Consider the following 72,089-nt stretch of genomic DNA (forward strand, 5'->3'; position numbering starts at 1 on the left):
TGCGTTGGCATGGGAAAGGCCCAGAGCTGTGGCAGAAGCCCCAGCAGTGGTGGTCATGCCTCAAAGAACCAGCTCTACCTAAGTGTCCTACCTAGCTGGCTGATTGGTAATTCAGCGTCTGCTCTAAGTGGAGTTACAGAAAATAAAAGTATGTTTCTTGCACATGTGAGCCTGTGGACTGAGATTTCTATCAGTTATCATTGTGTAGAATGGCGTTATATGGACCCCAAAGCAGATAATGTCAGAATTTCCTGGCAAGAAAGCTGCCTGTTAATCTGGCTCACAGAATGACAGAATTTCATCAGAATGGTTATTATTCTTACATTGATATAAGCAGTAAGAAATCAAGATAGCCACCGTAATAATTAGTGTGGATGCTTATACGTTGACAATTTATTGAATGTCTCTCCTCTTCCCATAAATACAAATATATTCAAAAAAATTTTAATGGTGTTTGGAAAGAAGAATCATTAAGCATTTAAATTCTAGGTCTGGTCACTCGAAATGTGGTTCCTGGACCATCAGTCTCAGCATCCCCTGGGAGCTTGTTGGACATGCTGAGCTGTGGGCTCCACTCCAGACCTGCTGACAGAGAATCTGCACTTTAACAACATCCCTGTGTTTCAAGTACCTCCTAAATTCATTATCAGAGACTTTGTGTTTTTAAAATCCATGCAGCATATCTGGAAAATGAAAGGTATTTGAACGGAGATATTGCTAACTGTGCACTTGGCAATGGCCAAATCACTTTGCTAATAAGAACTGAGAGTAAATGAAGAAGATGAAGATACTGTATTGTAAATGGTATTGATTTGAGAAAAGACAGCAGGACTAACTTAATGGAGTTGCATTAACCAAATGAACAAACAGCAAAACCACATTTAACTATGAAGTTAGTTTAGTCTGGCTTCAGTGATGTTAATGTGTGATTCTGTTGACAAAATTCTATAGCCCCGATTCATGCCAAATTTTTTTTGTATTAGCAAAAAGCCATGAAAAACACAAATTATCTGAATTGCTTTCATAGCTGGAGTATATTATAACTGGGTTCAAAACATATCAAACTGGCCAAATAAATAACTAGAACAATCCAGACATGAAAGAGACAATGACAAAATAATTTGTACAAAAAGATTCATGCATATTATGTAATGGAAATTACATAGTGGACATCACATTATAATACAGAGAGCTTGAAAATAAATGACCTCAGGTTCATCTTGGCATTGGGATTTCAACGTGAAAATAGAACTATATGAAATATAACAACTTTCAGATATAACATGTTTATTTAATGCTCAGCGTGATTTCTAAATTTTCTAGCATTGGTCATGAATTTAAACAATGCGTACTTCCAAGTTACCAGAGGAAAACTATGAGAAAATGCTGCTTCTCCAACACAAAAGTCACTGACAGTCAAAGGATGTTAAAAGTTAGGACCTTCTGCCCAAACAAGTGGTACGACTTTCTATTCATTCAAGGAGAAAATGCTTTAATTCAGCATAATTTGCCTCTTAGAATAGAGGCAATAAGCTTTCTAGTTTGATACCATCTTTTTCTGAGGAGCACTAAGCTGGAGAACATTTTCTCATTAATCCTCACAATTTTCTGTGAGTGGCTTTCAAGCAAGTGTGGTTATCCTTTGTTTACAGAAGGGCAGGTGAGGACCAGAGGTCACATAACACGTTCTACAGCAAACACTGACACTGTGGAATAGCAGAGATCAAAAGAAACAAAACAAGCCCATTGCTTTGTCACGCACCACCCAGCAAATATCCACTCTCAACTTTTTATTATTTATAAGATTTCTCCTTATTTCTGAACATATTAGCATTTATCCTTGCCTAAACTTTGCTTTAATTTCTTCCTGCCTTATGTGCCATGTGTTTTTTTAATTGATAACTTTACATTAATTGCAAATGTTAGATATATAAATTCAATAAATATTGAATAAGTGAAAGACTTCCTATGGCTACAGCTCTTGACTGTGAATCAAATCTTCTTTTTACCTCCATTTCTTTACTCTAGAGAGTCTTCCTAATCCAATCCAGTAAAATTACAAGGTAACAATGTCGATAATCACCTGATGAGTTTAGATCCATTCTTTTATGAGTTTATTTAGTATGAAAATACAGTTACTAATATGAAAATGAAGGCATATGCATTATCCATACATTGTCTCTTACTCAGGATAAATTCCTTAGAGAATTTAGACAGTCTGAAAAAGTGTTATGGAGCAAGAATGGAAAACTAAATAGTAATGGGAAAGCAATAGAGAAGGAGAGACAAGAAATGATGAGCTAGAGATTGCACAGCCCTCTAATGTGGATGTTAAAAATGTATTTAAATGTGAAATATCTCAGACTGATTTTGAGCCTTGTAACATCCTCTGATTTGAGGTGTCAGCATCACTTGGCTTTTAAATATGTAGATAAGGGGGGTGGAGGGGACAGAGAGGCCTTAATACAGCTATGACATGGAGTGTGGGGGACCAAACACCTCTCTTACGAACTCAGGACTGTTTCCTCTGCCCTCTACCAAGGGCATAGGCTGGGGTTTGTATTCCTTGCTCAGCCCAGAAAAAATATGTTACATCACTCTTGAAATTTCCCAACTGCATCAGGCAAGTGCAGTGGGTAAGGTGCTGAGTCAAACCAACGGTTCCTTTGTGTCAGTTCTACACATTACTATTATCAGTAATATTTTTTCTGATTGGGCAGACTGCATTTTCCTGTTACAGTGATTCTGACAATATCACTGTATGTATTTGCTTTTCACCTCTGAATTTAAGCCAATACATTAACTGGTTTTTACATCTCTAAAATAAAGTCCTTTGGTTCCAGATGAAATTCTTCCTGAAATCAATTTTAGATTGATGAATCAGATATAATATAGGTTGAAGCTGTGGAGATCTAAGAAAATATGCCTAGTAGAATAAAACAAAACTGCAGAGTGGGGAAATGGCCTACTGATGTTGATGGAGATGCAAGGCTACTGTCCTTCCTAGCAATGTGCACATCAGCAGCCCACAGTGAACCTGATGGAAGTGGGAAACTGATTAATGGGACTTTAATGATTTTTTCTGGTTGAGGTAAATATTAAGATTACTCTAATGCAGTGCAAACTCTTTCAAGAAGTGAACATACGAGAGGCTGTTTGACACTAAAGGGCTTCAACTGCCCAGGTTTGTGTCATTTTCCTTACTCAGTGAGAATTTTTTCACCCCTCTTAGGTCATGAACATCCTTATAATTGCACTAATTTCCTTTCTACATTCACTCTCACTTAGAAAAAGTTCTGTAAGCTCATTCATACTAAAGTGTAATTGACTGATAAAGGGATCTTTGACCTGTCATACAAGAAGTATTTTCCAAGTAAGAGAAACCAAGAAACTTAGTATCAGATTTTATCAAAATTTTGTTTTAATAGATTTTATTTTGGTGGGCAGTTTTAGGTTCATAGCAAAATTCAGCAGAAGGCACAGGGATTTTTCACATACTCCCTATCCCCATACATTCGTAGCTTCCCCCTTTATCAAGATCCTCTATAGGGTGGTACTTTGTTACAATTGCTAAACCTACGTGTTAGCCCATTTCTGTTGCTTATAACAAAATACTCAGAACTGGGTTCTTCGTAAGAAAACAAAATGTATTGCTTACAGTTTTGGAGGTTGGGAAGTCCAAAGTCCAGGGAACACATCTGGTGAGGGTCATGGTGTTGGTGACAGTGACCTAGGGGTCGCACCTGGCAGAAAATGGCAGAACAGAGACAGACTAACCTCTCATGTGCTCTTCTTTTAAAGCCCTCAGAACCATGCCCCTAATCACCATTTTTTAATCCATTCACTACTGCATAGTCCTACAATCTAATCACCTCTTCAAGGCGCCACCTTTCAATCACCATAATAGGACTTTCCAGCCTCTTAACACTGTCACAGTTGGGGCCAAGTTTTGGGAGGACTCTCAACCCAAGGCACCTATAGTGACACAGCATTATCACTCAATTCCATAGTTTACATTAGGGTTCACTGCTGGTGTTGTATGTTCCATGGATTTGGATAAATTTATAATGACACGTATCCACCATTTATCATACAGAGTAGTTTCGCTGCCCTAAATGTCCTCTGTGCTCTGACTATTCATCCCTCCCTCCTCCCTAACCTCTGGCAACCACTGATTCTTTTTTACAGTCCCCACACTCTTGCCTTTTCCAGAGCGTCAAACAGGCTTCTTTCACTTAGTGAAATGTATTTAAGTTTCCTCCATGTATTTTCATGGCTTGATAGCTCATTTTTAGCTCTGAATAACATCCTGTTGTCTGGATGTAGCACAGTTTATTTGTCCATGTACCTGTGGAAGGACACAGGACATCTTGCTTGCTCCCAGGTTTTGGCAATTATAAATAAAACTGCTATGAACATTCAGGTGCAGGTTTTTGTATGAATCTAAGGTTTCAATTCCTTTGGATAAATAAAGGAGCATGATTGCTGAATCATATGCTAAGAATATGTTTAATGTTTGTAAGAAACCATCTTCCAAAGTGGTTGTAGTATTTTGCATTTTTACCAGCAATGAATAAGAGTTCCTATTGCTCCATATCCTCACCAGCTTTTTTGCTGTCAGTTTTCTTGATTTTGGTCATTCTAATTGGTGTGTAGTGGTATCTTCTCATTATTTCCATTTGCATTTCCCTGATGATATATCCCATAGAACATCTTTTCATATACTTATTTGCTATCCATATATCTTCTTTGATGGGATGTCTGTTAAGGTCTTTGACCCATTTTTTAATTGGGCTGTTTTCTTGTTGAATTTTAAGATTAAGATTATTTTGTTTATTTTGGAAAAACAGTCCTTTATCAGATATGTCTTTTTCAAATATTTTCTCCCAGTCTGTGGCTTTTCCTTTCATTCTCTTCACAGTATCTTTCTCAGAACAGAAACTTTAAATTTTAATAAAGTATGGCTTATCAATTATTACTTTAATGGATCATGCCTTTGTGTTGTATCTAAAAGTCATCATCAAATACCCCCAAACTTAGATTTTGTCCTCTGTTATCTCCTAGATATTTTATGGTTTTGTGTTTTACATTTAAGTCTGTGATCCATTTGGGTTAATTTTTGTGAAGGTCTAAGTGCTATTTCCAGATTCACTTTTTTTTTTTTTTTTTGCATGTAGACTTCCAGTTGTTCCAGCATCACTTGTTGAAAAGATTCTCTTTTCTTTATGGTATTACTTTTGCTCCTTTGTTAAAGATCAGTTGTCTGTATCCATGTGGGTGCATTTCTGGGCTCTCCATTTTTGTTGCATGGTTTCTGAAGAGCAGTCAGAGGCAATTTTTATCTTTGCTCCTCTATAGGTAAAGTGTTTCTTTCCTCTGGCTTTCAAGATTTTTTTCTTTATCCTTGACTTTTTGTAGTTTGAAAATTATATGCATAGGTTCAGTTTTTATGGCATTTACCCTGTTTAATGTTCTCTGAGCTTTCTGGATTTTGTTCTGGTGTTTAACAATAATTTGGGAAAAATATCAATCATTATTACTTCACACAAATCTTCTGTTTTTTTTCTCTCTTTCTTCTCTTTTTATTATTCCCATTATGCATGTGTTACTTTTTAGTTACCCTGATGATCTTGGAAATTCTGTTCATTCTGTTTTGCCTTTGCTTTTCAGCGGCAGAGATCTTTACTGAGACATCCTCAATCTCAGAGATTCCTTCCTTAGCCATGTCCAGGATACTAATAAGCCCATCAAATGATTCTTCATTTCTGTCACATTGTTTTTGATTTCTATCATTTCTTTTTGGTTGTTTCTTAGTATTTTTAACTCTCTACTTATATTGTCCTTCTGTCATTCATTCATTCGAGTCCTCAGTATATTAATCAAAGTTGTTTCAAATTCCTTGTCTGATAATTCTAACATTCCTGCCATATCTGAATATGGTTTTAATGTTTGCTCGGTCTTTTCAAACTGTGGGTTTTTTTTTTTTTTTTTTTTTTTTTGCCTTTTAGTATGTCTTGTAATTTTTTCTTGATAGCTGAATATGATGTACCGAGTAAAACTAACTGCTGTAAATAGGATTTTAGTAACATGGTGATAAAATGTGGGGGAAGGGAAGCATTCTACCGTCCTAAGCATTCAGCCCCCTCCCCTTAGGTGAGACAGGGTCTCTATGGGAAGGCTGAAGTTTGGTATTCCTCTTTCCTGAGGTTACTAAGGTTCTGAGAAGCCTTAGCAGGTTAAGCTCTGGTTATCCTGTTTCTCATGAGGGCAGGCCTGGTTAGGAAGAATGGGATACTCTGCCATGTTTCAAAATGGTTCCTTTCCCCTCCCCCTGTGGGTAGAATGAGGGAATTCTTCTCTGACCAGTATTTATTGTGAGAAACCAGTCAAGCGCCTGAATGTAAAACTCAAGAGAGTGTGGGGACTCTCTAATAGCACATTCCTAATTTTTAAGAAAGTGTGGGGACTCCCTAATGACACATCCCTAATTTTTAACAGGTAGACACACTTGTTAGAAAGGACACGAAGCCACAGGATAAAGAAGTTAAAATGTCCCCAATTTTTTTTTAGATTATGTGATGACAGTTTCTTTAGTTACTTATAAATGTTATTTTATAAACAATATTATGATACTTGGTAGCATAATAATCCACATGATATCTACGGGTGAAACATGAGTGTTCACACACGAATTTCACTTTTTTTGAAGCTATACTGTCACCCTTTATCTTGTGGGTTCCCTTTCTCTCTCCTCTGCCCTGAGTTCCAGGGGAAGATTTTGAGAAGCTTGGCTGTGAGACAGAGAAAATGCTGTGCTGAGACCGACTAGAAGTGGGGGAAGTTCTAATTTTTTCACAGGACAGATGCAGCTGAAGGTCTGGGTGATGCTGCAGGCTTTCCACGTCTTTGACAAGCAACTGTACACACAGACAGAAGATAGAAATATGCAGCGTCACCCCTGCCCTGCAGTGACTGTGCTGCAAAAGTGACAAGGAGGAGAGGTTTTGTTGCTTCCAAACCTTCAAAGACAAGCAGGGCTGCTCTCCCCAAGTACTATGTTTTGGAGTTCAAGAGGTTTTGTACGGCTGATAAACTGTAATGATAGTTTTGCTGCAGGGGATAGACAATTAAAGGAGAGTTTTTGATAAATGAAGATTTATCAAAATCTGTCTCTGTCCTTTTGTCCATAATAAAATATCTTAGGCTAGGTAACTTGTAAACAACAGGAATTTATTTGTCACAGATCTGGAGAGTGGGAAGTTTAAGATCAAGGTGTGATAGATTCTCTGTTTGGTGAGGACCTGCTTCCTGATTCATAGAGGGTGCCTTCTGGCTTTGTCCTCACATGGAGGGAGAGGCAAAGAGCTTCCTCGGGCCTCTTTTATAAGGGCACTAATTTTACTCATGAGGGTGCTTCCCGTATAACCTAACCACCTCCCTAAGGTCCTACCTTGATACCACCACCTAGAGGGTTAGGATTTTAACATATGAATGTGGGGAGGGCACAAGCATTTGGACCATAGTACATACTTTAGAGAGTTTGTAATCAATTTTCTCTTTGCCCAAATGGAGATGAAATATATTAAACAATATATAATGGCTAAAAATGAGATAAAACAGGAAAAAACAGTGGTTTAATGTTAGTAAGTGTCTGCAACAAACGCGCAGGCGAACAATAAATAGGGCATCAGCAAGCTTTGCTCTGTTCTCATGAGCTCCTCCTCTCTGCTGACTGGTGGACAGGACCAGCTTAATGGACATGTGAACTGTGCATTCAGAGGGGACCACACTTGTCTTCATGTTCTGTTGTTGCTATCTTGAAATTTTTAATAAGTTTTTAACAAGGGGACTCACATTCTCTTTTGCACTGGACCCTGCAAATTATGACGCTGATCATGCCGATGAGAGAGATGGTGGTAAAACAGAGGTCTGAACGATTGGGCAGCCCAAGCTTTCCACAGTTACTTTTTGCCATGTTGCAGCCAGGAGTACGTTGCTTTATCCCTCACTCCTCCTCCTTGGACTCTTAAACATCTGTGCAATCTCAGCTGGCAAAAGGGCATCATTCTCCTTTGAGAGGATTTGGGCAGTGGGTTCCTCAAAGGAGATGGTTCAGCACAGCAATCTCTAAATGCATTCAGCCTCTGAATGATTTTTACTTTTGACCTACTTAACATTATGCTGGATCCTCTTGTCTGGGGATCAGGGAGCTTGCTGTCAAGAGATAGTGGTTGCCTAAGAAGGAGAGAAAAGAAGGCCTATTAGTATGTTTTCTGTCACTGGAATACCTGAAACTGAGCAATTCGTAAAGAAAATGAAATTCATTTTTTACGGTTTTGGAGGCTGGGAAGCCCAAGGTCCAGGGGGTGCATCTGGTGAGGGCCTCCTTCATGGTGGGGATTCTCTAGAGGCCTGAGGCAGTGCAGGGAATCACATGGCGAGGGCTCAGCAAGAGCACGTGCATGTGCTCTCCTCATAAAGCCAGCATTCCACACTCATGATGACCCATTGATCCCTTAACCTCCTAAAAGCCCCACCTCCCAACATGGCCCGATGGGAGATCAACGTTCCACATATGCTTTGGAGGGACAAACATTAAACCCATGTCAGAAGGCATGGGTTTCTCTCTGCTCAGAAGCCTGTGGTGCACTGGCTGGCTTTTCAGCACCCTTGAAGAAGGTGGATACAGAGCCCGCATGAACACGGCAGTTTACTAAACAACAGTCTCATAGCCCACCAGAATAGCCCACCAGCCCGTGTGGCCATTTCCTGTTGCAGAAGCAGAGGCTCACAGAGACATTCAAGGGCCAACAATCCACAAGTGTCAGAGGGAACCAATGGAGGAGAAGTGAGGAGGAAAGGACATCAGGCAGTGATTGACTCCCCCTCTGGCCTCAGTGTTGGGACACATAGAAAACTATGGGAAGAACTGAACTGAAATAAAAAAAATTTTTTTTTACAATAATGGTGTTCTATTTCTTTATTTTTAAAAAATTTTAAATGAAATATAATTGGCTGTACATATCTGTGGGGTACAGATGAATATTGCAACCTGTGTGCAATATGTGATCTCAAATCAGGATAATTACTATAGTTGTCATTACACATGCAGTCATTTTTTGAGACCCTTTACCAATTTCTCCCTAACCCACCTCCCCCTCCCTCTTTCCTATCTCTGGTATCCTCAGTTGTGTTCTCTACTTTTGAAAGTTCAATGAATTATTGTGATTGTTGTATCTTTCTCTCTCTTTTAAAATTTGTTTATTTTCTTTTTAGCTCTCATTTATGAGTGAGGACATGTGGTATTTCTTTCTCTGCACCTGGATTGTTTCACTTAGCATAGTTTTCTTTGGATTCATCCATGCTGCTGTGAATGGAGAATTTATTTCTTTTTATGGCTGAGTAGTATTCCATTCTGTATAGATACCAAATTTTCCTTATCCATTTATCTACCGATGGAAATTTAGGTTGGCTCCATAGCCTGGCAATCATACATAGAGCAGCAATAAACATGGGAATACAGGTATCCCTTCAACGTGATGATTTTCATTCCTTTGGATATATGTTCAGTAGTGGGATTGTTGGATTGTATGGTAGTTCTATCTGTAGTTGTTTAAGGAACCTCCATAGTGTTCTCCATAATGGCTGTACTAATTTACAGTCCAACCAACAAGGTAGAAGGATTCTTCTTTCTCTGGATTCTCACCAGAATTTTTTATTCTCTGTATTTTTGGTAATATCTCGTTTAACTGGGATGAAATGATATCTCAAAGGATTTTGATTTGCATTTCCCTGATGATTAGTGATGTTGAGATTTTTTTCATATACCTGTTGCCCATTTGTATGTCTTCCTTTAAGACATGTCTATTCAGCTCCTTTGCCCATATTTTAGTTGGGTTATATGTTTTTTTAATGTAAAGTTGTTTGAGCTTCTTGTATATTCTAGATATTAATCCCTTGTCAGATCCATAGTTTGCAAATATTTTCTCACATTCTGTAGGTTGTCTTTTCACTCTGTTGATTGTTTCCTTTGCTGTGCAGAAGCTTTTTAGTTTGATATAATCCTATTTATTTTTTTCTTTTCTTGTCTATGCTTTTGGGGTTTTATTCATAAAGTCTTTGCCCAGTCCTACATCATGGAGTGTTTCCCCTATATTTTCCATTAGTAATTGTATAGTTTTGGGGCCTGTGGTTAAGTCTTTGATCCATTTTGGGTTGGTTTTGATATATGGTAAGAGGTACATATCTAGCTGCATTCTTCTACATATGGATGTCCAGTTTTACCAGAACCATTTATTGAAAAGGCTCTCTTTCCCCCATTTTATGGTCTTGGTGCCTTTGCTGAAGATTGGCTGGCTGTAAGCATGTGGGTTGATTTCTGGGTTTCCTATTCTGTTCCATTGTTCTGTATGTCTGTTTTTGTGCCAGTACCATGCTGTTTTGGTTACTACAGCTTTGCAGTATAGTTTGAAGTCAGGAAGTGTAATGCTTCCAGCTTTATTATTTTTTTGCTCAGGATTGCTTTGGCTATTCAGGGTCTTTTGTTATCCCATATGAATGTTAGGATTTTTTTTTCTATTTCTGTGAAGAATATTATTGGCATTTTGATGGGGATTGCATTAAATCTGTAGATGGCTTTGGATAATATGGACATTTTCACTATGTTGATTCTTTGAATAGGTAAACAAGGAATGCTTTTCCATCTTTTGGTGTCTTCTTTAATTTCTTTCAAGTGTGATTTGTAGTTATCATTGTAGAGATCTTTCACCTTGGCTAAATTGATTCCTAGATATTTTATTTTTGTGATGACTTGTAAATGGACTTGCTTTCTGATTTCTTTTTCTGCTAGTTTCTTGTTGGAGAATAAAAACACTACTTATTTTTGTATATTGATTTTGTATCCTGAAACCTTACTGAATTCATTTGTCAGTTCTAGGAGTATTTTGGTATAGTCTTGGGTTTTCTATATACAGAATCATGTCATCTTCAAACAGAGACAATTTGACTTTCTCTTTTCCTATTTAGCAGCCCTTTATTTCTTTCTCTTGTCTAATTGCTCTGGTGAGTAACTCCAATACTATGTTAAATATGAGCAGTGAGAGCAGGCATCCCTGTCTTGTTTCTGTTATTAAAGGGAAAGCTTTCAGCTCTTCCCCCATTAGGATGATGTTGGTGGTGGGTTTGTCATATATATGCTTTTATTGTGTTGAGATACCTTCCTTCAATGCCTAATTTGTTGAGAGTCTTTATCATGATAGGATGTTGTTTTTTGTCTAGTGCTTTTTCTGCATCTATTGAGATAATTATATGGTTTGTGTACTTGATTTTGTTGTGATGTATCACATGGTAAAACTGGACATCTACATGTAGAAGAATGTAACTAGATATGTACCTCTTGCCATATATCAAAACCAACCCAAAATGGATCAAAGATTTAACCACAGGCCCCAAAACTATACAATTACTAACGGAAAATATAGGGGAAACACTCCATGATGTAGGACTGGGCAAAGACTTTATGAATAAGACGCCAAAAGCACAGACAACAAAAGAAAAAAATAAACAAATAGGATATTGACTTACATATGTTGAAATATTTTTGGCTCCCTGGATGAATCCCTCTTGATCATAGTGTATAATGCTTTTTGATGTGTTGCTGTATTCTGATGCTGATATTTTCTTAAGGATTTTTGCATCTGTGTTCATCAGATATATTAGCCTATAGTTTTCTTTTTTTGTTGTATTTGTGTCTGGTTTTGGTATCAGGGTGATGCTGTCTTCATAGAATGAATTTGGGATAGTGGCCTCTGTTTCAATTTTTTGGGATAGTTTGAAGATAATTGGTATTAATTCCTCTTTAAAGGTTTGGTAGAATTCAGCAGTAAAGCCACCCAGCCCTGGGCTTTTCTTTGTTGGGAGACTGATGATTACTGCTCCAATCTCATTGCTTGCTACTTGTCTGTTCCAGTTTTTTATTTCTTTTTGGTTCAGTCTTGGTAGTGTGTGTGTGTCCAGAAATTTATCCATTTCCTCCAGCTTTTCAAATTTGTCAGCATAAAGTTGTTTATCAAAGTCTATAATGATTTTTTGTATTTCTGTGGTATAGGTTGTAATGTCTACTTTTTAATTCCTGATTTTTGTTATTTGAGGTCTCTCTTTTTCTTTTTAGTTAGCCTAGCTAATAGTTTGTTTATTTTGTTTACCTTCTCAAAAAAGAAAACTTTTTGTTTCATTGATCTTTTGTGTCATTTTTTAGGTCTCTCTTTCATTTTGCTCTGTTCTGATCTTAATTATTTCTTTCTGTGTACTAATTTGGGGATTTGATTGTTCTTGTTTTTCTAGTTCTTTGAAGTATAGTGTTAGGGTGTTTATTTGAAATTTTTCTCTTCTTTTGATGTAAGCATTTATTGCAATAAATCTCCCTCTTAGTACTGCTTTTGCTGTATCTCACAGGTTTTGGTGTGATGTGTCCTTATCTTCATTAGTTTCAATTTTTTTTTGATTCGCTGTTTAATTTCTTCTTTGACACATAGGTCATTCAGGAGTGTGTTGTTTCATTTCCATGTCTTTGTATAGTTTCCAGAGTTTTGCTGGTTATTGATATCTAGTTTTAACCCACTGGGAGAGGGAGAGAGGAGAGAGGAACCTGTAAAGGAACACAAAAATCAACAACATTGTACATTGATAAAATAAAATTTTGTAAAAAAGAAAAGATAATTGAAATGATTTAAATTTTTAAAAATTTGTTGAACTTCATTTGTGACCTAACATGTGGTCTATACTGGAGAACGTTCCATGTGTTTATGAGAAGAATGCATAATCTGTAGTTGTTGGATGAAATGTTCTGTAGACATCTGCAAGGTCCAATTGATCTAAAGTGTAGTTTAAATCCTATGTTTCTTTGTTGATTTGTTGTCTAGATGATTTGTCCAGTGCTGAGAGATGGGTGTTCATGTTTGCTACTATTACCATATTGGGGTCTATCTCTTTCTTTAGGCCTAACAGAGTTTGCTTTATATATCTGGGTGCTTCAGTGTTGGGTGCATTAATATTTGTGATTGTTATGTCTTCTTGCTGGATAGATCCCGTTAGCATTATATAGTGGCCTTCTTTGTCTCTTTTTATAGTTTATGGTTTAAAGTCTATTTTATCCAATATAGGAATAGCTACTCCTGCTCATTTTTGGTTTCCATTTGCATGGTATATATTTTTCCATCCCTTCATGATTAGTCTGCATGTCTTTAGAGGAGAGGTGAGTTTCCTGAGGACAGCATATAGTTGGGTCTAACTTTTTAATCCAGTCTATGTCTTTGGAATGAGGAGTTCTATACATTTACATTTAAGGTTGTTATTGAAACATACCATCTTACTCCTGGCATTTCACCAATTTTCATTTGGATATTTAAGTATCTTTTATTTCTTTCTTCCCTTTTGCACATTTCTCTTGGTTCTGGGGTCTCAGAAGGCAGGACTACTCGTAGCCTCTGCCAGGAGTCCCCCAGGGAGCAGGGCCACACATAGCCCTGCCGAGAGAGTGCAGTGAGGTATGTTGCTCAGGGCATGCCTCAAGCTAGGGGCTGCCGCCTAGAGATGTGGGCAACCACAAATGAGAAACAAAGTTCTGGGACTTAGCACACACACTAAGCAACTTTCTTGTCTACAGGCGTGTATTATATATGTTTTAGCCAGCTGTGAGCTGCTCCAATACCTCCCCTTCTCCTAGGCAACTCAATAGGAAGTATGTGGTTTGCGGTTAAGCCTTGCAAACTCTTGCTGACCCAGTCTATTTGCATTTCTGCTGACACAGTCTAAATCCTGGAGAGCAAAAGTGCCTCCATCTTTAACATGTGTTCTCCTTCATTTTCCTCCACCCCTTCTCTGATTTGTTTTTCCCATCCAAGTACTAACCAGGCCTGACCCTGCTTAGCTTAGGAGATCAGACGAGATCGGGCGCATTCAGGGTAGTATGGCCATAGACCTCTGATTTGTTTTTGATATTTGTTGTTTTTTTTCAGGTGTAAGGTTTAGTTTTTTCTCTTTCTCATTTTCATTTTTGTTCTACAAGTGGGTTTTGTTCTTTCTCTTGTATTTGTGGTAGTGATTATTGCTTTTTGGATTCCAGATGCAGGACTTCCTTGAGCATTTCTTGCAGGGCTGGTCATGTGGCAGTGAACTCCCACAGTTTTTGTTTTTCTGGGAAATACACTATTTCTCTTTCATTTCTGAAGGATAGCCTTGCTGAGTATAGTATTCTTGGCTGCCAGTTGTTTTTCTTTTAGTATTTTGAATACATCATCTCATTTTCTTCTGACTTATAGAGTTTCTGTTGAGAAGTCTGCTGTTAGTCTGATGCGGATTCCCTTATAGGTGACTTGATCCTTTTCTGATGCTTCTTTTAGGATTCTCTCTTTGTCTTTGAGCTTTTCCTTTTTGACAATAATGTGCCTTGGAGAGGATCTTTTTGGACTGAATGTGTTTGGGGACCTCTGAGCCTCCTGGATCTGAATGTCCCTGTATCTCCCTATACCTGGGAAGCTTTCTGTTATTATTTTGTTGAATAAGTTTTCAATGCCTTTTTTTAATGCCTTTTCCTTACTCCTCCCTTTCTGGAACCCCCATGATTCAGATATTTGTGTGCTGAAGGAGGTGGTCTCCTAGCACTCTTAGATTGTGTTCATTATTAAAAGGTTTTTTCCTTTTTTTTTTTTTGTTCACCCAAGTTATTTTGAAAAGACTATCTTTGATATCAGAAATTCTTTTTTCTGCTTTCTGTAACCTGCTTCTTAAGATTTTGGTTGTGCTTTTTATTTTGTTGTATAAATCCTTCAGTTCTAGGAGTTCTGCTTCATTCTTTATTAAGGTATAAATCGCTCTGAGAATTTCATCTTTTATATCCGGGATATTTTTTCTCATTTCGTTATGTTGCCTAACTGAGTCTTCTCATATGTCATTGAGTTTCCTTAAGATTGTTGTTCATATTTCCTTTTCAATCATTTCAAGGGTTTGGTACTTTAGAATTACTATATTCCTTTGGTGTGTCATATTTTCTTTCCTTTTTTTAGATTTTTAGTATCTCTATATTGATATATGGTCCTCTGGTATAGTAGTTGCTTGTTCTATTACTATGGAGGCGACTTTGAGGAGTGAGAATTCCTCTTCTTTCTTTCATCTCTGCTGGTGACCCTCCTTGTGTCAATGCAATTGAGTATGAGGTGGGCTGCCTGAACAGTGGCTGTGGCTGCTACTGTGGCAGTGAGCCATTGCTGAGGCAGCAGTTGCTGCAGTGGTGGCTGTGGTGGGCCATCCATGCAGAAGTGGTGTTTTTGGTGCTCCTGCCTTCTATTGGGTAGTGGGTGTAGCCTGTGGCTCCTGTTTAGGTCCCTGGGTATGCTCCTGCCTCCTCAAATAAAAAAATGTATTTAGACCATTTTCATCACTATTTATAGTTTTTTTTTTTTTTTTTTTTTTTTTTTTTTTTTACCCAACAGCAGCCCTTTTAGGTAGCTACAGTTGTCGGGGAAAGATGAGGACAACCAGACAAGTAGAGATTAAGTGTGGCTTAGGTCCTACCTGCAAGTAGATAAGCAGGAATCAGAGAACGCATGAGACTCCTCTGCCTACTATGATTTCTGCTTGTCAAGGACCATTGTACAAAGGAGTTGAGAACTCTTGGCAGGTAGGGGCTCTTCCAACTGCTGATATGTTGCATAACTAAGATACTGAATACCACAGGGTGAGAGAGCTTCATCCCACACCAGAAAAAGGAAGTGAAGGGGAAAGAAAGAAAACAGCACAAAACTCAGAATAAATTTAATAACTTGATAGCATGACTGTCCAGCTAAAAGCTTAAGTTAGAATCATACTGTCACAGAGACTTAGGGAATTTCATCTCCCTGAGAGAAGTGTCACAAAATGGGCTAATTCAGGGTTAAAGAAACTAGGAAGGATGTCATGTGCATTTTGAAGGTAGGTGGTTGCATAGAGGATGCAGAAATCCATTTTCTACAGCATAAAATGTAAAGGAAAATGGCCTATGAACATTTTCTTTTACAATAGAAAAACATACTACTTAAAATGTTTTAAAATAATTATTATTCAAATAGTGCTGCTTTCCTGTGACAAATAAAAATAGAAAACATATTCCCTTGTTTAAATAAAGAAGATTGAAGGCCACAGAGAAGAGCAAAAACATAAGCAGATAACCATCTGCAGAGCATCAAAAGGGCCCTTAAGGAGACATCCCAGGAATGTGGAGGGTTTAGGGACAGCATCTTCAGCTCACAAAAGATTGTAGAAAGGGAAAGCACTCAGCGATGCCCACAGTTAGGTTTGACAATAAGAACTTCCCTTTCAAAGGTCATTCCTGATTTCGAAATATTTTCTTCCTGTTAAAAAAGAATTTTGCAGAAAGTTGCCAGTTATGGCTTGAATTATAGTATCAGGCAAAGTAACAAATATCCAATATACACCCTTTTTAAAGTTTATTTTCATGAAATAATTACCACTATAAAATTGCAGTGGATTCTCAAAACATAAATCATTCCAGCCATATCCTCTGCCTACAGTTTTTACTATGAAATAACGTTAGGTCAATCAAAACAAAACAAAAAACACAAAAACAAAGCAGGTCAATCAAAACAAAGCAGCACAACACAAAACAAAACTTGTATATGGCATTTTGGATGAAAAGGAATTATGACATTGAAATACTGAAAAAAACGTGCCATCTAGTTCTCCATTTTTTATAGTACTTTGTCAATTTTAGGTCATTGAATTTTCATATAATTTTAAAACAACTATGATGGTGATGAGGGTGATGGGAGGAAGGGGGAAAGGAAGAATTGGCAAAGGGGCACAAAAATCAACTACATTGTATATTGATAAATAAAAAAAATTAAAAATATAAATAAAACCAACTTGTCAGGTTTTACAAAAAAACCTGTTCATATTTTGACAGAAAGTATATTGAGTTTATAGATAATTTGGAGAGAATTGATGTCATAACACTACTGATTCTTTTCACTCATGAACGTGATATATTTCTCAATTTACGTAGATTTTTAAACTTTCGTTGCAGCATTTTGTAGTTCTTAGCTTACAGCTTCTGCACATTAATTATGCGATTTATTCCTAAGTACTTCATGTTTTTTTGTTTCCATTTTAAATGTTTTTTTATTTCAATTTTTTGTTTGCTGGTATATAAAAATAGAATTGATATTGCTTCCTGTGACCTTGCATGTATTAGTTCTAGGATCTTTTTCATAGATTCATTAGTTTCTTTCAACAGAGATCCTATCTAATGCAAATAAAGACAATTTTATTCTTCCTCTGTGTTTGATTTATCTATTGCTGCATAACAATTTACTTCAAAACTCAGTGGCATAAAAGGGCAAATATTTATTGTCTCATAGCTTCTGTGGGTCAGGGACGTGGGTGTGGCTTAGCTGGGTCCCTCTGGCTTAGTCTTGTGTGAGGTTTCACTTAGGCTGCTGGCTGGGTCTGTAGTCGCATACGTAGGTTAAGCTGGGATGATGGTCTCTGCTTCCCAGCTTACTTACACGGCTGCTGGCAGGCTACAGTACATCTGCTTCAAAAGCCACTCACATGGTGGCTGGCAGGCCCTGGTTCCTTGCCATGTGGAGTTCTCCGCAGAGTTCCTGGGTGACCTCACGACATAGTAGCTGGTGACCTGATAGAGAGACAGCCAAAAACTGCCAGCAGACACCACGGCCTCTTTAGAACTTCATATTGGGAGCGACATCTTATCACTTCTGCCACATTGTACTTGTAAGAATCAGACCAGTAGGTGTAGCCTGCATTCAAGGATTAGATAATGGCATGAGTTCCAGGAGTCAGAGATCACTGGAAGGGGTCACTTTCTACCTCACCTTCTAGTTTGTATGGCATCTGTGTCATTTTCTTGATTTGTTGAATTGACTAGGACTTCTAATATGATATTTAATAAATGCAAGGAGAGCAAATATCCTTATGAGCATGCCCTTTAGGAGGACAGTGGTGTTTCACCATTAATCATAATGTTATCTGTAGGCTTGTTCCAGAGGCATTGCATCTGGTAGAGGAAGTTCACTAATATTCTTATTTTATTGAGGTTTTTTTTTTTTTTTAAGTTATGGAATAGGTGTTAAACCTTATCAAATGCCTGTTCTTAAACTATTGAGATGAAAATATTGTGTTTCTGTTCCTTTAGTCTATTACTGAATTATTTAGTCTATTTAGTAAGTTATACTGACTGGCATTTTAATGTTAAACCAACCTTGCATTTCTAGGGTGTCTATATATCAATACACATCTATTGATAGATAGATAAAAATAAGTGGTTAAAATAAGTTAATATGTGCACCAGATTTTTTCCCTAGAGATTGGACTTTTATACTTGTGTAAGAATAAGATTTTGTGAAAGGGTGTAAACTAAGTGGTGTGACATATAATGACCAACAAGGGCTGAATTCTTGTAACAGAGGAATGTGTTTGTGAAGGGTAGGGCTCACTCTGATTTAGGAGATGTGCTGAAAAGACAGAATATATTGTCTCATGTGACTGAGAAGTATAGGGGTGGATCAAGCTTTGGTGTGGCTGGATCCAGGTACTTAAACAAGATCAGCAAGATGCTGCCTCTTTCTTTCTTTCTTTCTTTCTTTCTTTCTTTCTTTCTTTCTTTCTTTCTTTCTTTCTTTCTTTCTTTCTTTCTTTCTTTCTTTCTTTCTTTCTTTCTTTCTTTCCTTCCTTCCTTCCTTCCTTCCTTCCTTCCTTCCTTCTTTCTTTCTTTCTTTCTTTTTTTATCATGGTTCTGGTTGTTTCTGCACAGCCTCTTTTTGCAGATGGACTTTCTCCATATGGAGGGCAAAAAGCAATTCATAGCTCAGATCACTTATCTTTTCAGAGATGAAACAACCTGTCTGCCCCCAAATTCCATATTGTAATCCCATGCATATTTTGGGGGGTTATTTCTCAACACAGAATCTACCATTGTGGCCATTTTCCACCTCTGGTTAGGACACAGTGAAGGACAGTCCCCACCTCAGGCTTTTGTGCAGTTGGGAAGGATTCTCTGATGGGATATGAAAAAGCAGATGTATGGGAGAGCATGCAGGAGATGTAGGCATAACTACCATTCTTTGATAATTCCAACCATTGGTTTTCTTGTGGCTATGTGCTGCTAGAGAGAAGCACACATGTATTGTGAGACAATTTAGCTCTTAAAATTTAGCTCTGAAAATTCTAAAAGCAGGGAGAGTTAGTTAGGGATGATGTCTGATCTGTTATTCTAATTTACTAATTCCTTCTCTTACTTGCACTTACCAACCCCAACCCCACCCATACAACCCAAACCCTCAATCTTATACTCATGGGGAAACAGGGATTGGTCACTGAGAAGCCTTGAATCCAGTTTATTTTCCAGTCTCAATAATGGAGGATCAGAGGTGACAGAATAAAACTCTAATGATGTGTGTATGTGTGCGTGTGTGTGTGTGTGTGTGTGTGTGTTTTAAGCAGTGATTTTCTATCTATTGACATATTCTACCTATTGTCATATTATTTCTATCTATTGACATATTATTTCCCAAACCAAATTATGAGCTCCTCAAGAAGAGAGTCATAATTGATGCTCCATGGTTGTTTTGCATTTTTAAAATGTACCTAGCATACAGGAGGCACTTGCACTCATGAATTCTATTTTGAATTAATAACATCTTAATGCCTGTATTAGTTTTCTAAGGCTGCTTTAACAAATTACCACAAACTGGGTAGGTGAAAACAAGAGAAATTCATTCCCTCACAGTTCTAGGTGCTTGAAGTCCAAAATCAAGGTGTTGGCAGAGCTGTGCTCTTCCTGAGGGCTCCAGGAGAGCATCCTTCCTCACATCTTCCCATCTTCCGGTGGTCACCAGAAGTCCTTGGCATTCCTTGCCTTGTGGCTGTGTCACTGTAATTGCTGCCTCCATCTTTACATGGCTGTTTCTCTCTATGTCTGTCTGTCTGTCTCTGTCTCTGTGTCTTCACATGGCATTGTCCTCTGCATTTCTGTGTCCAAATTTCCTGTCTTAGATGGACACCAGTCATTAGGTTTATGCCCACCTTAATTTAGCATGTCCTCATCTTAACCTGATTACATCTGCAGAGACCCTATTCCCAAGTAAGGTCGCATTCAGAGGTACTGAAGGCTAGGACTTTAACCTATCTTTTTTGAGGACACAATTTAACTCACAGTCATGTCTCATTCTCTAGCCTTAAGGATCAGAAAAGAAAATAAACTGGTGCAATTTTTAATATGCTTGCTTTTTCATTAAAACTCTTCGAAGAGCTAAGATTGCAGTGAAAACATGGTGTCACTGTCCTCATCAATATTCTAGAGGTATTATTTCTGTTTCAGTGTCTGGAGAAAGGAAGTACTAATGTAAAGAAGACTGTGTTTGATGAGTGGTAACAGGGCCAAAAACCAGAATTACACCCTCCTGCTTCCTGGGCGGTGAATGCAGGCCTGAGCTAGGGCTCCTCTGGCCATGAGCAATTTGTGTGGCTCTGTTCCTGCTCACTTTGACGTGGCTGAGCCAGAGGAACCATAATGATCACAGACAATTCCTAATGAGTCCGATTGCTTAAGGAGACCCATATTGATTCTCCGTTGTCCATTCTGTTCATGCCCAACTGCTGACTGCTGATGGGTGGCTGCTGTTCCTGTGGAGCTGGGAAGTATCGAGCTGTGTTATTACGGAGCTCTCAGTCCATGGTGCTGTGCAGATGGATTTTGGTTAGCACTTTATAGTGACTGAGAGCAGTCACCACATGCAATAGCAATGCACTGACTTTCAAGAGGCATATCAGCCCTAACTCTGTGACTGCAGTGCATTCAGAACACATGTCTTTCCCAGTGGCTCAAAGGCAGATGTGATTTAGCGAGGTCTTTTAAATCATCTGGAGATTTGCATGTTATTTTTCTGATGGGCAAATGCCAAGGGAACACATACAATGAGTAGTTTCTCCACCCCTTGTGAAGCACCTCTGCATTGTCTAGTCTATGTACATGCAGGGAGAGGGTGGGAACAAGGTGACCTAAGTAAAACTAAAGGACCTATTTTGCTGATAAAAATCCTAAGAGATGAATTAAACCTTCATGTTCTAGGGAAGGTGTTATGGGTTTAACCGTATCCCCATTAAAAAAGTGACTTAACCCCGAGCACCTCAGAGTTGATCTTATTTGGAGGATGGGTCTTCACAGAGAAAATCAAATTAAAATGAGGGAATTAGGGTGGGCCTGATCCAATATGACTGGTGTTCTTATAAAAAGGAGGAATTTGCACACAGAGATTAACATGCATACAGGGAAGGTGACGTGGGGAGACACAGGGAGAAGATTGTCACCTTTGAGCCAGGAAGAGAGGCTGGAGCAGACTGTTCCCTCACAGGCCTCAGAGGACACCGACACCGCTGATGTCTTGATCTTAGACTTCTGCTCTCCAGAACTGTGAGATAACACATTCTGCTGTTTAAGCCTCCAAGTCTGCGGCACTTTGTCACAGCAGCCCTAGAAGACTGAGAAGAAGATTGATACAGAAGGGGAACAACTTATCAAGAACTTGCAGCAGAAAGTCATAGAAGAAACCCAGCTTGTCTCCAACAGGTGGGAGTTTAGCATTGGTTTCCTCAAGAATAAGATATTATTTCTTTCTTTTCAGTACAAAAACTGTCCTTTCGGCAGCTCCTCAAGAATTCATATCACTACTTTGCCTGTGGCTTTAAGTTTTTAAAAAGTCAGCTAGACTCTAGGATTTATAGATATCCCGCAAACTGAAAGGTAGAGCTTCTATATTCAGAAATGACTTTTTATGACTCAGCTTTTGTGTATCAAGATGTCTCTGATGACAGATGTCTACTAACACTATAGTGCAGAGAATCAGCGATCATCTGAATTCTTCACATTTTCTGTCTTTGTTAGCTTTTTTTCTTTACCTTTCACGTTTTCCTGTAATGAGGCTTTGATAGTGATGGAAAAGTCATTGCTCAACTCTCTGTCCTGTGGAGGAGAATATGGCACTTTTAGTCTGGTGGAGCCTGCAGATGTCCTGCTTGGCTTTGTCGTCACCCTAGATAACGGGATCATGCTAATTATTCCTTATTAAAGAATACACCATTATATAAAGGCTTTTGGTTATGATGGTTCACTAAGTAGAGTGCTCCAAAGCTTAAATTCTCCGTCTTATTTAGAAAGGAAATCCCACATGACTAAATAGGCTGTCTTTATTTAAAAGTCTAGAGAAAAACATGAGCAGGAAAGAGCCCAGTTCAGAACTAGCCAGTTCCTCTGACTTATGAGGCTAAGTTGGTGTTTACTCCCAGCCTGAGTGAAAGGGAAACTCCCAACGGCAGGCAATTGCATTATTAGGCAGCTTTAATTTTTGTAAAGTTCTTCCCTTTATTGAGAAAAAAATTTGCCTTTCTGAAATTTCAAGTAACTATCCTGCATAAAATGAGACTCTCATGTCATGTGACAATTTGTCAGAAACTTGGATCCTGGCAAAAGTTCTCCTAGTTGCCTCTTCTGAGGCTAAGTGTGCTGACCTCCTCTGATCTTTCAGCTTTGTTCAAACTTTCCTCAGGTGGCAAAGCAGTCTTAGTCCTCTTGGCTGTCCTGGTGGGCCTTCTGGGAACATTCAACAGTGTGGCCTTGTCCCCTTGCAAGGAGAACCCAGGAATGGAAAAAGTGGTTCTGACCGTGGTTCTGCACAATGCTAAACAAAGGGACCCTGATCTTCCACTGAGACCACATCCATAAGGGAGATGGGTTAGAGTGTTCCCCCAAACAACTATAGGCTTTGGGCCCTGCTGATAGTAACATATAGTTCAGAATGTAGTTTTATATGAGAGAACAGTGTTGGCAAACTATATCCTGCAGGCCAAATCTGGTCCACCATCTGTTTTTGTAAATAAAGTTTTATTGAAACACAGCCACACCTGTTTCTTTATGTAGTATCAGTGGCTGTTTTCATACTGCAACATTAGGGTTGAGTAGTTGCAACAAGACCATATGACCTAAAAATGCTAAAATATTTATTATCTGGCCATTTACAAAAAAAGTTTGCCAGCCCCTTGTTATAGAATGTCAAGTCTATACTTTTTCTTCCTCTCCCTTCCCTCCCAAATATCTGGCTACTTTATTATCTCCTCCCCAAAATGTAATTGAATAGAATCATAAAATCTGAGAGACCTAGGGAACTTGAGAAATCGTCTAGCCAAGTGCCTATGCAAAAACATGACTTTGGAATATTTTTAAAATGTACATTTATTTAAATAAATTCTTACTCCATCAAAGTTAAGCTAAACCTATTTTGTAGTTTGGAGCATGCCAAAATAAATCAGCTTACCCTTCCATGGAGACCTCTAAATCTGTGGTACAGGCTATGAGGTTTTAATTTAGTCCCTTCTATGGGTGGCCCATCTCCTGCTGTAAAGTAATCCTCTAAAGGAACACTCTTGGACCCCTCCTGGAGTCTTGATTTCCCTCTTCTCATATTCATCACAGACTTGCATTTGTACATGGCAGAGTTCTTGTCTGGGCACATTCTAGTTTCAGCTCTTTAGCTTTTGTCACATTGGCACATACCTCAGGGTTCTCATTTGTACTTTGGGTTTATTAGAAACACCACGTTTAGTGTCAAGACAAGTTCTCTCAGAAGTGGCTTATTGAAGCTCTAATCATTAACCTGCTTTTATAAACCCGAGCACATCTTTCACCATAATATTTTCATTCCTATAATGAAGTTGTGGCCTATAAATGCTATATCTAACAGACTAACTGCATGTGAAAAGAGAAAGCAGAGAAATAAGCATTGATTTTTAAATGTTCTCTCTTTCTCTCTCTCACTCTCTCTCTCTCTCTTTTTAACTAATATTGATTTCTATGTTCAGAGCTGCAGATCATGGGGATTTGTCTGGCTGTCCACCATCCCCCAGATGCTGGAGTGATCCACACGACCTCACTCACAATCTGTGATTCTTTAAGGTTTGTTTTATGCCATAGCATTTTATAAAAGATGTGCATGACAGCTTAAATTGCAGTCAATTTTAAATTAAATGAAGTAGAATGTTTTGGTGGTGTACAGATAATTCTAAGAAATAATCCCATTTAAATTTATTTCTGCTCTGGGAAATATTCAGTGAATTGGAAAAATAAAACCCTGCTGCAATGAATTTTAAAATAGGTCTTGTTATAGGGATATTCTGATATTTTTGGCAGTGTACACAGCTCTCTCCTGTAGGATAATTGCAAATTAATACAAATGCATGGACTCAGTCCCTCAACAGCTGTGAGAACACAGGGCTTGAAGGATTGGATGCAGGAGCATTAAGCTGGTTTTGGAAAGCCAAGTAGAAGATGCATAAAAATAGATTATGGTCATAGTAAACATACAGAAGATAATAAATATTTTTCAAATCATGAAGCCTCAGTGAAAGGAGCTTGTGAGGACTTCAAGCTGGTCTCCCTGACTGCCTTCCTCTCCCTGGCTGCGGCTACTCTGGGGCAGGGAGCCTGCAGAGCTGTCGTGGTCATTATTTATTTACCCTTTGGCTCTGTAATTGACTGTTTGCTCCTCGGTGCTGTAGTTACCCTGTCTACCATATCTCTCCAACCGTCCTCAGAAGAAGCAAGCTAATAATCTAGTAATAACTAGATTAGTCAATGTCTCCTCAATGAAAAAAAAAAAAAATCCAAAGGAGGGTAGTATTTAACAGGTCACTGATGACATTAGCAGGAGTGATTTCAGGAGACAGGTAAAAATGAGAGAATTTGCAGTTTGGTCAATAAATGGAAGGGGAGGAAGTGGATACAGTGGTTGTAGATAACTTTAGAAATTTGACAGAAGGGAAGGGGAGAAATAAGTCAACCATATGAGAAAGAAAAGGGGAGAAGGGCTTAGGAAATCATTGCTTTAAGCGTACTGAGAGACTGCGTGTGTTTTTATGCTCACAGAAGGAGGCAACAGAAAGGGAGAAGCAGGTGACACCAGCTGTGGAGGTTCTATGGTGCAAGGAAAGGGGAGGGAAGAGCCTTTGTCATGAGAGAAGAGGCTCCTGTTCTCTATGATGGGAAGGTGTTGGTACGTGGCTGAGGTCCATGGTCTTTGCATCCTCCATTGGCTGCCTGTGGACACCCAGGAAGGGACCTGAGGGGAAAGAGCAGGCAGGTCCAGCAATTGCATGTTTAGCTTCTTGGTTTCAGTGTGGGGTGGGAGCACTGCACCTGGCAGACTGGTCTGGTCCAGTTGTAAGATGCACAAGCTTGGTACTGAAGGGACAGGAAGGCCAAAGCACCCTGGATGGAAGCACCTGCCTCCTTTTGCCTTAGTGCTCCTCTCTTCAGAGTCTCTATCACTTTACTTTCTCTCCATAATTCAGGGGAGACACAAGATGAGGAGGAACACCAGAGGACAAATGCCCCATGTGACAGAGTGTCTTCCTCCTTGAACGACATATCTGAGTCATGCATGTTTCCCCCACTTCCTCTGGATTCCGCCCTGATAGCAGCAGACCTTGCAAAAAGCAGGGAACTTTCCAGGCATTGGCCGTGTTGGTAGAGGCCAGAAATAGCTGAGAACTGAAGATATCTAAGATTAGAAAATGTTAGTAGATGCTAGTGAAACCAAAAAGAAAGGGATGATGATGGTGTGCAGAGAGAGGAATTACAAAAAATTTATCTCAAAGAAGCAAAAGCTAAGAGGGAGAAATTCTAAAAAAAATGATTCTTGAAGGAAGTCATCAAGTTGATACTATAAGTTTTGCTCTTCATACTGAGATCTCTACTGATGGCATCATTGAGTCCCAAGAGTGACCTTAACTTTGAGTCTTATCCTGACCATTCCAGATAAAAAAGTGAGTTCCACTAACTAAACTAGAGGTAGAGGAATAACAGAGATTGTAATAGCTGATCTGTGGGATGGGAAGGCAATGACTGGGACAATTGAAACATTGAATGGGAACAGCAGAGAGTCACTGAAGTAAAGTCACATACTTGCATCTCATTCATTCATTCTTTCATTCATTATTCACTCATTCATTGCTGGGTCAATTGGAGAAATATTTGCTCAAGGCACATTGCATGTGTGTCCCTGTGCCCAGCAGTGAGAACACTCATGAAACGATTCCCTATGTGTCCTTGAGGATTATCTGGCCTCGTGGGAGGTTACAGCTAAAAACTAAGTTATAACTTAGTGTAGCAGGATATTGTGGTTTGAATACAAGTGCTTATTCCAGCCCCAGGAGGTCAAGGAAAGCTTTCCTGAGAAAGCCACTCTCATCTGAGGATGGACGGTACAAAGTTAGCTAAAACTAGTAAAAGCGTACAGGCCAGAAGAGGAGGACAGGGTGCAGACGAGAAGATGCTAAGGCCCAGGGGAGGACACTGGGGAAACTGACCCAGCCTGGGGACAAGTGCGGTTGGAGCCTATGATTCTGGGAGGTGACTGCGTTTGATAAATTTACAAAGTAAAGCAGGGCCTGGGTTTTGTCTTGAGGCAGAGAGCAATCCTTGAATTGATTTGCATTTCTACAAGAATCTCTTAGGACTAGCTGAGGTAGAAACTGCAGGAAGCAGACCAGTGACCAGAGACTGTTCAGGAGGACAGGTGAGAGGTCCCCGCACCAGCGTTGCCTCATTTGGTTCAGGGTGACAATTTCTAGATTAGCTTCCACTTACTAAGCATCTGATAGGTATTTTACATATTTAATCTCCTGTTCCTTGATCTACATATTTACCTGTGTTCCTACTTATAGACAAAACATGGAATCTCGTGGGAATGAGGCAACTGGCCCATTAAGGGGCTGCCCGTGGTGGGTCCGAGCCCAGGGCAGGGCCTCCCTCACCTGCAGCCTGCCGGAGGGGACAGGCCCCGGCCACCCCGATCCTGCGTTCCGGGAGGGGCTCCCGGGTGTCCCGGGGCTCCGGGATGTCCCCGGCCACCACCCACCTGGTCCTCACCGTGGCCCGATCCACAGCCCCGCGAAGCATGAGCAGGGCGTGCTCGGGTCTCCGTCGCCTTTGGGGACACCCGCCTGCCCGAGCATGTCTGCCCCGCAGGTCCCGCCCTGGGCCTGGGTGGGACGAGGGACGGTCGCTGGTTCCGGTTTGCTGAGGTCCTTCCCTCCAATAGGAGCCCATGTCCTCCGCGCAGCCTTGATTGGGAACAGGGGTGTCGCCGCGATGGGGCATCTGCCCATCTTCTCCCCGACGTATGCGCAGCCCCAGGTGGGGCAGTGGGTCGTCGTGCTGGGCCCTCTGAGCCCCGACGCCTGCGGGTGCAGCAGGACATTCTGTGTCCTGCACGTGCTGGTCGGTGTGTCCCCATCCCTGGGAGCAAGGCTGGCACCAACCATTCACCCTCGCCCTGCCCTGAGTGATGTCCCACGTTTAGGTGACACAGAGGAACATCCTCTGCATCACGGGGACACGGGTGGCTCCACCAGGCCAGCGCTGGCACCAAAGCCGAGGGTGACAGCAGGCGGCGTGGACGCCCCACTCCACTTGGCCTGAATCCGTCAACTCCTTTCAGAAGATAAGGGCAGTTGCTCGGGACATCCATGTACAGTGTTTGTTCAGAGCAGGTTTTGTCATAGTTGATATTTCCTCTGTCATTTTCTTCTTGTGGTTCCTTTTTGTGTAACCTTTAGTGCTGCAATTTTCTTTTGGCAGAAATTTTTGCCTTCACCAAGCAGGTCATTAGAAGAGATTGATTTCAATTTATTTTATTCTGAATTTATCCTACATTAGAAATTTTCTGTAGCAAATGAGTGAAAATTAGTATTTTATTTTGAACGAAAATTACAAACAGTTGTGAAAAATAATTTACTAAGGAAAAAAAAAAAAGAAGCTAAAAGCAACATAACCAGCATTTAGCATTGTGACCTGATGTATCAGTCCATTTGTGTTGCTATAACAGAACACCTGAGACTGGGTAATTTATCAAGAACAGAGGTTTATTTGGCTCACGATTCTGGGACAGCTGCATCTGGCATGGACCTCAGGCTGCTTCTACTCAAGGTGGAAAGTGGCAGGCAGCCAGTGGGTACAAGCAGATCACATGGCGAGAGGAAGCAAGAGAGAGAGAGAGAGAGAGAGTGTAAGACTTGTGCACCGTGCACAAATCCCACACGTTGGGATGGCTCACCTCACAAAGACCACGAGACAGAGACCGTTGCAATCAAGCAAGAGGAGTTTATTCCAGCATGCTGGGGTCACTCAGTCTCCTGGACAGGAGTGACCCTGAGCTCTTAACACAGGAGCTTTTTATACAGTTTTTTAGACAGATTTTTGCAACAGGATGAGTTGTATACTGCTTATTGGTTATCTGAGGTGACCTTTAGATTTATTGGTGGGCTTTAGCGGGCTGGCACAGCGATAAGGAGTAGTGTATTTCTCAATCGTTTATCTTCTTTGTGGCCAGGTGGCCTCTAGATAAGGAACTGGTCAGTTCCTGGAACCGGGTGGTGATCACTCCCTTCCTGGAATTTAGCATGCCTGGGCCCACCTGGCCTCTACATAACCCCTTAGAAGCTGCCTTACTTAAAATGGCATTAGTTATGTTTTCTCGTTTTTAGCAAGCATTACTACAGAAGCAAATTGCGCATGTTAAAGTTATATTTTTCTTTACAAGAGAAAGAGAGAGAGAGAGAGGAGGTGCCAGGGTCTTATAAACAACCAGCTCTCATAGGAACTAATAGAGTGAGAACTCACTCACGATCCCCACCCCACCAGGGAGAACATTAATCCATCCATGAGGGATCCATCCCCATGACTCAAATGGCCTCCCACACTGCCACATTGGGGATCAGATTTCCACATGAGTTTTTGGGAGGATAACACTTCAGGTTTTTTTTTTTGTTTGTTTTGTTTTAAAAGTTGACTGGTAAGGGGATCTTAACCCTTGACTTGGTGTTATCAGTACCACACTCTCCCAAGTGAGCCATGGGCTGGCCCAACACTTCTAAACTCTATTATTCTGCCCCTGGTCCCCCCCAAATCATGTCACTGTTACATACGAAATACAATTATTCCATCCAAACAGTCCCCAAAGTCTTAGATTGTTCCAGCACCAACTTAAAAATCCAAAGTCCAAAGTCTCATCTGAGATGAAAGGCAAAAGTCTTTCCAGCTGTGAACCTGTAAAAATCAAAAACAAATTTATCTACTTTCAAGATACAGTGGTGGAACACACATTGGGTACACATTCCCATTCCAACAGGGAGGAATAGACCAGAAGAAAGGAGCAAGAGGCCCCAAACAAGTCCAAAACCCAGCAGGGTGGACATTAAATTTTAAAGTTCCAAAATAATCTTCTTTAACTCCAAGTCCCGCATCCTGGGCACAATGGGGCAGCTGAGCCCCCAAAGTCTTGGATAGCCCAACCTCCACAGCTCTGTCAGGAGCAGCCCACTGGGTGAACTGGTACCTGCGGCTTTGCCCAGCTGGCATTGCACATTGCCAGTGGCCCTATAGTTTTGGGTTCCTGATGGCAGCCCTGCTCCCTTGGCTCTACTAGATATTTCCCTGGTGGGGCTCTCTGTGGGGGCTTTGACCTCACTTTTCTGCTCAGCATTGCTCTAGTAGATGGCCTCTGTGGTGGCCTCGCCCCTGTGGCAGGTCTCTTCCTGGGCCCCAGGATTTTCCATTCACCCTCTGAAATCTGGGCAGAAGCTGCCATGCCTCCACTGCTCTCATGTCCTCCTGGCCTGCAGACTTAACACCACGTGGATGCCACCAAGGTTTCTAGCTTGTGCTCTCCAGAGCTGCTGCACAAACAGCACTTGGGGCCACTTGAGGCAGGGCTGCTCCAGCCAGAGCAGCTGGGATGCAGGGAGCAGGTTCCCAAGGGCAGCTGTGCCCCAGCTCTGTCCTCTGGAACAACTTGGGCCTCCTAGGCCTCCGGGTTTGTGATGGGAGGGGCACCCTTCCAGACTTCTGAAATACCTTCAGGGCCTTTCTGCCTTTGTCTTGGCTATTACCACCAGGCTGCCTCATCACCAAGCTAATGTCTTTAGCAACCAGTCTGTCTGCTTCACCCTTGCATTTTTCTCCTGCTCTCTGCTACTCTACCACAAGGCCAGGCTGCAGATTTTCTAAATCTTTATGCTCTGCTTCACTTTTAAATTCTGGCTTTACAATATGCCTTTTCTGCCATAACTCAGCATAGGCTGTTGTAGGTAGCCATGCAGCTTCCTTAATGCTTTGCTGCTTAGAAATTTCTTCTGCCAAACATTCTGGTTCACAATTCTTAAGTCCCACCTTCTGCAAGGTCCTAGGGCACGGACACAATGCAGCCAAGTTCCTTGCTATGGTGTAGCAAGGGTGATCTTTTGTCCAGTTCCCAATAAGTTCCTCATTTCTATCTGAGACCTCATCAGCATGGCCTTTACTGTACATGTTTCTATCAGCATTCTGGTCACAACCATTTAACCAATCTCTAAAATATTCCAAACCTTCCCTCATCTTTTTGTCTTCTGAGTCCTCCAAAACTCAGTTCCAAAGCTGCTTCCACATTTTCAGGTATCTGTATAGCAACACCCCATTCCTCAGTACCAATTTTCTGTATTAGTCTGTTTCTGTGTTGCTATAACAGAATACCTGAGACTGAATAATTTATAAAGAATAGAGGTTTACTTGGCTCATGATTCTGGGACAGCTGCATCTGGTACAGGCCTCAGGCTGCTTCTACTCATGGTGGAAAGTGGCAGGCAGCCAGCACATATAAGCAGATCACATGGTGAGAGGAAGCAAGAGAGAGATACAGAGGGGAGGTGCCAGGGTCTTTTAAACAACCAGCTCTCGTGGAAAACTAATAGAGCAAGATCTCGCTCACCATCTTTGGCCACCTCCCCCCCACCCCCACGCCAGGAGAACATTAATCCATTCATGAGGGATCTGCCCCCATGACTCAAACAGCCTCCCACACTGCCACATTGGGGATCAGATTTCCACGTGAGTTTTGGGGCAACAACACATCCAAACTCCATCACCTGAGTTCTAGTGCTTTGCCTTAGAAGTCCTAAAGCTAGGACTGTCATGAGAGCAACTTTCACCTCACTGGTGTTAGCTTTGTCAAATAATTTGACCAAGTAAAATTGCTCAGAGCCTTAAATTTTTGCTTTTTGGCTTTTTAAAATTATTTTCTTTGAGAAAAGCCCAAGTCATCCTATGAAGTGCAGGTGTGTTGGGTGCTTTTTCACTCTTCAGTCATTGATTTGCAATGAAGATTCTTGAAGCACTGGGGATTGGCATCTGTTCTAATATTGAACCATTTATCTCGTGTGAGACCATATAGGAATGTGCTTCTTAGAAACCAGCCCAGCTTTGCAAAAATCATCTATAGTGAATGATAAGGATTTGACTCCAGCCAAATATGAATACAAATGGTTTAAGCCCTTAAAAGTAAAGTGCCTCACTACAAGGAAATAAAATGGAAGCTATAATAATTTTAGTTTTCCCTTATTAGTTTAAAATGGAAGTGGTGTCTGGGGGTGAGAGATAAGGCATTCCATTTTCTCAAAGCCCTGAGACAGTCCATTATATTATAGGGGAAGCTGTGCAGGAGAAAAGAGCCTGATCTGTTTACATGTATTGAACAGTTACATTTTTTTCCCCAATGAAAATGTCTAACATTTTTCCTATTGACATAGATAAATACATGCTCATTGTACAATGACATTAACATTACAGAGCAGCAAAAAGAGAAATAAATCACTAGCAATGTCAATGTTCAGTACACAGAAAAAATTAGTGACCATTCTTTCAGACATTTACACATACACATACACATACACTGCATATACTACTTATAAATACCCATAAAATGTTTATTTAATATTGTATATAATATATACATATATTAAATATGCATATGCATGGGTTAATAAACAGAACACATAAAAATAAATGGACTCAATATGGAGCATGCATTCTTCCTAATGTATTAAAAAAATAATTCAGCATTAAAATAATTCAGCATTAACTAACTCCCAACAACATAAACTCAAAATTTTAATTTTTTCTCCCCAAATGGAAAACACTTTTACAGGAAATAAAAGGTTAAACATTTTATGTCATTTGGAATTACTGACTGTAATTATTTTATTCTTCATTTCTTCCAGAGGAGTTGGAAGATCTAAGCATCATTGTCCAGTTCACCTTCCACTAGTCAATCTTGTCTTCTTGGTTAAAAATGAAGCAACAAGACAATAATTTTTAGGAGTAGCAAGTTTTCCTTAGTAACAATGTTTATTATTATTATTATTATTTATTTTATTTTTTTTTTGAATGTAGGCAAGAAATCAATATCCTTCCACAATCTATCTGCCAATGCAGAAAGCCAACATTAAGTTGTCCAAAACAACATGGAGCTGGTCAACATGAAAGGATACTAAAATGGCTGTGGTACATTTAGGGCAATATAAAAAATACTCATTTTTATTTCTACTTGAAAAAATGCTTTTCTGCTTAATAGAGGTCTAATTTATTATTCATTGATGGATAATTAGCTTGCTTGTTGGCTTTCGATCTTCATGTTTCCTATCTTAATGTTCAAGTTGATACATCTGAATTAGATTTTTCTTTTCTTTCCTAGCCCTTGTGCTAAAAATCCTTGTACACACCAGAAACAACATCTTTGTGACCTTTCAAGTGCTTTGCTAAAAGCACTTCTCTTCATCCATATTCTATGAATCCTGAATGAACACTTTGAAAGTCCGATTTGTTTTTTTCTGTATAGATAACATTTATTGATTGGTTTTAACATTTATTAAGAACCAACAACCTAGTTTTTTGTTCAATGAATAATAAATCAAAACCAGCTTAAACTGAGTGAGACATTTATTCTCAGCTCTACTGAAGAAGATGCATCTCTCACTGGACACAAAACATGGTCTCATAAAGCAATACAGGAATTTAATAATTTGAATATACTTTACCTAATAATGAAAAACATTGCCGTTGTCAAAGTGGAATCTTGTTTTTGTCTTCTTTCCCTCTCAAGTCTTTGCAGCACAAACCAAACAGTGGAGAGCATTGGGTTGCCTTTCTGAGGCTGGAAGAAAATCAGTGCATACTCATGGGTGTTTCTGTACAAAGAGTAAGATCTTCTACAGGTGACCCAGGTAATTTTCCAGAGGTGCCATTATTATGTAGAATGTCACCTCACCCCCCTTTTTCAATTAATGTTTAAAAAAATCCTGGTTCTCTATTTTAAGTCAGTAAGAAAAGCTCAAGGCTAGGGTCTATGCTTTAGGTGCTATTCTTTTTGGAAATGAAAATATCTTGGCTACCTAAAATGTTAAAAGTGACAGTAAAATGCTCCTCACAGTGTTGCTAGAATTTTATCTTTGGCTTGTGTTTAATTGTAAAATTATAGAGATCACCAAAATGAAAATCTGTAAAGAAACAAATCATGGGAAATTAATTTGCTCAGTCAACAAATGTCTTATTACACATATAGTGATATTAGAAAGCGAAGGACAGGTATTATTTGCATATTTCAGAAAGAAAATGCAGGTTTTACTTTTTAATGCCATGGTGAGGTTAGGAGTGGTGAGATTCCCTGTCTCAGCCCCTGAGTGTCCCTCCTACTTGTAGGTTGTCTCCCAACACAGTGGCGGCAGCAGCAGCCACTGTAGAGAGCTGCAGAGTGGACCAATGACAAAGGCCAGAGTACAGGACAAAATGTTCTCCATCCCTGTTTGCCTGGGGCTTTAGCTCATCGTCATTGTCGCAGGAGCTCACCCACACTGAGGTGTGACCACTGACAGCTCTTAGTTTTGTTCTCACAATTCTCTAGTTAACAACCTTCTAATGTAAGCATTGATGCTCATAGCATAAGGTAAGATTTCTAAAAAAAAGTAATAAATATTTTCATATGGGATGTCAATATTTTAGAACTTGAATGACATTCAAGATGAAAGCCCAAAGCTGAAGCTTCATGTCTGACTTTCTGCCTGAGGTTCTCATCCGTGGAATGTTCCAGCGGTTCGTCTTCTCCTAAGTGAATGTGTTTCCCTCTTCTACGAGAAGTTCCCGTTGAAAGGAGCTGTTTTGGGGAAGGTGAGCTGTCACTGCTCGTCTCCTCAGAGAGATCTGGCAGAAGAGGCGGCTGTGATGGCCCATTCTCCCCTGCTCCAGGGCAGCCCTGCAAGCTTCCTGTGAAAGGAGGGCTTCCCCCCTGGAGGAGGAATGTTCTTCCCTGAGATGGCAAAATACTGCGGCCAGGCTCCCTGCTTAGAGCTTCCAAACAAGCTCTCAGTGCCCGGTTAGAGGGGATTCTTCAGGGCAAAACAGAAACAGCAAATTCAAGAATCCCTCCGTGCTTTTCTACTGATTTTGTTACATAAGTTGCTTTAATTAGTCCACAGAAGCAGAATCTAAAATTAGCAAACAGACTTTTCCAAATCACTTCTTTTAAAAGTTATTAACCTGAAGTGATCAACGTCTTATGTTTTGAAAGTATGAAGGGACTATAAGGACAGGTTGAAAAATGAAGTAAGAAAGAGAAAAATCTGCACGACTGTTTCTAGTGGGCTTTCTTTCCGTTGATAAGGCGAATGCATGTGAGTTGAGAGCCGCTGTCAAGATAAAGGCACTGCAGGGCCAGGGTAATAATAAACTATGGGGCACCATGAGGGACCTCATTTTTCACTTTCAAGGCTCGCCACATCATTTTCTCAAGCTTTTGGGGGCAGTGTGGAGTTTCAGCAAGACATGCATGCAAATGTGCGTTTATATTCACACACATCCACAAACAAACACTAACAAGTCTGACAAACACACACATTCAGTTTGTCATACACACACATACACACACACTCACACCCCCCCACACAAACACAACTTCAAACATACTCTAAAAGCACACATTCAGACTCATGGTCTCATAAAGACACACACACACACACACACACACACACACACACACACACACACATCTGCCAGCTCTGCTGACTCACCAGCCTTGGGTTGCAGCCCCAGTTGGTGCAGGACCTGCCCTGTCAGATGCAGTTGAATGCAGAGATGCAGAGGGAAGCAGAGATTCCACTGTCTGCTTCCTCATTCCACATGGTTGCATTTAGCATCCTTCATTAGCACAAGAGCAGTAAGGGTTAGAGAGGACGTGCATCAGCTGTGTCTGCACAGTTTCTCACATCGAGCACTTGAGATGTGTACTTGTTGGGACACTTGGGAGTTAAATGGTTTGTGCAATTTAGTCTCATGTCACCCTTAACCTTCAAGTTTCAAGTGATCTTATCCTTACAAGAAATACTGAGTTCAACATAGAGGACAGCTTTTTTTCTAGGACCTCTGGAAGCCATGCACTATTCTTTGATAAATATTCTCATTACAACCAATGGGGGAAAAGCCAGGCATAAGGTTCCAGTGAGGCCAAAAGGTTTCTTGACTAGGAATTAAAACCCTGCTCTCACCCACCACCTAGGTGGGCGAAGACACAGCTTCAGCCCTTCCCACCACCTTGCCTCACCTTTAACCCTCAGGTGTAATGGGGTGTTGAGAAACCTGCTGAAGTCTCAAGTCTCCTCCAGGACTTTAAACCACACCAGCTGCCTGCGGGCAAATCAAGCAGAGCAAACAACATCCTGCGTCGAGCTCCTCCCTGTTTATTGCAAGTCTTTGGTTCTCAAATCTGACTTTATGGGACACTTAGGATTGCCCTTGACTTTTGAGTCCTCTCCCTGATGACCTGACACCAGCTCAGTGTGTTGATCTTCTCTGTGAAGCAGGGTGTCTCCCTGGACCTTTGCCCATGGGATCGAGTGACCCCAAATCACCATGAGTTTACTCTGAGCTTGGTCTGTGCAGAGAGTTGGCATGTCCTACAGCAGAACAATCAACAACATAACCTATCAGAGAACAGCTTAAAACCTAGAGGTGGAGCAGAGGTGACAGGAGGCAAAAGCTGCGATGGTTAGGAGACTGCACGTAAGTCCCGAAGGGGTTGCGCGGGGGAGCTGGCTGAAGTCTATCAGGAGACGCTGCTCTGTTGTGACTTTCTGTCAGTGGGTGTGTGACACACCTGGTGTGATGTGCCCCTGTGCACTGCCGTGCTGGAGATGGTGTCCTTCGTTTCAACAAACAGATCAGCATTTCCTAGTAAAAGACCAGAGTTAGAGATTCACAAACACCATTGCCAGCTGGGAAAACTTGAGAAGTTCAACTAAACTCCCAGAACTTCAAGTGTCCTCACTTGTGTATCCCACATGTTTTTGAGTTGATAAAATATAATATTGCACATGACAGTGGATGAAAAATGTTACATATCATGTGGAGTGGTTGTCATGCTTTTCTTAAAATCCCAGGTTTGGGGATATGATTTAGATATATTAATTGATGAATTGGATCTTACGATTGTCATAGGATTTAACAACCTGTCAAAAGTGTGACAGAGAAGGTCACTGGGGCTGCTGAGAGCCATGGCTACATTGGGGCATCTATAGTCCCAGATTCCGGGCATATATCAGGTTTCAAAGACATACATGGGAAACGACGAGCGGGTGAAATCATCAGTGTTGTGATGATGCCTCATGATCAGTCGTGCTCTCATCTGAAAGCCACAGAAGGTCAGAGATCTGCTGCTCTAACCCTGTGTTGTTTTGCGGAGGATGAAGTCCAAGTGGATGGAGTTACCAGCCAAGGCTGTAAAATCAAGGGTCTAGAAACCCAGACTTCAGGCCCCTCCTGCAGTGTTCTCTGTCCGCCCTTCTGTTCTGTCCTTCTGTTAACCCCGTGAGTCTTGGAGAACTCACCTGAAGTGATGTAATGAGAAAAAGGACCTTGGTTCTACAGCACGAGAAACGGTGACGATTGCGTTTGCTGGGAGCCTCGCCCGGCTGCTGTGAACAGTCCTGGTCTCTAGAGAGAGAGTCGGAGCCAGCCTCAGATGTGCCCCTGAGGCCCGGGAGGCCGGGTTTTGCCTGGATGAGCTGTTTACTTACGAGCCTGATGCCCCTGGTGGAGGAGCGAGGGAGGCTGGGCCCCAAAGGGGTGTCAGGACCCACAGCATCCTTCCCCGGGAGGTGACACAAAGCGTCCCCGTCAGCCAGCACAGAGCACTGGTGTGAAGAGAGAGAGAAATGAGGTGCGTGGGGCTGGACCACGGCCCTGCCTTTGGCAGCTTTCCCTCGTCTGCCAGGGAGAGATGAGCTGCCCCGAATTCCTGTTCCTGTGTGTTAGTGACTGCAGGAGAGCTGCCGTCAGGGAGCGGGGGGGACACACAACTGATAAACATGAATCACTTCGGATTTCCAGGACTAGCAAACACACAAAAAAGCAAACTCGAACATGTGGCAAGTGCACAGTCTGGTGATCTCGCTCACTCCTGTGTATCCACCTCCACACGGAGTCTCTCCCCGGAGAGCAGCTTTCACCTCTGTGTGTTCCCCTTGTCCTAGTGCTTATCCCTGCACCTTCCTAGCTCCAGCAAGTGGCGAGGGCGTCCCCTCCACAGCCAGAGGCCCCTAGACCTCCCCATGGTTGAGAACACACACTGAACATCAGATCCCCACTCTTCTTGGGGGACTCGGGCATCTTCGGCTCTTCTCTAGGATGTGAAATTGCTCCTGCTATGGGCAGAATTACCTCCTTCCGGTAACTCCAGTTGGAGGGGACACTTTTCTTTCCTGGCTGAAACTATGGCACAGAGTCACTTGTGTTAGCCAGCAGCTGCCATGCTGCCCCTAAAAGGCAGCTTCCATTCTGCTGGAGATAAACCAGTTTGTTTGGCAGCCAAGTTAAACAAGGAGATGCTTTTAGACCGTTTTTTGGAATCTTTCTTTTTCTCTTGACATTTAGCTTTGCAATAGTAAGGTTTTAGATATGCTTGAGGCTTACCCTGCACAAGCTCTGGGGCTTTTTAAGACTCCAAAGTAATTCCTGTGTCCAGTTACAACCAAAGAACAGGTTAAAGGAATGAACAAACCCATTCATTGTGGATAATTTACATGAGGAAGCTCACTTCTCAGTGTCTCAAGTAGAAAACTTCTCATCTGTAATGGAGGCACAATCGTCTTTCTGGTTTCCAAATAAAAACATAACTTACCTTCCTTGATTTTGGGGAATATTCAAGGATTATTGTCTCTAAGCACTAGCCTGACCCCTCATCTCCTGGTGATAACACAATTGTTCCTGTTATTTCCATCTACAGTTAATGTTAATCTGTAGAACAAAAGAAATCCTTTAGTTATTTAGTCCTCTACTGGGGGGCAGCTTATAATAATGTTTTCTTTAAAAGAAATAGCAATGCTTGGTGCCCATCTTCTTCTTTTTCTCCCCAATACAATATTAACAAATATTACAAAAAGTAGATGAACTCCCTCTCTAGATTAAACTGGCTTCCTGTGTGACATCCACTCAAGGAGGATCAGCCAGTTTACCCGGATATCACTGCTCCAAGTCTGCTGCGTAACAAACCTCCCTCTTATTCAAAGGAGCCAGGTCCCAAATCCCTGTGATCCCTTACACACCCTTCATTGAGATGCCTTTCTTTCTGTCCACCACCTTTAGTACATGACCGCTAACCTCCTGGTAACTAGTCTTCCAGATGGCCCGGTGAACCGATGAACTGTCATGATATTCCACCCCTGGATTGTCACCCCCTCACATTGAGTGGCACTGACTTGTAACCACAGAATGCACTGTAAGTGACACAGTGTGACCTCTGAGACCCCAACCCCAGACCCAGGTTCCTGTCAACCCTGAGGTGTAAGTGCTACCCTGAGGAGGCGTGGGGCAAATCCCGAGGACAAGTTCAAGGGAATAACTTGCTTTACCTGGAACATACTACATATTACATTTTCTGATATGGTGATGGATCAGGGCTTGAGACAATTTAGTTACAGAAACAATGTTGCACATTTTCTTTTTTGCATGAGCTTATAGCCACTACAAATAAATAAATACCATTTATTTTATGAAATTTTGAATTTTTCAACTTATATGATTACCTCTGATTCTGCAGAAATCCACTCATATAGTTATAGCTTAATATCAGATTTCCTGACTTAAAGTCAGATGCACTTTTTATTATTTTATAGAAGCAACTCCAAACAGGGCTCACAGGAGGTATATCTTGGCCCGTTATGCTCTCAAATTATTTTTTGATGCCTGCCTGGAGAATGCTGAGGAAGGCCTTGATGTTTAGTTGTTACATACTATTTTATTGTTAGTTGTGGACACTTATTTTCTGGTGATTTTTGAGAAACCAGTGCTGTGGTTTCTGCTACAAACACTTAAAATGTGGCATTTTCCTTGAACTTAAAGAAGTAAATATTTGTGCTTTGTTTTACTTTTTATTGGCTTTCATTCAAGGTACTCCAAGAGGATGTGGTTCTTTCTTCGATATAGGTTTGCACAGGAAGAGACAGCCTGTGATGGAAGTCGGGGGATACAGGAGGTGGTCGGTGCTGGATGGAGTGGCAGGTCTTACCCAGCCCCGTGGACCAGGCCGAGGTCAGCTTTCCACTCCAAGTCCACCTCTGACTCCCACAGTCAAATTCAGGGATGGTCATGCACCCTTGAAGGACATTATTCTGAATATCCACCTTGAAAAGAGAGAGGGATGAGAAACATTGAAAAAGAAAGTCTACCTTAGCCCAGATTTTTCTTTTTAAAAATGGATTTGGTAAATTCAGTACAGAAAAGTGAAGAAAAAAATCCATTTATATATTATATCTTTTTAAAAGTACATATCTTACTGGCATTAAGCAGCCCTTAATATAGGTTAAATCATTTAGTCCATTTGCAAGTTTCTTTTTAAAACTGAGCATCTTAAAAATCAATATGACTATGACTTATGGATAACTGGTCTACCACCTACTGAAAAATGGACAGCAGTATGCTATTGGATAAATATGTAATGAAAATAGTAAACCGTTCACTACTATGGAAGAATGGGGTTTAGTACCTCTCTCACAGTGCACTGTCAAGTTTATTGTTATCCTGGGTACTTCTCTGACTTGCCCTCTTTTTTACATCTCTGTTGCTGAGGTATCTGAGCTCCATCATATTTCATTTAAAGAAGTGCTGTCATTAGAGTAGAATTTAATCTCATTTCACCTTAAATCTCATTTCCTTCCAATACATCTTACACTCAAGGTCAAACTGATCCTTTCTAAACTTATACCTGACCATGAAACATCTGCTTAAAAATGTTCCAGTGATTACTCGGAAGTACATTAAAATGTGCAAATCCTATAATGTGGGACCAGAACCAATTATGGCAGGACCAGCCTGACCTTCAGCCAGGTTCTCTGCATTCTCTTCTCACCTTGCACACCCCATGCTCGGTCCATGGGAGAGCCCGCTCTTCCTCAAAGTGCAGTGCACATTCCAGTCTCAGCTTTTCCTTTGCTGTTCCTCCTGTCTGGAATACCCTTTATCCCCTTTTCTGCACATTATTTATCAAGGTGTAAGGTGGGCATAACTTACCCAAGGAGCTCTTCTAAACCCCAGACATGGACTTCTCTCCTACTCCATAGCGTTCTCTGAACATTTCTATTTGTCCATATTTAATGACCTCCTGTGATTACGTCTGTCTTCCAGACACGGCCAAATAATTCTTGAAGGCAGGGAATATGACCTATTCTACACTATTATCTACCACAAATAGGTGCTCAATAAATGTTTGTTGAGCTGTTTTAATTTTTTTATTTTTAATAACTCTGGCTCTGTCATCAGACTATTGCTCTGCACACATTTGCTATAGGCCAATGCCCTTGCATTATTGTAGGGTAACATTTAGCCAGGTTGAAGTCATGTGAAGGCTTGACTGAGCTGGAGAACTTGCTTCCTTGAAGACCCACTCACTTGGCTGTGGAGAAGAACTAAGCCTTCGAGACTTGCCACAGGGCTGCCTGAGTGGCCTTACATCGTGGTGGTTAATTTCTTCTCAGTAAGCAATTAAAAAGCCCATGACAAAAGCTGTAATTTCTTTTATGACATAGCCTCAAGTATTATATGAGTATACTGTCACTTTCACAGTATTCTCCACACGGGTTAGCCCTGTAGGGGACTACACAGGATATAAATCCCAACTGGTAATGATCATAGGAGGTCATCTTGGAACTGGTTACCACATTCCACCCTTTGGACCCCAAGGATTCACGTCCTTCCATATGCAAAATACCCTCACTGTCTTCTAAGGTGCCCCAAAGTCTGTGCCCATTATAGCATCAGCTTAAAATCCAGGATCTTCTCTTCTAAATCTAGTTCAGGTGCAGATGAAGCTCTTCAGGTGTTGTTCTTCAAGTAAAGTCCTTAAGTACAGTTCCTCTTCATCTCCACACCTGTGAACCAAAGACTTCTCTTCCCTTCCTCCTACCACTGGTCCAACATGCCATGGAAGAACAAGTACAAGAAAACTATAAAATCTGCAGTTCAAAAAGAGGTAAAGTGTAAAATGAGAGGCATGCATGACTCACTGGTCCATAGTTCTGAACTCCAGCAAGATTATTAGGAGACACAGCCAGAATTTAAATACTGAGAACTAGCTCCAGAGTCCACACTTTTAATTACCATCCCATGACATCTTTTATGACTTCACGTGGCTTTGTAAATTTTTATGGGAGTCCTGAACCTTAAAAAATCCTTTGTAAGTATTTATTACTATTGCTTTTTCTTTCAATACCACTGGCTCTGGCACATTTTATGGAAGCTTCATTTTCAGACCCTGGCTCCAAAACTACCTCTGTGGCATGTTAATTGGTTAGGAGGATTGTTTCAAATAATATCCAGCAGAAAACTTCAGTGAGCCTAGAGAATTGGCTATAAGCTGACTCAAAAAATATTTTGAGAATATTATCATGCCCTCCAGATCAGCCACAGACAATGACTATTGATCAAGAAGAGGGTGATCAATAAATTATAGAAACTATGCTATATATCCTGTGTGTTATGTTGCTTAAATATTTGCTGATTTTTGCATGTCTTCTCTTCAGAATTCTTTACACCGCCTTAATAAAGACCTGAAGGAAGAGGTATTAGACTTATGCTGTGTGACTGTATTAGATGGACTTATGAACAATTGGTCAGAAGTAAACATGATGGATTTTATGCGATAATATTTCAGCAGAGTTGTCTAAGGATGGAATGGATTATCTAAGGAGGTTGTTAATATCTATTCACTAAGGGTTTAAGCATAAGCTCTATGAAAATGTGATATGGATTGACTGATTAATTAAACAAATATTTACCGAGTGCTTTCTGCCTGCCAGACACTGTATTCAGCCCTGGGGATTCAGCAGTAAACAAAACTGACTAAAATCCATCGTGCAGACTAAATTCTAGTGGGGAAAAAAAATAAATTCTAGCTAGGAGAAACTAAACATGAAAAATAATGTATACATAAGTGTATATATGCACACACATACAGTAGTAAGTGTAATGGAAAGAAATCAAGTGGTATTCGGGTGACAGAAAGTATAAGAAAAGCAGGAGTTGCTATTTTATATTATGAGAGAAGACCTCACTCAAAGAGTGACCTCTGAGCCCCTGAAGACAATGAGGCATCAAATTATGAAGAGATAACGATGTCCTGGCAGTGAACACAGTGAGCACGAAGGTTGGGAGAGGAGGAAACGTGTGTGTCACTTCCAACAAGAGAAGGGAGAACTTGTGCACCCGGGCAGAACCGACCTAGGGGAAGATGAGGGCGGATAAGAGCCAGATGTGTGGGGCCATGGAGGTCTTTGTGTTGCCTTTGGTGTTCACGTTGAGTGAGGTGTGGAGCCTTTGAAGTGCAGGGAAGAAGGTGGTCATGATCTCGCTTACTCATTAAGAGGATTACCCCAGCTGCTGTGTTGGGAATGGCATGTAAGGAACAGATGTGCGGATGACAAAGCCTGAGCCTCTTGACATGATCCAGAGGAGAGTCTGCGGGGGCTTGGAGCAGGTGGTAGTGGTGGGGATCTTGGATGTATTCATAATGAAAAGCCAAAAGGATTTGCTGATGGGCTGCATGTGGGTGTGAGAGAGAGCAGTCAAAGGTTATTCCAGGGGTTTGGGCTTAACCAACTGGGAGGGTAGAGTTGTCTTATACTGAGATAGGACAGAATTCTAGAGGAACCACCTTCTGTGAGTGGGAAATCAGGAGCTCTGCTTGACACATATTAAGTTTTTGAGATGTTCATTAGACCTATAAGGGCAGATGCTCAGAAGATAGTGAGATTTACAAGCTGGTTTTCCATAGAGAGACCCAGGCTTGAGACAAATCCATTAGTCATCAGAGGATAGATGGTAGTTCGAGGCTTGGGTGTGAAGGAGATCCCGAAAGGAATGATTGTAGATGGCAAAAAACAGGAGGTCCGAGGACAGTCCTCAGGGATTTCAAGAATTAGAGGTTGAGGAGATGAGAAGGAACCAGAAAGGAAGAGTTTTCCAATTAAGATGCAGCAGAAGAAATGCAGGTAAGTGGGTATCCTGGTGGAGAAGGGAAGATGCGTTTCTGAGAAGGAATTAGTGGTAATAAAAGAGACTATCAGATATATCAGTGGAGTTCACTGGTGACTGTGGAAAGAGCAGGTTTGATGGAGCACGGGGGGTATCAAAATCTTGATCTAACTGGGTTCAGGAGAGAGAAAAGGAAGGCTCCGGAGGCAGTGACTGGGGAGTTTTCTCTGAGGGGGGACAAAGGATGACATGTTTCCTTGAGAGGAATGTGGAATCAAGAGATGGTCTTATATTTTTTAAAAGATGTGTAAAATCAGAGGTTGTTTATGTTCTAATGGAGATGACTTAGTAGAGAGAAGAACTGGTGATGTAGTAGAGCAAGGAGAGAACTGCTGCAACAACAGCCCTGGTTAGGAAGGAGGAGTCGGGCTCTTGCTCGCTCGTGGTTTGCCGTAGGACAATTCTTCTGTGGGACCCAGCGGGCAGGCAGAGCACAGGGCAGAGTTGCACGTGGTTGGGAAGATGAGCTGGGAGAGCCCGTGGGAACTCTTCAGTATCAGTCCGTTTTGTGTTGCTATAACAGAAACACCTGAGACTGGGTAATTTATAAGGAAAAGAGGTTATTTGGCTCATGATTCTGGGACAGCTGCATCTGGCACAGGCCTCAGGCTGCTTCTACTCATGGCAGAGAGTGGCAGGCTTCTGGTGGGTACAAGCAGATCACATGGCGAGAGGAAGCAAGAGAGAGGGAGGGGAAGTGCCAGGGTCCTTTAAACAACCAGCTCTCATGGGCATTAATAGAGTGAGGACTCACTCACTACCTCTCCTCCCCCAGGGAGAGCACTAATCCACTCATGAGGGATCCACCCCCATGACTCAATCAGTTTCCAACACTGCCACATTGGGGATCAAATTTCCACATGAGTTTTGGAGGGGACAACACATCCAAACTCCATCCTCTTCCAACTGCTTGTATTTTCTCAACAGAATGGGAAGCAGGTCTTCAGCTGAGAGAGAGGATGCAGGAGAAAGAGTAGTTCAAGGAAAGAAGAGAGGAGAGAGTAAGTAAGCGAGTGGAAGAGAGGAAGGTACCGGGACTACTAGGCAGTGCTACAGTCTGCTCAATACTAGATGTCATGAGTTGAAAGTGACAGCAGTCACCTTGTTTCTGTGTTTTTGCCCAGACACATTCAGCTATGCTGGCGCAGAGTTGGATCAAGCATGAAGCTGTGTTTTTCAGTTTATGTTGAGGTTTTTGTTTTTCTTTAGAGGAAGCCAGAGCAAAGACAGCTGGGGGATGTATGCAACACCTTGATTAAAGTGGCAGACCACAGAATTTCAGATGAAACAACTAGGGCCATGAGAGCATGAGACTGCAGCTATGGGACAGGGAAGAGGTGAGAGGATAAATAGGTCTTTAGGGTCTGGTAAATCAAAGGATTTTTGGAGTGGAGCTACAGAGAGAGGAAGCTAGGTGTCTGAGACGGTAGTGTTAGAGACCGGCATTCTTGAAACTGTGACTATGAAATTACTATGAAAGTTGGTGACAAGACCAAGAGTTTGACCACGTTAGTGAGGTGTTGAGTTAGTTTGAAGCAGAAGATCATTGGAGAAGAGGAGATCAAGGAACTAAGAGAGCAGATTGTATAAAAATCATAGCTCTTGAAGAGTTGGGGCAGGATAGTGCTGGGAAGAGCAGCGGTGAGTGATCATGGTTAGCCGCAAGTTCAAGCACGAAGGAATGAAAGGCTAGTCCAGGGGCAGGTAGAGGATGGTAAGAGGATGGGGTACCAGACAATGTGTTCTGATATGTGAGACTCAAGGGTAAGGGGGCCTGAGAAGGAAGGAGGGGTGTGATCTGGAAGAGTAATGAGCAACAAAGAACCAGAAGCCACTACCTTAAATCTAGGCCCAGTGGTGTGACATGGCCACAGGCAGGTGGGTCAAGACAGCTTATGGAGGGCCTGTTCCTCCTCTTAAATCAGAAAGTGGAGACATTTGAGGAGAGGGTTTAAGCATTCACTGCATCACGGTTTAGAATATATAACCTATAAAATAAGTTATTCATTCAAATATGTATATATGGATTATGTGTGTGTACACATACACACAGCAAAAGGGAGAAAGAAAATAAATAAAATAAATAGTGAATATTCATTTTTTCTACTTAAGGCATTTTTTATCCACACACAAAATTTGTATTTAATCACAATGTATACACTTGGTGTATATTTACTCCGGAATCCCACATTAGGTGATCAATAAATTTCTGTTGATTGCTTAACATCTGAAGAATCTAAAATTGAGTGGACAACTTAATGCTATAGAATATCATGGAAAAAATAAAGCTAAATATGATTTTCAGAAAATTGCAGATTCGTAGGATTTTACTCTTGGAATGGAGCCGGAAATTTGCAGACCTTTCTAACATTTGGAAGTTTTATAAAAACAGAAAGGAGTAGGTTATGTGATTGGAGGGTTTTTTCAACTGACATGGAATGATCGCTCCATTGGGGACACTGGAAAAGGAATCCAGGCAAGAAATGGGCCTGAACAGTCCATACAAGAACTAATCCAGGTCAATATTTCTAGGGTCCTTGGCCTGTGCTCCATCACAGGCACACTCTCAGAAGTCCAAGTGACCTCAGGGTCAGCAGTAGGCAAAATGTTAAGGGTGAACTCTTTGTCTCTGTGGCTTCCTTCTGGAGTGCTGCCTGACACTTGTCACTGTCCACCACATTGCCTGCAGCCCACCTACCATGCCCTCACTCCTGTCTGGACCACTCCTGGCTCAGCAGGAGCCCCCTGCAATGAGCCTTTCAGCCAGAATTCTCTCAGTCTGAGGTTCAACCCCAGACAGCCAGGATCCTCCTCATATCCCACAGGGTCTCCAACTCAAGACTGGCCCAGTGCTTCCAGATGATCACCCAAAATGAGGAGCCTTCTCCTGATGGAGCCTCTCGGCTTCCTTCCCTCATCCATGGCTCCTCCCTCTGTGTCTGGAAGGGTCCTTGTTGCACCTCTTGAACACTGTCATGTTCCCCTCACTGTGATCTGGTCAATGAGCCTTCCAGGTGATCTCAGGCCAGGATGCCTGACCCAAGGTGACCAGCCAGAGACAACTTCCTTTTCTCCCCTACCCTCTACCTCTAGGGACCCACGAATACAAAGTTATCTCCTTAGAAACAGAGAAAACCTCTGAATTAAAGAGCCCAGGTCATTGTGGATCGCTGAGGATAACGTGGGTGCTTCCCACATCTCATGGTGCAGAGACTTGCGCATTCTCGATACATCATTTTTGGCATGTGAGTAGATTGAGAGCAAGGCCATGCAATGGAAAATACTTTCTTGGAGCGATTGTCCTCATGTGTGTCCAGGCGTTTGAGAGCAATGTTTAAATTTCTTCAATATCTGAAGAGTTCAGGCCTGTTGAACCTAACAGATGGTAACAGGAACCTCATTCTTGTGCTATTCATTTACAGACTTGTCACAATTTGGTATGCGCTGGAGAGTAACACAATTTTGACAATAAAAAGGCTAGAGAGTCTCTTTTTATTTAAGCTGAGATTTAGAACACATTAATAGGAAATTTAGGGTCTTTTGAAAATGTGGCATCGTGGATAATGACTATTTCTTCCTGTTTTGCAATGTCCATAGAAAACTAGAAATTAAAAAAGGAGTCCGGAGAGAAATTCACCTAAGAACATACGGTCTGAGAATGCACGATCTATTCTACTGACTTTTTCTGGCTGGTTTTCAAATAATTTCTGCACTTGGATTCTGGAAGAAGTTTTCTGTTGAGTGAGGTCACGGTTGTAGTAAAATGACATTGATTTGGCCTTCAGACATCACCAATTCCAGCCGGACCCTGCTACGTCACTGTGGGACTTCAGACAAAAAATATATTGTTTCTCTCCTTGTTCCTATTGTGTGAAAATCTAGTCTATGGTCAGCAGATATCTTTATGGGGTCTTTTATGATGAGCGTGTTCTGGACAACTCGAGGTGCGTCAGGGGACATCACCCAAAATAATAAGTATGGACCCGTTGTGATGTGTGTTGTGATGGCAGCACGCTGGGCTGAGGTGGGGAAGGAGAAGAGCGGTGATGGGGTGAGTCACATCCCTCCCTTGCAAGCTCTGCTCTGGGCTGGGCCCCCAGCAGAGAAGGCGGCCAGGAGTAGAAGAGAAAAAAGGCCAGGAGAAGGACACAGGAAAATAGTATTTATTAAAGCTGTTGCAAACTGGGTTTAAGGACTATTTACCATAGATCACAAAGGCTAAGATCTCTTTTAATTTCAAACCCTTGATTGCAATCTTCTTCCCGTGGCTTCCTTCTCTGCTGGGGCCCAGCTCAGAGCAGACCCTGCAACGGAGGATGTGGCTCACCCCAGCTCCTCTTCCTCAGTCTCCGTCTCAGCCCTGCGTGCTCCCATGGCAACACACATCACGATGGGTCCACAGTTACTTATTTATTTTGGGTCATCTCTCCTGATGCACCTTGAGTTTCACGAATATCTATAAACCCTGTAGTTTTGTTATGTCTCTAGCACAGCCTCATTATGGGGACCCCATAAACAAACCTGCTGATCGTAGACTAGATGAATAAATGCAAGAAGGCACATTATCTGGAGAAGTTTAAGAAATCTGAGGAAAGATTCCAGGCTTTGGCCATATGTTGATCTTGGGTAAGAAACTGATTTGACAATGAAACAGGCTTTCATCTTTTTATTTTGTCTCCTGTTTTAGAGAGAACATAAGACTACACAAAGAGTGTGTAAGGTTTCAGAAATACTATTAAATATTTTTTGTAAAATACATTTTAATTATAATTACATTGGGTTTAATTTTAAATGTTACCCAATAGATCAGATTGAGATGTTGTTTATAGCCATAAATTATCTTTAGAGTAAGCCCCATGGGACTTATTTTTGGGAGTATGTATGTAGTGGCCTGGTGTGGAATGTTCTAGATTACTTCCCCTGCTTTAAATGATAATTTGTGAAGATGTTTATGTCATAAGCCTAAATAGATGATTTGGGGTAGTAATATATGATTTCATTCAAAAAGTTTCTGAATAAGCTTATGTAATCACATATTTCTATTTTCTGATATAGTTGTTTTAAATAATATTGTTACTAAGAACATTGGCTTCAACAAAATAAAAATATCACTGAATGCAGAAAAAGCTCTAATGTAAAAATACTGATAAATTTAAGTAAGCTAATGTTTATTCAGTTTAGTATTGTACATTAATTTTTGTGGTATATTCCCCCCAAAGTACTATACAATGGACTGATAATCTCACCTTATGTCTTAGTTTGTACTATAATATTTGTGATCTTAATTTAATCACTACAGAAATGTTCACACTGACTTTCTATATTCACTTTTTCCATGGGGTGAATAAATGATACCTACTTAATATCAATCTCAGGTAGAGTATCACATTAACTTATTTTCCTGTTTCTTATTATTTTAATAAGTTTTGTTGATCATTGACTAACACCAGCAAAAACAATTTGAAAGTTTGCATTTCATTTGTTCCCTAAATAAAAGATAAAATTGAGGACTTTGAGTCAAAACCAATGTTTTAGTTATTCTCTATAGCTTCTCATATTTTAACAAAACATTAAGATAACATATAAGAAATCAATTTGTGATATTTTAAAAAAATCCTCAATGATCCCCTCATTAATTTTCCCAAAATTTCTGTTCTATTACATATAAGATACTCTTAAGCGTGAATTTTGATGAATAATTTTCTCTCTCATAGTGATCAACACTAAAAATTATATGCAGATTTCCAGCCTTTGCCTATCTACAAAATGTATATATATTTTTGTATTTTTAAATCTGAAGCCATTACAAGTCAGCTAGTTTAATTCAGCTTAAGGTATAATGAGTGAATATTATATCATGACTCATGAATTTCCTTATATTGTTTTGTAGAATATGAATGTCACAAGGGCAGGTGTCTTCAGTGCTTTGTTCACTGATGTATCCCAAGTTCCTGAGAGAAGGCTGGGGACACGGAAGGCCCTCAGTAGATGTTTGTTGAGTGATTAATTGACAAGGTGGGAGAAGCATCTGGTCTCTGAGGTGTTTGTGCACTTGCTTTCTTATCTCTGTACCATCCTGAATCCTAGCCACAATCCCCGAAATTTCACATCGACCTCTCTCACCTTCTCACAACAAATCAAACTATTATCATGTTCTTATGCTCATGTATAATGACATGTCATTTCGAGACCCAAACTATGTGCAAGATCATCTCTGAAATCAGAATTTCATTCTTTTCATTTTTAGACCTGTATTACAAAAAATTCATTATACTATTTTTAATCTCATGAATAAAAATTTGTGAAAATTTGTTTTTTCTGTTGCTGTATAAGTGCCTACAGAGTATTCTTGGTTTTGCTGCTGGGCTTTCAAAGCCTCAAATATTTCATATTTGATTTTTTACAGAAAAATCTGCCACCCCTGGTATAGACAAACATCACAATATGTGAAATGCTGCTAAAGCAAGGCTTAGAGTTGTTTTATCACTTTAAATACTTATATATTAGGGTGGGAACATGGGGTATAAAAGCAATTTCTGGTAATTTGTATAGCATGAATATTCATGAAAATGATAAAATAAATAAAATTAAATTAAAAAAAAGAAATGTAAGGACTGGCCGATGATCTCAGTGGGTTACAGCATGGTGTTACAACACCAAGGTCAAGGTTTCAGATCCTGGTACTGGCCAGATGCTGAAACAAGAAAGAAAAGAAAGAAACTTCAGAGACATATCAACCAAATGCAATGTGAGGATCTTGCTTGCTTGGCTCCAGTTAAAACAAACCAATTATAAAAAATATATGTGGGACAATGACTAGGTACTTGATGAGTTTGATGAATTATGTATCTTTTATAAACATATACTAAAATATTTGAGGATGAAAAATAAATATATAAATAAATACTTGTATCAGAAAAGAAAATTTTCAGAATAATGATTTGTATTTACCTTAAAGCTAGAAAAAGAACTGAAAATTAAGACCAATAATAGTAGATAAAAAGATCAGAATTTAAGATCAAACACAATGTTGAAAACTGGTGGTAAATAGAAAAATTAAACTTATTTAAGCATGCATAATTATTAATATTGTAGCCACAATGTAAACTCCAATTGATAACAAACAATTTCTAAGAATGCAGAAGCATAATGTGAAAAAAAATGATGACTTAGAATTAAAATTCCAGGTGATTTTTTAAGCACTTGAGCAGTGAGAAGAAACTGGTGCATAAGAGTATGTGACTGATTTGTCTTGTTCAAATTACAGATATTTTAAAATATTTTACAAAAATTTAATTTTTGATGTTAAATAAAAAAATGCATTTAAATGTTTTTGCTAAACATTTAAGTGACTTAAACAGAAGACTGTAAAAAGCTAAATATTAGTTTTCACAATAAATTTGAATGGGATATATTTAGTTCCAGTTTTGGACAAAATAAAAATCTAGCTAAATGCCATTTACAGGGACACATACCAAGAATAAAACAATGACACACTTAATGCTGAGTAGGTCAGAAGCACTAATCTCTTTGCATGGATCACATTTTATCCTCAAAATGACACTATGAGCTAAGTACAGCTACTGACCCATGAGTTTGATTCCAGAGACTATGCTTTTAATAGCTATACCATATAAAAAAATAAATGCATGGTAAAAGGTCTATCAGGAACAGGTTAATAAATAGATGCTTAGCCTGGCAGTTGTAAAATCAGAATCCCAGCTGAAAAAAACATTAAGTGGGATAAATGGCAAGAAAAATTATAGTCCATAAGGAACAGAGACAACTCATGTTACCACTACTAACAGAGTTTTTAAATATACAAAATAAAAATTGTCTGATATACAAAAAGAAATTGTTAATCTAATTGAATATTACAACACTCAATTTGAATATTATAACACTGAAGAAATGTTATTTCTTTCAGAATTCAAGGAAAAAATTTGTAAAAAAACAAAGATACAAATACAAAACAGGTTTGATCTAATGGACACACACTGAATTTATGACAGTGAAGAATTAATATCAAGATTGTATTAATTCCTTATACACAATAAAATAGACAAAAGACCACATAGAAAAGTGTACAAAATAAAAATAAGTACATCATCAAAATGCTCCATGAAAAATGCCTTATCTCATAGTAATAAGGGAAGCAAATTATAAAGTCAATTACATACGTATACATAGTATATACGTGTATCACACAGGGAAAAATAAACAGTGACAATATGAAGATAAAACAGTGCAGAAATGGGCGGTTCTATCTGTGAATAGATAGCATTTGGCAGACCATTTGCAGGACAATTTGGTGTTCTGCAGTGCCTGTCACACACTGCGTGTGCATGTCCTGTGCAGCATTTCTGCTTTTACTGTCCTTCTTACAGAATGAGCAATCCCTGTGCCTGAAGGCATATGTATAAAAAGTTCTTTGCAACCTAGTTTGTACTAATGACAAATTGGAAACAACTTGAGTATCTGTGAATAAGAGGATGGTTAAAAATTGGAGTACATTTACATTATGTTATACTATGCAGACGTTAAAGGGAGTGAGGGATAGCTGAACCCAGAAGTAGGCGCTACTATGACTGCAAAGTCATTTTATGTCAAAAAAGGAGAAGCTATACGTCGATAATTTTATCTCTTTTTTTGTATATACATACTATGTATTAGTATGGCTAGATACATATTGTTAGAAGTGTTTCCTTTTGGGGAAGAGACTATAATTTATTAACTGTGAAGCAGAGAGAGTGAAGAAAGAATTTCTGTTTTTACTTCATTTCTGGATGGTTCTATTGTTTTACAGTTAGCAACACAGCATATATCACTTTTGTAAGTAAAATAAAAAATGCATATGCTCCAAAGCCCGTAAAATAATACTTTAGCAGGCTAAAATTGTTTTATGTTAACCTTTGATTTTGCATTTTTCAAGAAATTGTAATTTCAATATTAATTTCTAGAGACTTCAACAATTTCAGAAATGTTTAAATCTATATCACCACTGAATTAACTTGTCCAATTACGTTTTCAATTCTTTTGGATACTGGATTATTATTCCCTTTGTACTTTTGAGGATTTATTTTCAATTTTACTAACATAACTTTTCTATTTTTTATCATGTATCTGGCAATAAATTTATGGAGTGAGTTGCCATGGTAACAGCATAAAGACTCCATCAGGGGCAAGGAGAAGATAGATTTGTTTCCTGTTTTATTGTCAATAAACTGAGTGCAGAATTAACCTTAAACTATAAAGCAGCTCTTCAACAGGTGATTTGCTCTGGGTGGATTTTATCTGGTGCATATTCACGCAAGCAGGATATAGAGACGGACTAGCAACATCCTTCCCTGCACGTACCACACCTCAAAAAGGTGCTACCTCACTGCAAAGAAGAGACAGCCATCCCTTAATAAACTCTTCCAGATCTTCCTCCAGGTTTGTCTGAGGTCACACCGCTGGGTGCCTGGATGGAGTTTCAACACCATCAGCATCAAACCCAGGCCCCGCAGGCGTCCTTGTCCAGGTGCCGCTGCACAGGGCCGCAGGTGCCGACTCCACCAGGGTGTGATGAGCATCATTTATGATTCTTCCCTTTGCTCATTTATTCGCTCATTCACTGCACCTCTATTGAGAACCCACCGAATGCTAGACCCAGCTCTGTGTTCTGGGAACAGACATTCAGTCCCAGGCCCCGCCTGGAAGCCCTTGTCCCCAAAGTCAGACCTGTGGGTGGGGTTAGCACGTCCATCTCTGTCTCATGGGGTCTCAGCACTCCGGGGACTCACACATTACAGTAGGATGTGTGGGAAGGAGAAAGCACCCTGGAGCCCTGCAACCTCCTGGGTGCAGAGATGGCATAAGGACCCGGAGGCTCCAGGGACTCAGCTTGCATGGTCCCCACAGTGACAGAACCGAACGCAGGCTCTAAGTTTTCTCTTTGTCCCTAGGCTGTGGCCTCTGCAGGGTCAATCGGTCCCCCTAGGACCTGAGTCTATCACACTTCCTGGTACCCTGGGCTCTGGCCCAGCGCAGCTGCTCCTGCAGAGAGAGGCCTTTCTTCTTTGACTCCATGGAGATGCAGTCGGTGATCAACTTGCTTCACGGGAAGTGCCTGTCTTTCTTGTTTTATCTGCTACCTTGATTTCCAGCACTGACAGAGAGTCATTGTGTTTTTCATAATTAGTTCCCTAGAGGCATCTCTTTATTCTTTTCTTCCAATTTATTTGCTTCCTGGCTCATTATTATATGGTGATGTTATTCAGTAGCACAGGAAGGAGCATCCATCCTAGGCTGGGACCAGAGCACAGGCTCGCTGGAAGGTGCTGTGGAATAGAAAGTGGAGAGTTCCAGGCTGACAGAGCAGCCTGTGTGGGGTGTGAAGGAGAGACCTGCTCATAGTCCTGAGCTCTCTGGGGGCTGGCAGATGGGGCCAGGGAAGGAGGCTGGGGTAAGATAACCAGGGCACTGGGTGTCCCTCTAAAGGGCTGTCACTCTGCAGAGCTTGCAAAACTACCCTCTAACTCTCAATATAAAAAGCAGGGCTGCCCAGTTAGTTCAGCTGTTTAGAGTACGGTGTCATAACACCAAGGCCAAGGGTTCATATCTCCTTACTGGCCAGCTGTCAAAAAAGAAGTAAAAACACAACAACCCAAAGCAGTAGACCAACACAACACTAAGATAACAGCTTAAACTAAGATTGATTATCTTAAGCCACTTAAAGGCAGAATAATGCTTGACTCGGGCTATGGCAGGGGGGTCACAGGTAGTGAGGGCAGAGAGTGGAGACAGCAGTTCAGCTGGGGAGACCTGTGTTAGGTTATGTGACAGTGGGGACAATACAGCCTGAGTCCCTGGAACCTTTGGATCTCTATGCCCTCACACCTCCACATGGAGATGCCAGCAGAGGAGCTGGGACCCAGGGCAACAGCAGAGGTGGCCCAGAACTTGTTTTCCTACAGAAAGCACCTTGTGCATCTCCAGTGCCAATTCACATTCTCTCCCCTTTCTTCTTGGTTGAGATGGCAGAGGGGAAGGTGGCTTAGAAAACTGTGACTTAGGAAGTGTGTGTGTGTGGGGACTGTTGCTCGTTCCGTGGAAAATATCAAGGGGTTGGGCCTGCACTGAAGCCCCCATGAAGCCCCCTGTGAACACAAACTTTCTAATATGCAGCTTGAGAAAGCTCAAGGGATGATGCTGTTGTTTAATGTATGTGTGGCTTCAACTTTTATTTTAAGTTTGCCTTTTATAACTTGTGATGTTTTGTTTTTTTTCTGCACCTGCTCGAAGGCTTAAAAAAAAAATTGAGAAGGCATTTATCCAAATATTATTTTGCAATAAGCCAAAATAAAAATAGTATCACTTCCCTTGTTCTTAAGAAATTAAATTCTTTTTGTTAAAATACCATTTCTCCTTAAAGCCTATGTACCTACCTATCCTTAACAACGATGACAATGACTAAAACTTCTGAGGAAAGTCTGGCTTCCCAGAGTCTTTCATCCTATGTTTCAAAAACATTCTGGCTATAATCTTTGAATATAAAGTAACACACACAGCTCTACAACAGGAGAGAGAAATAGCTCTCCCAGGCTTTAGAAGGTGCTCACAGCCTTCTGTTCTGAAACCTCACTGTTTTCCTGGCCCACCTAATTCCTCCACCCCACACTCAGGGCATTTACACCCTGAGGATCCCAGCCCAGAGCTCTTCCTGGGCTCCACCTAGTACACCTCACACCCTGGGTCTTCCTGGGTATCCAGTGAGCTCAGCATTTCTCATGTTCTTGCATTCTCTCTCTCTCTCTCATTTTGCATTTGTTTGGTTTTGAATAGGCAATGCACACATATGGCACAAAATTCCAGTGAAATAAAGGACAAATAGTGAAAATTGATCTCTTCCACTACTCATTCCCCAGGTTAACCTCCTGAGAGTGCTATGACTGGACCGGACGGGTGATGGTGCATCCACACAAGTGGATTTGTGTTTATTCTGCCTGTAATCCTGGGGCTTGTCAGTTAAAAGAGAGAGAGAATGTATAACCATTCATGTGCTAGAGATCAGTTCTTTATTATCTTATCAATCAGCTTCATCCAGACACTATTACCATGAGTCTCCTCAATAAAAGACTTACACCTTGGTTCCACATACTGTGTACAGAGAATCCACAAAGATGGTAATGTTTCAGTTATAGTTATTCTATTTTGCTTACCTGCAACCATGCCAAGTTAAGGACTGTTTAGTGCAAACCCTTTCAATTTACCCATAAATAAAAATATATGTGAATGCTATTCTTTTTTTTCAGTGTATTAAAAAAACTTTGAGTTATGCGCAAATAGCTAACAGAAGCTAAGGGGATCCTACCACCCCAAGGTTTTTCAATAAAAGTATCTTTAACTTGAAAACAGCTAGAGAAATTTTAGGCTAATATTTTTAAGAAGTGGCTAAGAACAAGAGTTTCGCATGAAAATAATTCCTCAACCATAGCTAATGGTGTTCCACAAATCTTTCATGCAATCCAGAAGTAAAATGCAGGTAGAAAATTAGGCTAGAGAACAGCCCAGGGGGAAATGGGCCATTTTTAGTACCGGGTGGCTTTCTAATTCTAACCTAGTATTTCAGATTTATTGGCTGATATGCTGAGGCTCACATAAACCTCTTTTTCTCCAAGATTGAAATATACTTTTAAAAAAATGTGTGCCTGCTTAAATAAAAAAAAAAAAAAAAAAGAAATCTAAATAACCTAGAAAAAGTTGCAATCTCCAGTAAGCAACATTCCAAAATACTCAGTGCCTCCCCCAACCCATGTTCTTTAATAATAGCGTTAGTGCACTTAACGCTATCACATACTCCTGCTGATCTATCAGCCACCTAGTACTAGGTTTTGTTACATAGATGTACAAAACTTTAAAAAATGAGTCTCTTATGTAAGGCCATTTGAGATGTTTTCAATTCTTGCTGTGATGTTGAAAGAGTTTGGACCTGTTGTCCCCCCAAAACTCATGTGGAAATCTGATCCTCAACTTGTCAGTGTTGGGAGCTGTTTGGGTTACGGAGGTGGATCCCTCACAAATGGACTAATGCTCTGGGAGCAGGGGTCATGAGTGAGTTCTCACTCTATTAGTTCTCATGAGAGCTGGTAGTTTAAAAGGACCCTGGCACCTACCACCCACCCCCCCGCTTCCTCTCTCCATGTGATCTGCTTGTGCACATGGACTGGCCTGCTGCTTTCTGCCATGAGTAGAAGCATGCTGAGGCCTGTGCCAGATGCAGCCGTCTCAGAATTGTGAGCCAAATAAACCTCTGTTTTTTATAAATTACCCAGTCTCAGGTGTTCTGTTATAGCAACACAAAACGGACTATTACAGATGTATTGCAATGAAATAATTGTATATGCATCTTTGGGCACATTTCTATTAAGGTAAGTGCATTTTACATTGGATTACTATATATCTTCACCTGCTGTCCTGATAAAAGTTTTTCCAATTATGTTTGCCAGTGTAAAAATCGGTATTGTATTTAAAGCATGTTACTTAAACTAAACATATTTAAGAGTATTATGAACTATACAAACTTAAGAGTATTTATTCCAAAATACTCTTTTGTCACCATATACGAATTGCAATTTCTTGCTAATTTGTGAGCACTTCCAGAACCACAAATCCAAAGAAAAGTAATTATATAATGCACATTACTTGGGATGATACTTTGTGTAAGTTTCTCTTGTGCTCATGGTATATAAGAGGAAGGATTTAGCAACTTTATTTATTTGCCTTTTTTTTCACCTAAGTGTTCCTACTGTTCAAATCCACACCATACTCTAAACCTCTCTTTATTTCCAGCTCTGCCAGCAGCACAAATCTGAAAACTTTATGGAATTCAGACAAAGATGGCTTTGTTTCAAGAATGTAAATAATGGTTGCAGAGATATGTTTCCCTGGGGACTGATTGATATTAGTAATATAAATGGATGTGTACAGTTTTTGTCTTGCTGGACCAGCCATAAATGAAGGACTTTGAGTGGAGAGATGTTCATGTGTTCTTTCATAAACCTTTATTTTCATAATACAGTGGATTCTCTAAATAATGCCAGAAAACTTTTTCTGTAAATGCCAGAGAGAAAATATTTTAGATTTTGTGGCTAAGTGGCAAAATTGAGCATTTTATGAAGGTACTTAACTGTGTCTCAATAAAATTATATTTATGAACACTGAACTTTGGAATTCATAAAATTTTCATGTGTTATGAAATGTTTTTTTCTTTAGTTTTTAAAATTCCATTTAAAAATTGTAAAGAAATTCTTAGCTCAAACATTATGCAAGAACAGACAGTAGGTTATACTGGGTACATGGGCCACAGATTGTAAACCTCTGCTTAAAATGCCCAAGGCAGGTGGCTCTTTTGATATAAAAATATTCCTGGAGACTTTAAACAATCCTGTGTGGGAGTTGCTTCACCACAATAAATTATGAACCGATTATTTCCTACAATTGTTACAGTAGGATTCATTTCTCCACCTATGTTTTATATTTTATACTTATTAAATTTAGTGACAGTGTAGTAAAGAACTTTCTTTAATGAATAGACTTTGCTTTTTAGAGCAGTTTTAAGTTTACCAAGTGTACAGAGAGCTCCCATATACTTCTTCCTCACTTCTCCCTCTCCCCATTTTCCTCTGTTATTAACATTTTGCATTACTACGGTACATTTGTTGTAACTGAGAAATGAATATTAATACATTGTTATTAACTAAGGTCCATAGTTTAGGATTTACTTTTTGCATTGTAAATTCCAAGCAAAAGGTGTAGAAGGAAGAGCAGTATAGAGGTATCAGTATATGCGAAAGCCCTGCTCATGAATAACGTTGATGCTCTAGAACAGGGGTCTGCAAACTTCTTCTGTGAAGCTCTAGATAATAAATATTTGAGTCTTTGTGGGCCACATGGTCTTCATCACGACTGTTCAACTCTACCATTATAGAGTGAAAGTAGCCGTAGACGATGTGTGAGGAAATGTGCACGGCTGTCTCTGTAACACTTTACTCACCATAACAGGCTGTGGGCTGGATAAGCATTCTCAGTAGCAGCTGCATCATGCAGAGTCTGGTAGGCCACACGAAAATGTCGTATTTCAGTGTCATTACAACGTAAATCTTTTTAGGTGCCATTGTTGGACCTTGATTTAAACAAACAAGCAAAAAATAATTCTGGATTCTCTGTGAAAAAGAGACTGAAAAAGAACACAAACAAGAAGATAAAATGTTATTGAAACCCAGCGAGGGTTAATGGTGGGTTAGACCAGGGGTTGGCAAACTAAGGCCGAAGAGCAAATCTAACCCAGTCTCGTTTTTGAATGCACAGAGACTTAAAAATCTTTTTTACATTTATGAAGTATTGTAAAAAAGGAAAGACTATGCAAGAGACTCCACACATGACCTGCAAACTCTAGAATATTTACCATCTGCCCCTTTAAAGAAAACATTTGTGGACCTCTGTCAGTGCAGAATACCGTTTGCCAAGTAGAGATGACAAGACTCAAAAATTAACTGGATATCAGAGGTGAAAGGAAGGGATGAGTTAGAATGACCCCTGGTTTTCTGGCTTTTGCCTCTGCTATAACATGGCTCACCACCTTGTTGACCTCCTTCGGTCTTGAGGCTTTCAATACCTTCCTTCTTCTGTCGGTGTCTAAATGTGTATCTCCAAGTTCCACCTCTTACCTGAGTTCCTGACTTATATACTCACCTTCCTACTTACCATCTGCACTTGGATCTCAAATTTAAGAAGTTCAAAATGAATGTCCTTGATTTCCTCCCTGAAACCTGAACTATGAGTCTTCTGCATCTCATTAAACAACATCTCCATCCTTTCCACTACTTGGTCCCAAATCTGTAGAGTGACTTTTACTTGTCCACATGAGCAGATCCTGGCGCTGCTGTCCCAAAGCATTTCCACAGTCCAACCACTTCTCAGCATTTCCATTACTACACCCTGTCCAGATCATCACTGCCTGTTCCCTATAAGAATGCAAAAGCCTCCTCATTGATATCCATGCTTCATTTTTTGCTTGTTTTACTCCAAATTCTAGTATAAACATGACAACCAGATTGTCTTGTTAAAACATAATTCAGGCTAGGACTAGAAAAAGTAATCTTGAAGAAGAACAACTAAAACAGAGAACTTAAGTAGTCAGATATGATGACTTATTTTAAAGCTATAGTAATTGAGGTAGAAAGACCAGTAGAACAGAATAGAGAGCCCAGAAATAACCCACTTATATAAGGTCATGCAATTTATGACACAGCCTTGCAGTTGGGGAAAGAAGATATTTTGAAAAAAATGTGTTTGAGATCATTGGCTGTCCATATGGATATAAAAAGTGTTGACTACTTACCTAAAACTATATACAAAAACCAATTTCAGATATATTTATAGCCTTAAAAACTAAAGGTAAAATGTTAAAGTTTTTAGAAGAAAACAGGAGAATATTCTCAAAACACTGAGACAGATAAAGATTTCTTAAACAGAACATACATAGACATTTTCTTTTTTTACCAAGGAAGAAAACAAATCAATTGGACTGTGCTAAACTTATAAACTTATCCTCCTCAAAGACATCATTTAGAGTGCATATGTAAGTCACAAACTGGGAGGAGATATTAGTAATACATATGTTTGAAAAGGGGGTCATATACCTCATTTTAAATATCAAAGAGAGAAAAGCAGAAGATGTAATAGAAAAATTGGCAAAAGGCTTGAACAGATATGTCACAAAAGAGAATATCTAATGGGCCAATAAATATATGAAAAAGATGTTCATCAGGAGAAATAAAATTGAAACACAGAATGAGTAAAATGAAAAAGATAGACAATATTTGATGCTGGTCAGGGGTAGGTAAACAGAACTCTCATATATTGTTAGGAGTGTAAATAATACAATACTTGGATTTTTTGTAAAGCTGGTTTATCTGCTAAAGCTGACCAAATGCATAGCATAGCCGATGATGCAGCAGTTCTACTACGAGGAATTTTATATTCCGGGAGAAATAAGTGAACATATTCACCAAAAGACATGTACTAGAAAGTCACAGTGGGCATTTTTTTTCTAAAAGCCACAAGTGGGAAAAAACTGAAGTGACCATATACAATGGTACACATATTTAAATTGTGATGTATTTGTACCATTTAACAATACACAGTAATGATAATGGACAAACTAAAACCACACAGGTAACATCTGCAAACTTCATAAACCAGATGTTGAGTCAAATAAGTTAAATACAAAGGAGAAGATACAATTTGATTCTATTTTGTGAACTCAAAAAAAGAAAAAAAAAAGAAAACCCAGAAAAAAACAGGCAAGTGAATTTATGCAGTTAGAAGTCAGGAGAGGGTTATCTTTCGGGTTTAGTGGTATCGACTAGAGGGGAATAAAGGTGTGTTCAACTACATAAAAATTCATCAAGTTGTACACTTATGATTTGGGCATTTCTGCAATTCATACATTTAATAATTGAATAACCAGAGACTTTTACTTCCAGTCTAGATAGAAACACAGGGACCAGATTTACCTTTCCACCTGACACCGATGAAACCCCAGACCAAATACTCATTCTTACATTTGTTCGGAGTAGGTATTGGCTTCCTAATGTCCGCCAGGGATTGCTGACCATGTGGAAGAGAGAGCAGTGAACAGAACCCACCAGTTCTCGTGTCTCCAGGAGCTTTCACTATGGTGCATGGACAGAGTGAATGAATACATACCCTATCTGATCCTGCTCAGTGCTGCCAAGTCACATTCTGTATAAAATGATAGAGGATGATCTTGGGGTGCACTGTCATCACAGAGGTCAAAGAAGGTCTCTTCTGGAAGGACATATTTGTGCTGAAGAGCAATGATGAGAAAAATGTAGAGCCAAGGAAGCAACAGGTAGAGAGGCACCAGTGCATGGGCTCCAAGGCAGGTCCACGCTGCACACTCCACCAGCAAGGCCAGCAGGCTGAAAGTGGAGGCAGGGTTTCTATGCTGCAGTCTTGACGAGAATGCTAGCTTTTCTAGGAAAGCGCAGTCTTTGCTCTTAAGGGCTTCACCTGATTGGATGAGGCCCACCCATATCATGGAGGGTTTTCTGCTTTAATCAAAGTCAACTGGTTGTAAATGCTCATCACACCTGTAAGACACGTCCCCAGCAACATCTAGACTACTGTTTGACAGAACAACTGGGCGCCACAGCCTAGACAAGTTGACACAGAAAATCAACCATTTCGTTCAAGAAAAGATGCTAGAGAAGACCAGTCTTAACAGCAGTCAAATTAAAGGCCTGGTGCCTAACTTGCAAAGTGTGGCTTCCTGATGGTCTTTCACCTTGGACTGAGTAACCAGGTACTTTAAGATTACATCGTAGTTATCTCCTTCACTAGCTGTTCATTTTGTTTTTCCTGATGATTTGTCTGTCACATGGGCAAGCTACCCAGCTGCACAGAGTCTCAGTTTCCTCTTGAAAAGGAATTTAATACAGTTTTGTAACAAATGCTTGCTAAAAACATTTTAAGTAAAGCAGCTTCTAAGGGGCCGTACAAAGGTCAGGCCTGAGCACACTAAACATTCTAGGGAGGGAATGACCCCCATCCGGTTCCAGGAACTGACTAGTTCCTTATCTAAAAGCCACCTGGCCAGACCCCAGGGAAGATAAACGATTGAGAAATGCACTGTTCCTTATTGGGGTGCCAGCCAGCCTGCTAAAGCCTACCTGTAAATCTAAAGGCGCCACAGATCTATCGGGGTACCAGCCTGCTAAAGCCTACCCATAAATCTAAAGGTGCCACAGATAACCAACAACTCATCCTGTCACAAAGATCTGTTCAGAAAAACTGTATAAAAGGTGCTTGTATTGTAAACTCAGGGTCACTTCTGTCCAGGAGACAAGGTGACCCCAGCATGCTGGAATGAAGTCCCTCTTGCTTGATTGCATCGGTCTCAGTCTCATGGTCTTTGTGAAGTGAGCCATCCCAGTCTGTGGGATTTGTGCATGGTGCACGGATCTTACACTCTGTGATCATGGCCAGACAAGAAAGCCTACTTCTTAGGACTGCAGTGAAGGTCACATAGGGAAACATACTCAGTCTTGAACCCTCTGAAACATGGTGAAAACTAACTTAATGCTAGCTTTCTCTCTCCTTGTGGGGCAAACCCATCTCCTACTTATTCGAGATTGTGAATTGCCTGAGGCTGGCTGACATCTCTTCAACCCCCTGGTAGAGTGCTAGTGACAGCAGCACAAAGGGCAGGTCCCTGACCCTCATCAGGAGCTTTGAGGTGGGTGCGAACACCACAGCACAGTCAGTTCTGACCTTACACGCTGGCTCTTCTGCGATCCTTGGGGGTCCATGGTAGAAGCTTATTTCATGTCACGTGAGCCTGGAGGCCATTCCTGGTCATCATGCAATTGCCTTGTTAACAGTCATTGCAAGATTCCACTGCAGAGCACTCACTGATGCTTCTGCTGCGCTCTGGGTTATTAGCGCCATTGCAGTCTGAGTGACTCTGCAGCTGGAAGAGGAAAGGGTATTGCCTTCCTATCATGGCTGCTCTAAAAGGATTCGGCCTGTGCCTGGCCTGGGTCTCTGGAGAAGCCCCAGCACTGGAGAGTGCAGCAGGTACATCCTCACCCCCTCAGGACAAGGGCTGGTCTGATGGCCCTGTCAGCTGGATGGGATGAGGCACTGTTTGTCCTTGTTTCATCTGCATCTAGCTTTGAATTTCTAAGAATCCTGATTCTGATCAGGATGTGAAAGTTGCCCCCTTTTTAGAATGCAGATCAAGTGGAATTTTAGCTGAAGCTCTTGAGGGTTTCCTAGTTTGGGTTGTTATCTTTTGATGACTTCCAGTGATCAGAAGTGGCAGTTTGCAAACTGATTTTTTGGATGTTTTTAATGGGTTCTCATCACATGTGATTTATTTTTCACACTGGTGTGAATCCTCTGGTTATAAAACTTCTGCAAATTAGCTTGAATAACACATCAGTTCCAACAATGACTAATTAAGATAAGACTCCTGGGAGACTCAGCACACAGTTATGGTTTGTGGCCTTTTTCCCTTTGACTTTTTCTCTCTCTTTTTAAGTTTTCAGGCTAATGGGAGCTCAGGCAGCATCTCCCAGAGAAAGAGATGCTCAGGGCTTCATTTGGACGGGTCTGGACGCAGGCCGGCTGCTCTCCCACTGGGAGACTCTGGGGGCGATGTGGGCACCAATGAGCTCCTGAGCAGACGCTGTGTGTCAGAGAAGGATCGAAGTGAAAACCAGTGATAAATTAGGGAAGGAGCTCGCATTTCACAGCCCTCTGATTTTAATTTTCTGTGTGGAGTTGCTGCAGCATGCAGCAGTTCCAAATTAGACAAAAGGAAAACCTCCCTCACACAAATGACTGCAGTGGAGTGGCGTCTGTTCTCCAGTTTCTGAGCAGGACCCACAGGACATGAGAACATAACTTTGTGAAAAAAGAAGTATATCTTAAAGCCACTGTTACAGGCTTTCCTTCCCTTCCACCTAAACCTTGACACTAACAAACTGGCTAGATTGGAGTGACTTTATTATTCTTTGCTCTCAAGTGAGCACATCTCTTTTCTGGTGCTTATCAAACCAGACTATTACAACAGAAAGGAAAGTTGGCAATGGGAAATAGGGAAGCTTTTCCTCATATTTAATTTTCCCCAAGCAGTAGCAACACAGACAATAATTTTAAAGGAATACACAGTTGATTATGGGAAAGGGATCTATCAAAAGCACAGAAAATGTACTTTTGGAACTTCCCTAAAGTAGTATCATGAAAGTGATTTAACAGCAACATAGACTAAATTCCCAAGGTCAATAATCTCATTTCCTATTTTTGTTCTGAGTTACTTTCTGGAGGATTCACTGAAAAATTAAAAGCCCCTCCCCCCTGCCCCCCAATAAATCACTAACAAAACTTTTTTTTTTTTTTTTTTTGCCTACAAGCCTGAGGAACATGAAATTTGCAACCTCTTCACAACTTCTTCCAGTAATGATTTACTCAAATCTGTCCGAGATAATATAACACATATGGAAGGAAAGTGACTCAGATTAAGTGTAATGTGCAGAAGAAAACTGTGGCTGAGCTCTGTGGCATGCCAACGTGTCACCTCCTGCTGCCCCAACCCACATGTTGCCCCTCCAGAAAAATAAGGCAAGGCCACTTTCTGCATGATGGCATCAGGGTCATTTGAACATGGGGGAATGAGAACTTAAACTCTTCTTTGCCTTTCCTCTCCTCAAAATCCTCATATCCCCAGCCCTGGAGCCCAGTGATGCCCTCACAGTACATCTCCCAAAAGCAGAGTCACAGAGACATCGGGCTTGTACTGTGGACCTGAACCCCTTCCCCCACCCTTGAATATTAACTGACTAGCTTTTCTGCTTCTGTAATTAGCTTGCACAAGGTTTTACAAGCCCCTGTGGGTGGGACTTCCCAAACCGCCCAAAGTACACCCAGTTCCAGGGAGGGAGTATGCTCACCTGATTCCAGGAACAGCATGACCAGTTCCTTATCTTTGGACACCAAGGGAGGAAAGAGGGGGGAGGGGTGGAGTAGACCATTGGTCAATACCTCAGTCCTTCCTTTGCCCATCAAAAGCTAAAAGCCCAATGGTTTTAAAAATTGCTTAAAGTGACCAATAAATGGTGTACAACCCATCCTGTTACCAAAGTCTGCCTACCAAACTGTACAAAAGGTGCTCGTGTTAAAGGCTCGGGGCTGTTTCTGTCCTGAAGATGGAGCCACCCCAGCATGCTGGAAATAAAAAACCTCTTGCTTGATTGAAGCGATCTCTGTCTCCTGGTCTTTGCGGGATGAGCCTTCCCAACAAGTAAGCACACGCTTTCAAGCCAGTCTTACAGTACGGTAGACACATCAAGTCAGAACTTTCCCAATCCCAAGTAGTGCTTAGTGCTTTGCTTTCTTTACTTCAAACAGGCAGCTACCGTGGTGGATTTAAAGTTTAAATCATAGAAAATGGTATTTCCACTCCCCTTTTGTAGGATACTATGCCAAACAGTATGGCAAGCTTTAATTGACCTCCATGAAGGCTATGAGGATTATCAAACACTGAGGCAGCTTCAGAATTGATTTTTACAGAGCTTCCAAAGGCTGAGACTTGTGAGACAAATGGCACATCATTAAGCATGTGGGCTTGGAGATGCGCAGACCTGGCCTCAGATTATTAACTGCTTGTCAGTTAATTAAATGATCTTGCACGGATTATCATTGCTTACTCCTCTGTCGAAAATGAAATATTAAATGTTTGAGAATTAAATGTGATAATGCATATGAAACATTTCACACAGTACCTGGTAAATACTAAACTCAGTAATGCTATTAACTTTATGACTCTTTTCACAATAGCAGTTCTGGAAGAAAAAAAAAACCAGCAGACATGATTATAGAATTAAACACTGCTGCAGTTCCACAAACTTCCTGAAATCCACATTGTAAGATATCTTAACTACAATAAGAATTCCATTCCTTTAAAAGCCAAATTCTGGCTAGTGGGAATTTGAAACTATTTCCATCCCAAGAAAAATATGATATAGATTTGGGGAGTTTAGAATGCCACTGTAACAATCACTCCATGGTCTTTCTCTGTAACAAAGTAAGAGATAGTTCACAGGATGTAAAGATCTTCCTTTCAATGAAAATCATTAAATTGGATAAAATTTTAGAGGTCCATCCTTTCACTAGACTGCTTCTCATATGAAGAAGTGTTGAAAGAACTCGGGGTGCTGAGCACAGGGAAAACATGGTTAATGGCTTTTAGCTGTGGAGAAGCTGTGCTGTCACATGACAGAGTGACAGAGGTGGAGATGGGGAAGACAGAGGGAATAGGGACAGTCCCAGGTGTCATGATGGGTTAAGTGGTGGAGTTTCACTAGGGCAACTTTTAGAACAAAGTGAAGCTCCTTTTCGGCTCTTTTCTATTTATGCTCCAGTTTGGCTATTTCCTCTCTAAACTGTGTTGTCTCAAATGCAAAATGTTATCAATGAAAATGATTCCTACTTCATTTCTTTTCCTGCCCGTGAAATCTAAAAAACATCAGCCTGTGCAGTCCTCACAAGTTTATAGTGAAGATCAAATGCAATGTCCTATGCCAAGCATCTAGCAGGCATTTCATTAACATTGCCTAAAAGGCAAAAACAAGAACAAAAAAACCCCTCAAACTTTAAAAATCACTATTTGAAAGCTTGAAGAGTTTTGTCAAGTATTTTGAAAATTGCTCGCACAGTGAAGCACTCAGATAAAGCAGCAGTGTTGGAGGACGTGACCAGGTCAAAGGGAAAACTGGAGTGGCTCTGAATGGGCAAAGGCTGCTGAAAGGGAAAACAGGGATCTCAGAAACTTTCTTAGGACTTCATACTACATACATGTTCTGGAGAGCCGACAGGTAAAATGAGAATAGTCCTTTGTTATTACTGTTGCAATGGATATGGTTTGGAATATCACTTTTTGCATACATTTATTTATCTCACAATTTGAGAATTTATTTAACTTTCTATTTCACTCAAACCACTTATCTTTTCAGGTGCACCACAAGTAGCCATCATGGTGACCTTTGTGGCAACCATTTCCTTATGTATTATGGCTTATTGTCTTATCATGTGGTCACTGCAGCTCACGCTTGTCATTAAGTCTCTCTCTCTCCTTTAAAACCTGCCTGTTGTAGACTCAGGCCATTTGACCTGTAGTTTTCCCTTGTCTCTGAATTGTCCCCTGCATCCTCTTGCTATGGCTCAACATGCACCTCTGTCTTGTTTCTATATCGGCAGCTGAATCCAGAGACTGAGCCATATCTGATGTTATTCCTTTGGCAAGACTGTTGGTAGAGTTGTGTTCTTTTATCAGGAAGAAGTTTATATCTGATTGTCTCTCTTTCTGGGAAGCTAGCACTATTGCTGCATAATGCCTATATCTATGAACACAGTGGGCTTGCAAAATGATGACACCCCAATTCTATTATTTATTTTTAATTTATTAGTTGATATACTCTTTTAGATACTTCTCCTTGTCTCTGATTTAGTTGCTCAGTGATCCAGTTCCTATAGGAAAGGCAAGATGAATGTTTATTTCTTTTTATTTATTCAGTATTTAAAATAATAAGTCGGTTTCTATCATCCTATGGAGATGATTCATGCTTTGTAGTTTTTCCTTAAAGTCAGGTTTCTGGAAGTATAATGCGCATACAGTAAAAGTCATGCTTTTTACGTGTACGGTTTTATGAGCTCTGTCAAACATACGAGTATAGTCATGAAAGCCCCACTACAATAAAAACACTTTTCTATATAGTTGATGGTGTCAGGCACCTTTCCCTGGGCTAAATTACCATCCTTATATGTTCTTTTATAAAGTGTCTATCCAAATCTTTTGTCCATTTAAAAATATTGGTTGGTTATTTTTTTAACATTAATTTTTGAGAGTTTTTCATATGTTCTAGATACAGATGCTTTAAAAATTTAATGTGACTCTTCCATTTTCTGATTGTTGAACTTCTATGCTGAGTGGTGTTAATGCTGTTAATATTACTTTAAAATAAATTCTTAAGTAGTCTTACTGTAGATTTAATTCTGGAAAGAAAGTGTTTCTACATAAACATAACAGGAATGTAAGGAAAAGCACATCCCAAGGAAAATATTGCAGTTGTGTTGCAGCATTAAACACCACATAGCTCAGAAATTTGTATGTCGTTTTTAAATTTTAATCTATTGACATGCTTATTAAGTTCTTTTAAAAATAAGATTAACTGAGATATAATTCATTTTTTTTTTTTTTTTTTTTTTTTTTTTTTTTAAATTTTATTTTGTCGATATACATTGTAGCTGATTAATGCTCCCCATCACCAAAACCTCCCTCCCTTCTCCCTCCCCCCCCTCCCCCCCAACAATGTCCTTTCTGTTTGCTTGTTGTATCAACTTCAAGTAATTGTGGTTGTTATATCTTCTTCCCTCCCCCCCCCGATTTGTGTGTGTGTGTGTGTATGTGTGTGTGTGAATTTATATATTAATGTTTAGCTCCCTCCAATAAGTGAGAACATGTGGTATTTCTCTTTCTGTGCCTGACTTGTTTCACTTAATATAATTCTCTCGAGGTCCATCCATGTTGTTGCAAATGGCAGTATTTCATTCGTTTTTATAGCTGAGTAGTATTCCATTGTGTAGATGTACCACATTTTCTGTATCCACTCATCTGATGATGGGCATTTGGGCTGGTTCCAACTCTTGGCTATTGTAAAGAGTGCTGCGATGAACATTGGGGAACAGGTATACCTTCGACTTGATGATTTCCATTCCTCTGGGTATATTCCCAACAGTGGGATGGCTGGGTCGTATGGTAGATCTATTTGCAATTGTTTAAGGAACCTCCATACCATTTTCCATAGAGGCTGCACCATTTTGCAGTCCCACCAACAATGTATGAGAGTTCCTTTTTCTCCGCAGCCTCGCCAGCATTTATCGTTCATAGACTTTTGGATTTTAGCCATCCTAACTGGGGTTAGATGGTATCTCAATGTGGTTTTGATTTGCATTTCCCGGATGCTGAGTGATGTTGAGCATTTTTTCATATGTCTGTTGGCCATTTGGATATCTTCCTTAGAGAAATGCCTACTTAGCTCTTTTGCCCATTTTTTAATTGGGTTGCTTGTTTTCTTCTTGTAAAGTTGTTTGAGTTCCTTATATATTCTGGATATTAATCCTTTGTCAGATGTATATTTTGCAAATATTTTCTCCCACTCTGTTGGTTGTCTTTTAACTCTTTTAATTGTTTCTTTTGCTGTGCAGAAGCTTTTTAGTTTGATATAATCCCATTTGTTTATTTTTCCTTTGGTTGCCCGTGCTTTTGGGGTCGTATTCATGAAGTCTGTGCCCAGTCCTATTTCCTGAAGTGTTTCCCCTATGTTTTCTTTAAGAAGTTTTATTGTCTCAGGGTGTATATTTAAATCCTTAATCCATTTTGAGTTGATTTTAGTATACGGTGAGAGGTATGGATCTAGTTTCATTCTCCTGCATATCGATATCCAGTTATCCCAACACCACTTGCTGAAGAGGCAGTCCCTTCCCCAGTGAATAGGCTTGGTGCCTTTGTCAAAGATCAGATGGCAGTAAGTGTGTGGGTTGATTTCTGGATTCTCTATTCTATTCCATTGGTCAGTGTGCCTGTTTTTATGCCAGTACCATACTGTTTTGGTTATTATAGCTTTGTAGTATAGCTTAAAGTCAGGTAGTGTTATGCCTCCAGCTTTATTTTTTTTGCTGAGCATTGCTTTGGCTATTCGTGGTCTTTTATTGTTCCATATAAATGTCTGAATAGTTTTTTCCATTTCTGAGAAAAATGTCTTTGGAATTTTGATGGGGATTGCATTGAATTTGTATATCACTTTGGGTAGTATGGACATTTTCACTATGTTGATTCTTCCAATCCAAGAGCATGGAATATCTTTCCATCTTCTTGTATCCTCTCTAATTTCTCTCAGCAGTGGTTTGTAGTTCTCATTATAGAGATTTTTCACCTCCTTGGTTAACTCAATTCCTAAGTATTTTATTTTTTTGGTGGCTATTGTAAATGGGCAGGCTTTCTTGATTTCTCCTTCTGCATGTTCACTATTGGAGAAAAGAAATGCTACTGATTTTTGTGTGTTGATTTTGTATCCTGCTACTGTGCTGAAATCATTTATCAATTCCAACAGTTTTTTTGTAGAGGTTTTAGGCTGTTCGATATATAGGATCATGTCATCTGCAAACAGGGACAGTTTGACTTCATCTTTTCCAATCTGGATGCCCTTTATTTCCTTCTCTTCTCTGATTGCTCTGGCTAGTACTTCCAACACTATGTTGAATAGGAGTGGTGAGAGTGGGCATCCTTGTCTAGTGCCTGTTCTTAAAGGAAAAGCTTTCAGCTTTTCCCCATTCAGGATGATATTGGCAGTGGGTTTGTCATATATGGCTTTAATTATGTTGAGATACTTTCCCTCTATACCTAACTTATAGAGGGTCTTTGTCATGAATGAGTGCTGAACTTTATCAAATGCTTTTTCAGCATCTATAGAGATGATCATATGGTCCTGGTGTTTGAGTTTATTAATATGGTGTATCACATTTATTGATTTGCGTATGTTGAACCAACCTTGCATCCCTGGGATGAATCCCACTTGATCATGATGAATAATTTTTCGTATGTGTTGCTGTATTCTGTTTGCTAGTATTTTAGTGAGGATTTTTGCATCTATATTCATCAAGGATATCGGCCTGTAGTTTTCTTTTTTGGTTATATCTTTACCTGGTTTTGGTATCAGGATGATGTTTGCTTCATAGAATGAGTTTGGGAGATTTGCGTCCGTTTCAATCTTTTGGAATAGTTTGTAAAGAATCGGTGTCAATTCCTCTTTGAATGTTTGGTAAAATTCTGCTGTGAATCCATCTGGTCCTGGGCTTTTCTTTGTTGGGAGCCTTCTGATAACAGCTTCAATCTCCTTTATTGTTATTGGTCTGTTCAAATTTTCTACGTCTTCACGGTTCAGTTTTGGGAGCTTGTGTGTGTCCAGAAATTTATCCATTTCCTCCAAATTTTCAAATTTGTTGGCGTATAGTTGTTTATAGTAGTCTCGAATGATTCCTTGTATTTCAGATGAATCAGTTGTAATATCGCCTTTTTCATTTCTAATTTTTGTTATTTGAGTCTTCTCTCTTCTTTTTTTTGTTAGCCATGCTAATGGTTTGTCAATTTTATTTATCTTTTCAAAAAACCAACTTTTTGATTCGTTGATCTTTTGAATTGTTTTTTGGTTTTCAATTTCATTCAGTTCTGCTCTGATCTTAATGATTTCTTTCCGTCTGCTAACTTTAGGATTGGATTGTTCTTGTTTTTCTAGTTCTTTAAGGTGAAGTGTTAGGTTGTTCACTTGCCATCTTTCCATTCTTCTGAAGTGAGCATTTAATGCAATAAATTTTCCCCTCAATACTGCTTTTGCAGTATCCCACAGGTTTTGGTATGATGTATCATTGTTTTCATTAGTTTCAATAAACTTTTTGATTTCCTGCTTGATTTCTTCTTGGACCCATATGTCATTAAGTAGAATGCTGTTTAATTTCCATGTGTTTGTATAGTTTCCAGAGTTTTGTTTGTTATTAATTTCTAGTTTTAATCCATTGTGGTCTGAGAAGATACATGGGATAATTCCAATTTTTTTGAATTTATTGAGACTTGATTTGTGACCTAATATGTGATCTATCCTGGAGAATGATCCATGTGCTGATGAGAAGAATGAATATTCTGAGGTTGTTGGGTGGAATGTTCTGTAGATATCTGCCAATTCCAATTGGTCTAGAGTCTTGTTTAGATCTTGTGTTTCTCTACTGATTCTTTGCCTAGATGATCTGTCTAATATTGACAGTGGAGTGTTCAGGTCCCCTGCTATTATGGTATTAGTGTCTATTTCCTTCTTTAGGTCTAATAGAGTTTGTTTTATAAATCTGGCTGCTCCAACATTGGGTGCGTACATATTTATGATTGTTATGTCTTCTTGATGGATCA

The sequence above is a fragment of the Cynocephalus volans genome, chromosome 2, assembly GCF_027409185.1.
Source record: "Cynocephalus volans isolate mCynVol1 chromosome 2, mCynVol1.pri, whole genome shotgun sequence".
Lineage (NCBI taxonomy): Eukaryota > Metazoa > Chordata > Mammalia > Dermoptera > Cynocephalidae > Cynocephalus > Cynocephalus volans.